This window comes from Callospermophilus lateralis, unplaced genomic scaffold, assembly GCF_048772815.1.
Source record: "Callospermophilus lateralis isolate mCalLat2 unplaced genomic scaffold, mCalLat2.hap1 Scaffold_1388, whole genome shotgun sequence".
NCBI lineage: Eukaryota > Metazoa > Chordata > Mammalia > Rodentia > Sciuridae > Callospermophilus > Callospermophilus lateralis.
The window spans coordinates 399447-461790 of NW_027512542.1; the positions used below are offsets into that span (position 1 = coordinate 399447).

Here is a 62344-nt window from a genome sequence, read left to right on the forward strand (position 1 = left end):
ATTTCCTTTTTTTTTCTAAAGAGAGAGTGAGAGAGGGAGAGAGAGAGAGGGAGAATTTTAAATATGGGACCCCCAAAAGACCACCAGAGACCAAGATCGATGTAAGCACCAAAGAGATGTTTATTGCAATCTAGCTCAGTCCTCCACACATACAGCAACTGGTGGCTTAGAGGCCCTGAGCCCAGGGTTAGCAGTTTTATAACTCTTTTGGAAGGCAGGTACCCCACATACATCATAACATCTCTTAGCAAATCATCACACACCTTGGGAAAATCATAAACAACTCTAAAATATGATTAGAACATTCACTGGTGGGAAGAAATTAGGTAAGTGTGATTGGTTAGTACAAGATGGGGATTCACTTGAACAGATTGGCTTAGGCCATGAGGGGAGTATATTCTGAACTATATGTTTTCCCAAATGTTATCAACCACCATTAACTACTGGAAGGGTCATTTGGAATCCCAGGAAATTTCCCTGTCTTATGCTGATTGGTGGCTGCTAGGGGGTTGCTATGGATGCCCACTTAGCCTGACTGAGTCAGGGACACCAGGCACAGCAGATCTCTCCTGTTATTTGTAGACAAACAACTCAGCAGGGTGGGTATGAGCATAGGAGTGCTTGGTGTTTCTTTCCAAGGTCAAGATTCATGCCCCCTTTCTTGAACAGGCTTTGCTCTGAGGTAGAGGCTGGTTTCCCAGTTCAAAGTTCAACCTGTCACCTAAAAAGAACAGATATCAAAAATTAAATAAATAAAATTTGATAATTATTGTCATTATTTTATATTAATTCCTGAATAATTTACAAGCATATATAGTCCATAAACTCAAATTACTTTATATGTAAGTTTAAATGAAAATGTTCTGTTGTTTGGGTTAGTTCCCACTTATGAGAAACAACCTTGCCTTAAATAACAGCAGCCTGAGACTCTGGGGTACATTTGTCAGAATAAAAAGAAAAAAAAAAAAAAACAAAACAAAACTCAAACACCTGAAATTCTAGCCCTTATTCATGCCTGGATTGGATAATTTTCCCTGTCACTCAAAACAGGGTTCACTTCTCTCAGATTCAATGTTCATGATCTGAAGCCCCTTTCAATCAAGAGCATTTTGTGGGAACTGTCAAATCTTGTGTCATCAGGGAGGGTGTTCTTTTCACTTCTTATCTTGTGAGTCCTCCATTTTTGCCATCTGTAGTCTCACACTTCAGAGTCACATGTTGTTCTGCTTTGCAGGAACTGAGGATCCCAAGTAGCCCTACTCCTGAGAACCAGGAAATGGTGAGTGTTCATTGGCCTAGCAAGGGAGGCTGGGGGAGGAAGACTATTGGAACCACAAGACTGGCTGTGTTCAAGACATGAGCTAGCAGATTGGGACTCTGGTCAGTCTCTGGAGTCTGCAGGCTTAACTCCTCCATTGGGCCACTATTTCCTCAGTCCTACTGGCCAACTAGGTGGGGAACATGTCAGTGGCAGAGACTCTTTGCTGCCTTCCTTATGCTCAAAGGGCATCCTCAGAATCTGCATAAATACTAAGTGGCAGGTGTGTTCCTGCAGCCCAATGTCTTACCAGATGCTAGAGACTGACAGGTGGAATAATTATCAAAATCAAATCTTCAAGGTCCATTTTCCTGCAGGACAGGAGCTGTCATTTTGGGGTACCTAATTTCCTTTTGAGCTAGCAAATTTTCATTTTGACATTCTTTTATTTTTAATTTGCTCATTATTATTATTTTGTTGAAGTTAGGTGAATTCAGGGATACTGTACTACTTAGCCATATCCTTGGTAGTGAAGCCAGATTTATAGATAGGTAGTTAGTGAAGTTAGGTAAATTGGGTCTAATACCCAGTAAACTCAAGAATGTACACCATATTGAGAATGGAGTCCAGGATAAGGGGAATTGAAAATGTCCCCAAGGCCCTGAGCCCATCCCTAGGAAATTTTAATGAAGCAGCTCACAGCAAACATGGAGATGCTAATCCAAAAGCCCTTCCAGTCCAGATTAGTCCTTCACCCCACCTGTCCTCCACACTTTGGGTCTTCCCACCTACATTCCAACACTGCAAGATAACAGAACAAAGGACAGGAATGTGACAGGAATGTGGGATAGCTGAAGGAAGACCTTAGCTATAAAAAAAGGTAAAAAGACCTTAGTTTAAAAAAAATCCCTTTCATGGATTTTACCTCTTTGGTCCCCTCTTTCTCCTGGGGAGAAGTCTTTTCTACTGTTCTATAATAAAGCTTCTACTTTCCACTCTAAACGTGCCTTGGCGCACTTCTCTGGTGTAATACTTCAGCATTGGGGAAGCAAGGACTCTTCATCAGTAAACAGCCCTAACAGGTTTAAATTTATTTTGAGCCCCTAGCTAAGTTGCTGAGATTATTTTTGTTATGGTTTGATTTATCTAGAATTTGCTCTTGCAATAAAGCATACTGTTTTTACATACATATGTATTCATATGGGGATCATATTTATATGTGATTCTTTATTATTGTAATATTATAATTTCAAAATATATATGAATAGTAGGCCATGATAAGTTCTTTTTTTTTTTGCTCTAATAATTGAAAAGGTATTTGGCTAAAGTTACATATAACTTTGTAGATGAATTTTAAAAATTTATGCTATGGTTTCTTAGTTTATTTAAATTAAAGCTTGATGATTTTTTATTATTGCATTATACTTGTATTTAATAGTCAGGTTTATTTTGACATAACCATAAAACAAGAAATATAATTTGCTCCTCTTCAGTATCCAGTAGTTCCCCTTTCCCTATTCTCCTATTTTCTTCTATCATATATTCATTCATAGTTTATTGCTTTATTGAATACACATAAAAGTAGACTTCACTGTGATATATTCATATTTGTACATAGAAGTTTTGGTGATATATATTGTCGGTTAATTGGTGGAAAATTATCACCTTTGTAATGATGAGTTTTATTATTTACATGGGATGTATAATTCAGTCTTTTATGTGTTTTTTGTGACTTTTATTTTCTCATAAGTTCTACATATTTTGTTTCTAAAAATGTACACGTGTGAAATACCACTTGCATAAGGCACCTATGTAAAATTTATACATAGTGTTTTATGCTCTTTTTTAAACTGGATATATTATAAAATGTTACTGGCCCCAGTGACCAATTTTTCTACAGATTATTATTTATCTCTTCCAAGATGTATATTGTATTGAGCCATGCCCTTGGGCATTAAGTGTTTGGATGAGTACCATTGCATACTTACCTGTTATCATGATTGCATATGCTCTAATTTCAGTAAGTCTCTGTGATGGGGAGTATCATGTATATTCAATAGCAAAATAGTTTCCAAAAATAAATATTAATTTAAACTCCTTTTGAGTTAATGGTTATTAATTTGTTTTAAATGTTCATCAATATTACTTAATTTTTCCCATGATGGCATTTTATTTTTTGTTTCTTAAATTTCTAAAGATTTTGAATTTTTATAGTTAATAAACATATCTCATGTATAAATTTGAAGTTCAGTCTTCTGTCTTTTATATATTTTTGGCTTAAAAGATGAGAAAAAAATCCTTAAATGCAGCTAGAGATTGATTTAAAAAAAATAAAAAAGTTTAAATTATTTTTTAAAATTGACTTTTTTTTTTACTCATCATTTATTATAGGTTTCTTGTATGATTGTAAGGATAGGTTATTTAAAGTGGATTCTAGGGCTTATCTTTGTTAATTACTACAGGAAAAAAAATAAGAAATTTCTCTACACGATGGCTGCAGAAAAATGAATAAATTTCTTTAAAATCATATGGTAATAAAATTGTTAAATGACATATTTACTAATCATGCACTCCTGAAATTTTTATTTCTGTAATATTTTTGGCAGTAAATCATGAATTCTATTATCTGGACTTTGGAATTTAATATAAAATCATATGGAATAAAATTTGGCCAATGCTAGAAATATTCATACATAATTTGTTGTTTACCTAATGACAAGTTGTGGAGATAGCAAGTAATGAACATATTTATTTTTAGAAATAGTTACTATTTTTATATTCAGTTTCTTAGAAGCCTTTTAGATTTATTTCCTGAGTCACTCAGGGCCACTAATGTGTTTTTTTTTTTAATTTTTTATTTTGTAATCTCTAGGCATTTACACTTCTAAGAAATCTGTCTTGTGAGCTCTGTTTCTGAAAGAGTTTCTTAACATGAAAGAAAAAAAAGTATTTATGTTGCCCCTGAAATGTATTCTTAATGCACTCTCTTCAAAATGGAGAGAAAATAATATTTCCCCAGACTGACATCCCTGTGTCAGGAGCTAACAATACATTGATGGTCTTTGAAGAAATTTCATACAGTTCTGTCTCTGGGTCGTTTTCTGTGGGCTGCTGAATTGCCATTTAGTATCCAGATACCCGTGTTTTTTCATCTGTACTATGGGAATAATTTTAGAGGGCACAGATAAATAATGCTCTTCATGAGGCGATGAATACCTGTATGTTCTGTAGTGCACAGCTGACCCCTGGAAGACACTGTGCAGATTCTATTTTGTTAACGAATATCTACCACTGACATGAATTTTCTTTCAAAAGCTTATAATAACCTTTTCACTTTAGGCATCCATGTCATCCACATTCCAAAATATAAAAGTTTGAATCTTTCTTTTCTGAATTTCAGGTTCCATTTCTCTTGTGGTTCAATGTGGTACAAATAATTATTTTTTTTTTCTTTCTTTTACACTACACTGTGTTTCCAGTAAAAATGTTCTCTGCTCTAAACCTATATGTCCCATGCCCAGCTATGTTTAGAAAATGACATAGATAATTGTATTTGATAATTTATAAAGGAGAGTTGAGAATAATTTTTGCTCGTGTTTCCCCTCCTTAGAAACTGAACCAGAACTGTTCTTGGTCCTGAAAAGGGATGACCAAAACAATCAGATATATTAAAAAAAATGTTGATTAATTGTATATTCCCTTCTAAGAACTCTCTGCTCAGATCCTTGGCCCATTTCTTGATTGGATTATTATTATTATGATTATCATCATCATCATCATCATCATCATCATCATCATCACTATTATTATTATTTGCTTAGTTTTTTGAGTTCATTATGTACCCTAGAGATTAGTGCTCTATCTGATATGTGAGGGGTTAAATATTCCTCCTAAAATGTAGGCTCTGTCTTCACCTCACAGATTGTTTCTTTTGTTGAGAATAAACTTTTTAGTTTGATTTCATCCCATTTATTGATTATTTGTTTTAATTCTTGTGCTATCAGTGTCCTATTAAAGAATTTGGGGCCTAATCCCACATGATGAAGATTAGAGCCTGTATTTTATTCTATTAGACACAGAGTATCTCATTTAATTCCTAGGTTCTTGATACACTTGGAGTTGATTTTTGTGCATGGTGAGAGATAGTGGTTTGTTAAAGAGGCTATCTTTTCTCCAGTGCATGTTTTGACACATTTGTCTAATATATAATAATAATAATTTTGTGGGTTCGTCTCTGTGCAGTCTGTTTTTTTGCAAATGCAATGCTGTGTTTGTTACCATTGCTCTGTAGTATGGTTTAAGGTCTGGTATAGTAATGCCACCTGCTTCACTCTTTCTGCTAAGGATTACTTTATCTATTCTTGGTCTCTTATTTTTCCAGATAAATTTTATTTTGATTTTTCTATTTCTATGAGGCATTCCATTAGGGTTTTGATTAGAATTGCAGTAAATTTGTATAGTGCTTTGGTAGCATTGTCATTTTGATAATATTAATTGTGCCTATTGATGAGCAAAGTAGATCTTTCCATCTTTTAAGGTCTTTTTTGATTTTTTTCTTTAGGTTTCTGTAGTTTTCCTTGTATAGACCCTTCATCTCTTTCATTAAGTTGATTCCCAAGTATCTTTTTTTTGAAGTTATTGTAAATGTGGTAGTTTTTTTCATTTCTTTCTCAAAAGATTTTTCACTGGTATACAGAAATGCCTTTGATTTATGGATGTTGATTTTATATCCTGCTACTTTGCAAAATTTGTTTACTAGATCTAAAAGTTTTCTGGTGGAGTTTTTTGAGTCTTGTAGGTATATAATCATATCTGGCATTTGCAGGTAAATGGATAGCATTGGAGAAGATAATCCTTAGTGATGTTAGCCAATTCCTAAAAAGAAAAATGCCATATATAAGGAGGCTGACTCATAATGGGATAGGGAGTGGCAGCATAAGAGAATTAGATGACTCTCAATAAAGAAGAGGGGTGGGAGGAAAAGAAAAAGGGCAGGGGATTAGCAAGAATGTTGGAAGGTGATAGAGACCACAATCAAAAGTACATGTATGAAGACACAAATTTGTATCACCATACTTTATATACAACCAGAGATATGAAAAATTGTGTTCTATACATGAAATAAGAATTGTAATGCTTCTGTTGTCATTTCTTTAAAAAAATTGATAGAAATATGAAAAAAATTGTTCATAAATTACATACATTAAATATGTTCATGTTTATTGATCTAGGGAAAGGCAAGTCTCTTTTCTGAATTTTTAAAAATCAATTAATTTATTAATTTGTTCAAACTTACTAATAGAGCAGAATGCATTTCACTTCACAGTACACAAATGGAGCACAGAATTATATTTCCTTTGTTGTACAGAAAGTATATATACAAAACCCATGTAACTCTACTTTGTGTACAAGATTTTCATTTCATTCCACCATCTTACCTACCTCTATACTATCTCCCATCACCTCCCTCCCCTTTGTCTTATTCAAAGTTTCTTCATTTCTTCCATGCTACCTCCCTCTTCCCTCTTTGTGGATCACCATCCACTTAGCAGAGAAAACCTTAGGTCTTTGGTTTAGGAGGGTTGGCTTACTTACCTTAACATGATATTCTCCAACTCCATCCATTTACTTCCCAATTCCATAATTTTAGTCTCTTTTAATTCTCAATATTATTCCACTGTGTAAATAGACCATATTTTTTTCTCCATTCATCTATTGAAGAACATATAGATTGGTTCTATATTTTACCTATTGTGAATTGTTTAACTATGAACACTGATGTGGACATGCCTCTGTATTATGCGGTTTTTAGCTCTTGTTGGTCTAAACTGAGGAGTTGGGTTGCTGGGAAATTTTTGGTTTCTTTCTAAGTTTTCTAAGGAATCTCCTTATTCTTTTCCAGATTGGTGTCACAAATTTAGAGTCCTACCAACAGTGTAACAGTGGACCTTTTTCCTCAAATCCTCACCAACATATATTTTTGCTTGTATTCTTAATAACTGCCACTCTGATTGGAGTAAGGTTAAATTTTGGAGTAGTTTTGATTTGCAATTCTTCAATTGCTAGAGATGTTGAACTTTTTTTATTTATTGATTGATTATCTTCTAAGAAGTGTGTCTCTTCAGTTCCTTAGGCCATTTCATTTAATAATTGGGAAATTTGTTTTTTTGGTATTAAGTTTTTAAAGTTCTTTATATATCCTGGAATCTAGTTTTCTATTTGATGTACATGTGGTAAAAATTTGCTGCTATTCTCTGGTATCACTTTTCGCCTCACTGATTTTTTTTTTTTTTTTTTTTTTGCTGAGAAGAATCTTTTCAGTTTGAATTCATCCAATCTAGTGACTCTTGTTTCTATTTCTTGTGCTTTAGTAGTATTCTTAAAGAAGCAAAATTACAAATCCCCTACCTGGGATTACAGGTGTATGACATCATGATAGCAACACAATTCATCTTCATTTCAAGCCCACTATCTTAAGGGAATTTCATCCTTGGAAGAAAAAGAAAATGTTATAGACAGGCCATTGGGTCTAAGGTCATGTCATAAAATAAAATATATACCATTAATCAATTTAAATATAGACTCAAATCTTTGGATATGGGGAAATATATACTATAAAAATATATATATTATACACACACAGACACACACACACGATACACTTTCTGGTGAAATCTCCTTGCCCTGACTCAGGGCAGTTTCTCTTTTGTTTTTTATATCTTAGTGGAAATATTGGTAAAGAAAAATAAATGTATCTTTCACCTGTAACATAAAAAGAAGTGATCCTGTCTTTCATCTTTCTGAACTCAGGACAATAATAACTCTCAAATATGGTTCTGTGAACTGAGATTTTCTGGAGTCTTGACATAGTTTTGAGGGTGCTGTTCCAAAAACACATATACTTTATTAGTAATATTTTAAATGCATAATGGTAATTTTTACATAGTGGAAATTATGGGTTATACTATAAAATTCAGTTTTCCTAATTTTATATGAATTCTAAAAAATAATTATCTTTCCACCTCATATAATTTTAATGTTCAATCTGTTTCCATACAAAAGAAGGTAACTGAAATTTTACAGGATTGTCACTGTATTATTCCCATCAATAAACTATATATTTACATATATAATCTACAAATTCAAAAGGCCTCATATGCAAGTTTAAATGCAAATGCTTTTCTTGGTTGGCTGGATTTTACTTTTCCAAAGATACCTTGCCTTAAATTTGATGCAGCCTGAGGATCTGGATCTCAATTCCCAGAGCCTCAAAAGAAAAATAAATAAATAAATAAATGTACAGACAAGACCCTACAATTGTGACATCATTTACTTCTGGATTTGAGGTTATCTCCTGACTTTTAAAATACTCACTAGGCTCAGATTGAGCATATGAAGACATAAGTTTGCCTAATCAGGACCCCTTATATAAGCATTGTCTAATCTACACATATTCAGCAAAGAGAAGTTTTGAACATCTGGTGTGAAGTCTGCCAGAGTGGGTATCCATTTGTAGGCTTCCTCACTTATGTCAAGTGAACCTGCTTTTTTCTCCTGTATAGATACTTTGTGATTTATAGAGAGGACACGTGGTTCCTAAAAATACAGTAAATGGTGTGTGTGCAGTGAATTCCTGAGACTGGATGGTGAGTCTGGTTGAAAGTGGCTGCATAGACTATGGTGGAAACTGACAATGGTTGGCTAGAATCCCTGGTATTATCTTTGATTTCTGCAGTCCTGTGTCTTGTTCTAAGAAAGGTCAGCCATTAATGTCGACTGGGCAGTCAACTGAACCATATATTAACAGTGGACACTGGAAGTCCTATAGTATCACATAGAATATCTTCAGCCCCTGCCTTAAATTCTGTGTGAGAACATTTGTGGCAATATTTCCAAATCTTCTCAGGTTGTGTTGTGGATTCTGGAGTGAGGAGATCCTCATAATCACAAATCCATGTGTTTTTTTTCCTCCAGGATGGTGGTGAGATACTCTATAGGTATCTCAATTTTTCTTTCCTCCTGAACTCATTCTTCTTTTTGGAGATTGTGGTATTGTGGATTGATCCAGAGGTACTGTACCACTTTGCTACATACCTGGTACTTTTTAATTTTTTTTTATCTTCAGACAGTTGCTGAGTGTGATTTTAAATTTGTGCACCAGTATTGTGAGTTGTATTAATATATAAAATTTTAGCTTCCTGTTCAATGACAACTTCCCCCTTTCCCAGTATTATCAGTTACATTTTTGCAGTATTATCAATTACTTTACCCATATTATATTTCAAATGAATATGGTATTTTAAATTGTTATACAAAAAACTGGATGAGACTTTTAAGTATATTTTTATCTCTGGGTGCAATGATACATGCATATTAATTGCAGAGATGCATGTGGCTAAGTCAGTTAGATTGCAATTTCAAGGTAAACATCAAGAACTTAGGTAGACTAATTAGACAGTTAGAAAAAAAAAACTGTCTCAAAATTTTAAAACATGTCTGGGTATGTAGCTCAGAATTAACATGCTGCTGTTTCAAATCCCCAGTACCATAGAAAAAAATCAAAAGCAAAATTTTTTTGTTGTTGTTGTTGATGAGCATTTTACATGACTGAAAAGTAAAGAAGAATCACTTGATCTTGGAAAAATCATGTGTTTCTATTCTTCCTTTTTGTCTCCAAAGGCAGACAACATATCAGAGTGTCTTTAGGCTCAGATTTCCTTTTGTGGAATGTATATGAAAGCATTCTCATTCCCTACTCTGGTATTTTCCTAGAACTCTGTTTCTGAACTATGTAATCTGAGGATCCCACAGCTGTCACATCTAATGCCTCTCATAAGTCCAGACCAGTACTTGGGGCTTTTCTTGTTAAGAGCAGTATAAATGTAGAGAGCTTAGTTTCTGAAAGAAATACCTTATAGAACTCTCAACTTCCATTTTTTAAAAAATGTCTTCACTAATTTTAATACTCTAGCACAGTGTTTCTTTCTTCCGTATTCATATAATTGGAGTACTACTTACTGTTCCATTTTTGAGAGTAGCCATTCTAACAGCTGTGCTCATGCAGAAGTTCTTATAGTTGAATGGTGCACTAAAATTCTGAGGCAAGATTTTTAGTTTCCAGGGTGCCTTATGTTCAATGGAAAAAAATTTGACATGCACCTTTTTTAGAATTAAAGAGGAATCTGTTATTGTAACCATTTTTCTTCACTAATATTCAAGATTTTAGCCCATTACAATGTTTGCACACCAATGTGAAAACACTCCTTTTTGTTCTAGGGAGATTTGCACCTGCACAGTTACCAGTGCTTTCAATGCTTTCAGGTTTCAGATGTAGTCCATTGAATGGAAAAAGTTAATATCTGGACAAATTACTTACAGGAAAAAATTTGTTAGGTCTGGTGTTATTAGTTAAGTGAGCTGGGTGACAGAGCTCAGGAAGTGCTAAACTGCCACTTTGGCTTTCAGTGGTGGTCTGTATTTCCCTGTTAATTTTTTGGTACTGTCTAGATAAAAGTTTAACTGTCAGCAACAGCTATTTGCATTTGTAGAGAATGTTGGCAAATCCCTCTAAGGTATTAAGGGGTTCCCTTAAGATTTAATACCTCTTCCACTCTGGTCTAATGGAATAAAGCCCATGGATCTTGCATGGCCATAGAAAACCACTTATTTTTTAGCTTCCTGGAATAAATTCTCATGTATATCTTATTCCTTCCTCTGTGTGTACAGATAAATTAGCATTTAAACTACAGGCAATTTAGAGTTAAATAATATATTTCAAACCAAAATCAATCTTCCTTTTTTATATTAACACTGGATTTGTGCATTGTGTTCCAGTAATTTTGCATATTGCTCAAATCAGAAAAATCTTCAAGTGCATTCTACTTATCTCCTCTTGGTCGATATTTTTTTTTTTTCAGTTTTCCAATTTGTGTGCCTCTAATTCCTTTACAGTTTTTAGAAGGACTCAAAACATGAGTATATATTTATTTGGTGTATCCATAAATGGAGGGAGGCATATATTCTGCTTTTATTTATTTTTATTTTATTTTTAAAATTATCTCTTTTTATATCTGCTGTTTGGTGGATGCTTATGTATAATTCCAGTGTCACACACATTCTGCAAACAAGTTGCTTTTGTAATTTATGCCTTTTATTCTAACATCTACCTTGAGGTTGCATTGTAGCATTCACTCACATTAAATATTTTATTGATATGTTTTGATTTATATACTTATAATAATTAACAATAAAAAGATACATAAGAAATAAAAAGATACATAAGAATGGCCCTAAGTAGTTTTCTGTATTGTGATTTCTTTATCTTAAAATTACTACACTGTTGTAATATTATAACATGCATTAGTGTCAGGTAATGATCACTAGTACGTTTGCTCTTATATATGAGAGAGTTCTTGTCTAATTTTGTATACATTCAACTTTCCAGGAAAATTTTAGAAGTTTTAGCTTTGATTTCTTTTTTAACAAAAAGTAAAGAATGGTAAAATTATGACCAGTTATTGTTAAAGTGTACCTTGGGAAAAATGATTATTTTTATAATAGTTTTATCTTTTGTAAATACGTTGAATATTTGAGTCTTTTACGTTCTTTTCTATATTTTTATTTTCTCAAATACTGCATATTCTTTTTGTAAACATACATGCATATGAAATGCAACATTTACGTGATGTCAGCATAAAATATACATGGTATTTTATTGTATTTGTCAAACTGGATATAATACATCAACAAATATTCCAGCTCCTAGAATTTATATTTTACAAAATTTAATAATTATTTCTTCCTCTTTAGCCATGCCCTTGGTTTCAACTCTGGAAGAATGTGGCTGTATTCTCTTGTACAGTTGCTGTAATTTTAGTCTCTGTTTTTTTGTGTGGGTGTATTATATACATACGATTACAAAACAGTTTTTTAAAATGGATAAAAAAAGCTTAACTTATTATTTTCCTTTTCTTGTGAATGCATTTATTCCACATATTCATCAATACTATTTAATTCATCTATATGATGTGATCTTATTCAATGTTACCTAATTTATAAAGATTTTGAGTTTTTATGATTAGTGAACACTTAGATATATTCTTTTTAAAGTGAGTCTTAAAAAATTTTTTGTTTTTCTTTTGCAATCTGTTGTATTTCTTCTTCTTATAAGCATTTGATTATATGTGAGGAAATTAGGGTTTTTTTTTACCTTGTCATTTTTTCAGCTTTTAATGTAACCATTTGATGAATAGATTTTTTTGAATTAATATTTTGTAATTCATGAGTTTAAGTCTATTATATTGTATAATTGTGAAAACAAAAAAAAAACTATTTTTTTTCTTTTGTGATATTAGGAATTCAACCAAAGTGTCTTAATGTTGAGCATATTCCCAGCTCTCTTTTGAATTTTATTTCCATATGGGGTTTGCTCAATTTCTTCAGTTGGCCTTAAATTTTGAACTTCATGCCTTAGACTCCACAATAGTGGATATTTCAGGAGTGCACCACCATATGAACCCTATCTTTTGTATGTAAACTTTTGAGCTTTGTACATTCTTATATATTTCAGTATTATTTATTAATAACTTATATTCTGCATTTAATGTGTCAAAATATGTTATGTTTTATGAGTGAAGGGATAAAATAGCATTTTATTTTCACACTCTTTTCCCAATATCCTAGCGTGTTTTAAGAGTTTTGTTGGTGGTGTTTTCTGTAGTTCCACCATTTATTTTATTATGGGGTTTACCCTGATTGATTTTACTTCATAAGCTCAATCATGTGGCATCATGGTATTTTGGTCAGCAGCATGCTTTATGTACAACCATGGATCCAGCAAATATCTTAGCCATGTACTAGTCTATACCATATAGATTTCATCATTGCACTCAGAGAATTGGAAAATTGCAGAAGATTCTTAGAATAAATTTTCCAGAGTGTATTTCCATAAAGTGAGAAATTATATATGCCTATATTTGCAATTACATACTGTATAATTGATATATATTTTTATTTTTGAATTTTCAAATTTGGGTAGTGCTTTTTAAATTGTATCTGCTTTTTTTTTATTTGTACTGAAGATTAAACCCAGGGGTGCTTAACAATGAAGCCACATCTTCAGTCTTTTCTTTATATTTTATTTAGAGACAGAGTATTGCTGAGTTGCTAAGTGCCTCACTAAGTTGCTCAATACAATATATGTAAGACAATATTATATATAATATTGTCTTAGAATTTATGATTCTTTTTTCTTATCCTACTCAGTCACTGGAACTACAGTTGTCCATCACTAGACTCGGCTCAATTGCTTTTTAATAGCACCAACATTAATACTGGAAGCTCTGTGTTATATTTATCTTTAATAACTTCTAATTTTTCTCTTTTGCTTAGACTTTCTTTACTTTTATATTTTAAATTTTACTTTTTATTGGGATGGATGATTTGATAATAAATTCTAGTCATTTTATGACTTACAAAATTTTTTTTGTATGTTTTATTTTCACCTCAGGTATAGATGAATTCCATTTTTTCCATCTGTATGGAGGTCAAAGTGAAACATAATAACCTGTATGGATATTGTTAAAGAAATGGAACCACAATTTTACCCATTTTTTACTGCACTGTATATGCCCAAAGGACATAAAATCAGCATACTACATTGACATAGCGACATTCATGTTTATAGCAGCACAATTCACAATAGCTAAGCTATAAAACCAACCATTCAATGATGAATGGGTCCATTCAATGATGACAGGATAAAAAACTGTTGCTTATGTACACAATAAACAATTAATTAGTCATAAAGAAGAATGACTTTATGACATTTGCAAGGAAATGGATGAATCTGGAGATTTTATGCTAAGTAAAACAAACCATCTTTTTAAGACTAAAAGTTGAAAGTTATTGCTCATATGTAAAATCTAAAGCTCATTAAGTGGGTAAGGGTAAGAAAAGATCAGTAGATTGCACATGGTAAACAAAAAATAAATAAATGAATAAATAAATAAAAGTGACAAGAATAAAAATATAAAAGATATATATCTGTAAGTGAATTCTACCATCATAACCACCAACAAGAACAGGATTTTAATTAGGATAAGATATATCCCATGCTTGCATAATACCATAAAACTCGATTTTACTGTCAAATAGAACTAGAAAGCAAATAAAATTTAAAAAAATTATATTTGTTTTAAGAGCTATACGTATATTCTATTATAAATATCATACAATATAAACATTGATCAAAGTTTGTATATATATATATATATATATATAATTTTGTATGTTAAAATTATAAAAAGAAAATTCAAACAGGATTGTTGTTGCTATTTTTTATATTAATAACATACATAAAACCATAAAATGTTTGAACATAAATAAACTATTAAATATTTCCAATAAGTTGTTACCTTGTTACATTTCAAAATTTCTCTTATATCAATTGATGTTGGAGTTATTAGAAATCTCACTACACATTGGGAATAGCCAGCTCTATCAGGGAAATAACAAATAATATTCTACACATTATTAAATCTCTGATTAGTGGTTATACAATTAAAATTTGAGGATTTCCTTTCTTAATCACCATGATTTTCTCATCTGAAAAATATGCATAATTTAGATCAAGATATAAAAAATTAAATAATATATATATTTTTTGATAATGCCTGAGTTTTATATTGTGTTTTATAAATGTGGAGTATGTATAATTTTGAACTTCAATCATTTTTTCTGCAGAAGTAGATAATAGTATCATTGTGTTCCAAAACACTACGTACATGATAGTCTGCTAACACTCATTTCAACTTTAATTACATTACAGACTGTGCAAATGTTCATGTGGTCTATGTGTTATTTATTTACCTATTCTTATTTTAGGAACTGTTAACATTTATGGATATAGCCATTGATTTTACTGAAGAGGAGTGGGAATGCCTTCAGCCTGCTCAGAAAAATTTATATAGAGATGTGATGCTAGAGAATTATAGAAACTTTGCCTTCCTGGGTAAGTTTAATTTCCCTTTAAAATTTTTAAATACTAATTATTATTTCATTTACTTCTGGGAATTTCTCTATAAGAATGAGTTTCAGATTTGTGTTTCAAAGAAAAAGGGAATTTTTAGTACAGATCTCTCTCTGTGTCTCTCTCTCTCTCTCTCTCTCTCTCTCTCTCATAAATATATAATTTTACTCTTTAATCTGTCTCTTTCTTTGTGTGTTACACATCCTTCACTTTAGATAAGTAGTACCTAGTATAATTTAGTGATGTAAACTATTGTAGACTACACATAGCAGAAGACACAGTTGAGTCATTCAAATTTCAAGGAGAAAACCAAACTGAAAAATGTTGAAAGAGTAGTTATCCAGCAGAAGAAATTTTCAGAAGCTTCGGTTTATTTATTTTAATTGTAATCATTGAACACATACTGCCCTATATTTATCACATTTTCAAATTCCTTGTTGTTCTCTGTTTTCTTCTTTAGTGATGTCCCAGTTGATTCAAATTAACCATCAAAACTTACCTTTTGTTGTGAGGACCAGCATGATCTGTTTCAAATCTTCTTGTAAGGAAACCTTTCAAGAAGCAAACAGAAGAGAGAGAGACACACACACAGTGAAAAAAATAAAATAAAATAACTGGCCACCCCTCTTAACAGCTGCACCTATAATGCTCCAAAATTACATAGCTTCTTATACCATGAATACATTCTAACCCAGTGTTTCTTTAACCCCAAGTACTTGCTAACCAAGATTAGGAGCAGTTAATACAAATATAGAGCCCCTTCTCCCTAAGGACATTACCATAGAAACTAGATAGTGCACCTGTAGAGTTGTCTTAATAGATTCAGGGAGAAACTGCTGGGCATTACAAATTTGGGACTCAGGGTGCCAGTTACAATCACTCCAACACTTTCCTGTCTATTCCCAGGTCAGAATACCTAATACTACCCCTCTTTTTAAAGGTCTTTATAATTAATAATATTACTTAACTTGCTGGTGGGGGCAAAAAATAGGGCAGGCATAGACAACAGCAAGTTCCAACATCAGTAAACATCCACCTATGAATATTTTTTACCCAGATGAAATTGAGTAAACATGAAGTTAACCAATCCAAGAAGTCCAAAATCAATCATCTTATTAAACTTTATTAATAATATCTTTAAGGTAATCTAAGTCTTTTGAAATAAAATTACTATTATAACTTAAATTGAAGGAACACATGGTATTAAACTTCTGATATCCTTCATGATGTAACAATTACAGACAATCAATTGCAGCATGATTGTCAAGTATGGCTTGACAATGTTGTTTTTGTTATTCATTAAGCATATTTACATCCATGGAGGCATGATTAATACTGTTTATGATAGCATAGGCGAGTTTCCTAGAAGTTTTATAAGCCCATAGATATAGTCCAGGTAAACCCACTAAGGAGAATGTCAAAGCATTAAATTCTGCCTTAGAGAGAAGCTTCACTGAATCATCACAGTTTTTATCAAGAGGAATAGACCTTATATGAATAAATTGCACAGGATTGTGACCTACTAAATATTATGTGGATGGTAAGGACACATTATTCTTCTAAGACAACAATTAATACCATGAGAGATTTTTGCAGGTATATAACAATTTTATGCAAGTGAGTCAAGATATTGTAATGTGTTCTAGATGTCCAGGATCTAACAGTACTGAATTTCCCAGAGCTGGTGTACAGAAAGAGAGCAAAATTGTTAATAAGACCAAAGGATTTACAGAGTTTTGTGTGAGTTTAGCAATCAAAGCAGTAACAATGTTATCTAGAGTACATTCTAACCCCATTTTAGCCAACACCTGTTGTGCTGAGGCTGTTAATGGTTTTATATCCCCCCCCCCCAGTAACTAGAATTCATGTATCTTGGGGTTCTATTTTAATGATTCTCCTCTTTTGAGAAGAATGATTATTCTCTTGTTTGGATGAGCTCTTATCTTCCAGGGTTAAATGAAACTTAGAAATCAGCTTGTGAAGTCCCTGGTATACATTTATAATTGCTATTTTTTCATGCATGAAGCTAGAGTCCAAACAAGACATGTTGGCATAAGTGTAGCAATCTATGCTTTTCCCCACATGATCAAAGGCATAGGATCTTGTAATGCTGGTCAGATGGAACTTCATATATTACATAATTTTTTAGTAATGTTTGTTTGAGAATAAAATGTCTATTCAATGCAGATGACCAATTTTGAGTATTAACTTTATGTTGTATTTTGAGCACATTAACTGTAAGTAAAACAGTATTTAATGCATATTAATTTAAGAGAGGCTAGATCTTTGTTTCTGTTTTAAAAGGCAAGTATTAGGATACAATTTTCTCACTCAACAAAAGCTCGTCTAAAAGAATCATGAGAAATTTCATAATTTAAAACCACATTTCATTGATTAAAAATTGTGCAAAAGGATGAGATGTAAAGAAAGGAGCATTATCCATCTTTAAACAAATAGGGCCGCTAGCAGCAGATAATGCTTGGCTTCTTTCCATGCTCTCTGCTGAACTTACTTGACATTTTCTTTTTCAGATTCAATACTGTTAGTAAATTTTTTTCTTTTGTTTTGTATTTTGCAATAATGCATTAGTAATCATAAAAATTTTGGAGTGAATAAATCATTATACTTCTACTTTGTAATTTTTAATATTTTTATTTTTTTATTTTGATTAGTGTTTTAATTTCTGGATCATTTTTTTATTGTGGCATGCTTGCCATATTTTCACACACACACTATATATATATATATATATATATATATATATATATATATATATAGAGAGAGAGAGAGAGAGAGAGAGAGAGAGAGAGAGAGAGAGTCTTTAACAATAATATCAACCCTACACAAAACACAGAGTGTGTGTATGTAAATATATATATATATCCCACTTCTCTTTATATATCCTATAGATTTTTAATTTTTACAGTATTTTACAAGTTGCTTAGACTTGTCTTAAATTTGGTACTGCTTGATAAGTCTCTCCCATATTTGTAGAATTTCAGATATGCATACTAGAAATTCCCCTCTCATTTTTTTGTAAAGAATTATTCACAAAAACATTGTGCTAATTGATGTTAATATTTTTAAATTTCAGTCTCTAAACTTTTTAAAATAGTTATTTAGTGTTCTTGGAGTAATTCGTAACTGTCAGTGTCCTAATGTTAAATTCTTAATGTTTTATTTTTCTTTTTTTTTGTCACGTGGATTTAGCCACGCTTCTCTTTGTTTATATTTGCTGAACTATTTTTTATTTGTTCATTAAAGGAACCCTCAGTAGATTATATAGTCCATTTTTGGGAGAAAATATAAAAAAATTTAAATAAATAAAAATAGGCATGAACAGTGCTGCATCCTTGTAATATTTGATAATTGGGAGGCCATGCAAAAGTACACCATGTTTTACAGAAGTCACAGAAATTTAGAAGCAGCATGGCTCAAACAATTTTAAAAAGACTTGTGTTTTAGTTCGTGATATAGAATTTTTGGGGAAATCTCAAGCATTACACATGAAACATTAAAAGTTGGATGACCTAAAGATCCAGAATTGCCAGTACTAAATATGTATACATGAGCAATTCAATCAGAAAATTGAAGAGATTCCTCTGCTTTTGTGTTTAGTGCCAACATTTTTCTCAGTATTAAAGCTAGGGACTCAATGTGTGTGCACATCAAAGTCATATGTTTAAAAATATACTCTTATATACTATTATTATTTAGTTATAAAATATTTTGTCTGTAAAAGTGATATAAGAAATATATGCAGGACTTTGAATTAAGTGAAAGGTGGCAGGCAGATATTAAGTTGTATGAGCATTTGATTCACATGTGGAAGAAAGAAATTTAGTGAGCAAAATTTTGCTCACCAGGTACTGCGTTTTGTGTAGGGTTGATATTATAGTAAAAATCTCCATATTTTTATTTTATTGAGCGTAATAGGGCCAAAAGTTTTATATTACCACATAAGTGAGTGTATTATGTTCTTCATAAATACTAGTAGAAGGAATACAATACCTTGTAAGAACAAAATTGATAATTATATGAAATAATGATTTTGTTAATTCATTCTACTTAGTAATTTTACCTTGTATATTTAGTATAAAATACCATGATATATTTATAAATCAACAAAGTTGTATTTGTCAATAAAGGAAATTCTCATCACACGAATGTAAAAAAATAAAATCAATTTATTATACTTGATTGTCATGTGTTGAATTCATCCAAATATTATGGCCATAGGCTATATGCAAGATTTTTGTAGTCCTTTAAAATGTTTTTATAAAAAATTCTATAGACATATATGTGCATATTTCTTAGTAAATTTTTTGTTCATATTTCTTTTTAAGAGTCCATTGCCTCTTTACCCTTGTTGTATATTTATGGTATTATCATGCAAAATCTACTAGTTACTTTCATGTTTCTATGTCATGGCAGACAAAAACCATTTTTAGACACTCTTTGAAAAAGCCAGAAATGTTTGTATATGTTTTACATTTCTCATATTCTACTGACAGTGAAGGTAGCTGGTAGATATTTCCTAAATACACAATACTATCATATGAAGCACCAAAGGCTATTAATGATACTTTTCTACTCTGTATTATATTACTCTTCTTAATGATGTACTCCTCTTGGATACTGTGGTCTCTACAAGAATTTGGATAATATTCTCAAAGAAATTTTTTCTTTCCTTTTTTTTTTGAACTGATATATTTTTTTGGATTTATGGTGACTTTGAATTTACTAATCTGCTACACTCCTGATGTACTTATTTTATCTTAATTTCATGTGTGCAAGATATATTTATCCAAGTCTAATAGGTATGATTATTTTTTTAAATTTTTGTTTATTTCAGCCATGAATCCTAATCATATCCAAGAATATTCATCAGAAAAGTGCCTAAAACATATATTTCATGAAGTGATAAATGCAAAATACAGAAGTTGTAATATTGACTTTTTATCACAAAAGAAAACATGGAAAACTACAAGTGATAGTGAACACCAGAAATCATATAAAAAATCAGGCCTTGTTCATCACCAGAGAATGTATACTGGAGAGAAGCCCTACATATGTAAAGATTGTGGCAAAGTTTTTGGTCGAAAAACACACCTTATTTGCCACAGCAGAACTCAAACTAGAGAGAAACCATACAAATGTACAGAATGTGGCAAAGCTTTTGGTGAAAAATCACACCTTATTTGCCACAGAAGGACTCACACTAGAGAGAAGCCCTACAAATGTAAAGATTGTGACAAAGCTTTTGGTCAAAAATCAAGCCTTATTTGCCACAGGAGAACTCACACTGGAGAGAAGGCAAACAAATGTAACAGTTGTGGCAAAACTCTTCATCAAAAATCAGACCTTATTTACCATATCAGATATCACACTGGAGAGAAGCCCTACAAGTGTAAAGATTGTGGCAAAGCTTTTGGTAAAAAATCACAGCTTATTCGCCACAGGAGAACTCACACTGGAGAGAAGCCCTACAAATGTAAAGATTGTGGCAAAGCTTTTGGTCAAAAATCAAACCTTATTTGCCACATTAGAACTCACACTGGAGAGAAGCCCTACAAATGTACAGAATGTGGCAAAGCTTTTGGTCAAAAATCAAGCCTTATTTACCATAGCAGATATCACACTGGAGAGAAGCCCTACAAGTGTAAAGATTGTGGCAAAGCTTTTGGTCAAAAATCACACCTTATTTGCCAAGGAGAACTCACACTGGAGAGAAGCCCTACAAATGTAAAGATTGTGGCAAAGCTTTTGGTCAAAAATCACACCTTATTCGCCACAGGAGAACTCACACTGGAGAGAAGCCCTTCAAATGTAAAGATTGTGACAAAAACTTTTGTGAAAAATCAAACCTTATTTGCCACAGGAGAACTCACACTGGAGAGAAGCCATACAAATGTAAAGATTGTGGCAAAGCTTTTGGTCAAAAATCACACCTTATTCGCCACAGGAGAACTCACACTGGAGAGAAGCCCTACAAATGTAAAGATTGCGACAAAAACTTTTGTGAAAAATCAAACCTTATTTGCCACAGGAGAACTCACACTGGAGAGAAGCCCTACAAATGTAAAGATTGTGGTAAAGTTTTTGGTCAAAAATCAAACCTTATTTACCATAGCAGATATCACACTGGAGAGAAGCCCTACAAGTGTAAAGATTGTGGCAAAGCTTTTGGTCAAAAATCAAACCTTATTTGCCACAGCATAACTCACACCGGATAAAAGCCCTACAAATGTAAAGATTGTGGTAAAGCTTTTGGTCAAAAATCACACCTTATTTACCACAGAAGAACTCACACTGGTGAGAAGCCCTACAAATGTAAAGATTGTGGCAAAGCTTTTGGTCGAAAATCACACCTTATTTGCCACAGGAGAACTCACACTGGAGAGAAGCCCTACAAATGTAAAGATTGTGGCAAAGCTTTTGGTCAAAAATCACACCTTATTCGCCACAGCAGAACTCACACTGGAGAGAAGCCCTACAAATGTGAAGATTGCGACAAAAACTTTTGTGAAATATCAAACCTTATTTGCCACAGGAGAATTCACACTGGAGACCAACAAATGTAACAATTTTGGCAAAACTCTTCGTCAAAAATCAGACCTTATTTACCATAGCAGATATCACACTGGAGAGAAGCCTACAAGTGTAAAGATTGTGGCAAAGCTTTTGGTCAAAAATCACACCTTATTTGCCACAGCAGAACTCACACTGGAGAGAAGCCCTACAAATGTAAAGATTGTGACAAAACTTTTCGTGAAAAATCAAACCTTATTTGCCACAGAAGAACTCACACTGGAGAGAAGCCCTACAATTGTACAGAATGTTGGAAATCTTTTGGTCACAAATCAAGCCTTATTCGCCACAGGAGAAATCACAGTGAAGAGAAGCCCTAAAAAATATAAAGAATGTGGCAAAGCTTTTGGTCAAAAATAGACCTTATTCACCACAGCAGAGCACACTGGAGAGAAGCCCTACAAATGCAAAGAATGTGCAAAGCTTTTACTCAAGGAACAGGCTTTATTTGCCACAGAAGAACTCTCTCTAGAGAGAAGCCTTACAAATGTAAAGAATGTGGCAAAGCATTAAGTCAAAAATCACACCTTATTTGCCACAACAGAACTCCCACTGGAGAGAAACCTCACAAATGCAAAGTTTTTACTCAAATTTTACCCCTTATTTGCCACAGCAGAATTTACACTAGAGAGAAGCCTTGCAAATATAAGGAATGTGGCAAAGCTTTTAGCAATAAAACAGGCCTTATTCACCACAACAGAACTCATACTGGAGAATAGACCTACAAATGTGAATAATGTGGAAAACTTTTAATAAAAAATAAAACTTTATTCACCACAGCAGAAGACATCCTGGTGAATGTGAAATGTGAATAAAGTGATAATACTTTTAAAGCAAGACTAAACCTTCTGGCTGGGGCGTGGTTCAGTGGTAGAGTGCTAGCCTCGCATGTGTGAGATCCTGGGTTCTATCCTCAGCACCACATAGAAATAAATTAATTAAATAAAGGTATTGTGTCCAACTACAACTACAAAATAAACATTAAAAAAAGAAAGACTAAACCTTATTAACAACAGAATTTATACAGAAAACAACCCCTACAAATTGAAACAATGCAGCAAAGCTTTTAGTAAGAAATCAATTCGTTTCACCACTAAGCTACTTATTTTGGAAAGAAGACATCTAAATGTAGACAAAGTAGAAACATTTTAAATTATATATCATATATTACTAGACATCAGAGAAAACACACGTTCTACAAATGAGACCATTGTACTCTAAGAAAGGGACAACATTTAATCATCAACACAATAACCATAGCATAGAGAAAGTTTGGAAATGTGAAAATTGACAATGTGACAATGCCTCCAAAATTTATTCCCCAATACTCAGCACCTGTGGATACATACTGGTTAGAGAAGATACAAATGGAAAAAAAATTGTAGCTACATGTTTCTTAAATACTGCTTATTTTTGGAGAATTCATGTGCCCAGAAACTCTAAAAAGTTAAATAATATTTCCAAAATTTATTTAAATTTTAAATTCATTGAACATCTGAGAACTCATACTAGTAGTAAAAATTGAACAGATTTTGTCCAAAATGTATGCCTTATATAACAATGAAATATTTATAATAAATGTGAGAGTATAGTAAAGTTATTATCTATATATTATACCTGATGTATATGAGGATCAGTAAAATAGAGAACTCATTTAAGTTTAGAAAACAAGTAGTTGTCTTTAACTTTTGCTTAAATTTATTAAGCATTATCAAGTTATTTTGTAGAAATATCAGTCATAAATATCATACATGCATAGTGAGGAAACCTAATCTTTGAAAAAAATGTAATTGCTTTTCTTAATCAAAAATTACTATTTTCACTTTTGAATACTGAGAAAAAATTATATGAAACCTATTTTTTGTTTTTAACACTGAAGTGTAATATTTTAAACTTTTTTTTATTTCAGTTTAAGTTTAGGTATTTTCATAGAGTGAGCCACATTCCTAAGCCCTCTCTCCACTTTTTCAAATTTTGAGACTGTCTTCCTAAGTTGTTTGAAACCACACTAAGTTGCCGAGGCTGAATTTAAACTTCTGAAATTACTCAGCTTCCCAAGCATGGACCATCATGACAGGTTTACAGTCCATTTTTAACCTATATTTACCTTACCTTTGTAATATATCTTTATAACATAATATTTGTTTATATGTTAACACTCATGTTTTGCCTCCTGTTGTTAAATGACATTGTTGCAGTAATTCACTTGCAGGCCAGCTTGGCAAAGAAAGAAAAACCTGAGCAAGCAAAGCAGCAGCAGAAAAAAAGTCCTTTATTGTGTCCAAGCAAGCTTTTTATAGTATTGTGAACAAAGAAGACAGCCTTCCAACAGCAATAAATCAGGTCTTTCAGCTAATTAAACATAGCATACAGAAGTTTTACTTTTTAATCAGAAGTGTGCCGCAGTCTGGCTGGGCACAAAATCACGAGCCACTCACAGCCTTGTAGATTCAAACAGCAATTCTTTATTCCCGAACCGTCACTGGCATTCTACACGCATGTTCTGGGAAAATCAACCCTTCCACTGGGCTCTGCATCCCAAAATACTCTCTGAATCCCGCGAGAACTCAACAGGAAATCAAGGAGCTGGTGGGCGCCTGAGGCAGCAGGATATGCCCTATTCCCAGCAGGAATCACCTTAAACCTGGAATCGCCCTAAACCCGGATCCGCCCTAAACTCGGATCTGCCCTGGTTCATGAGCAAGGTTACTTTTCATGCAATGTCACTGCAAATGACCTGGGTCCAAGGCAAGCCATTTCCACAATACAGAGTCCTCCCTCTAAGCAACATGGGGTAGGCTGACAAGAAAATTGCCATGCGTCATTCTTACTTAGCTATGGCTCTCAGCAGAAGTGACCCACTTCTCATGGCTATTCTACTCTCGGCCTGGAGTATGCTGAGCTCTGCTCTTTCTTAAGAACAGATAATAAAATTTTTCTCAGTGCCCTCCTAGCCCACTTGGAAGAACATCCCGTTTGCAGACAAGTCCTCCCAATGACAGCAGACACCTCGTTTTCAAGCATGTCCACTGTTGCCTTTCTATACTTTGACAGAATATCCTGTTTGCAGGTAAACTCCATCAAGGACAGTAATAGCAATGCAGTCACATCTGATTCTCTACATCTTCCTCCTTTTGTTTTTGTAAATGAGCCATAATAGAAACGATAAGAGAGGTTACATGTTTCAATTGACTTTGCTTTTTCCAGCGTTGGAAGGCTATATACAAAACAAAACACAAAATAAAAATTATTCCAGTGTTACCTAAATAGGCTGACAGCAAGGTAGAGAAATGACTTAAAAGATTCTAATTAGCAATACTTGAAGACAATTTTTGTAAAATGTCAGATCCTGTTAGTTCAAGTAATATCTTACTAAAGGTGTCCATAATAGTCTTTTCCAAATTCATAATTTCTAAAGTTAAATTATGATGTCTATTTAACTGTCTTTTAACAATTTCCTAGGAATCACTGGTATTGTATGCACTGGAGTCACACCAATATTATAAGAATTACAGTCACACTTCAGTACACTTCTGGTAGCCAAGATAGTCACTTGATCGCCAAGCCAGGAAACAGTATCTTGTAAACGGATCACATCTGTAGCCAATTGAGAGTCTGAGTCCTTTTGTTCTTGCCATAATAAATGAGCATCTTGATGCCATGTTCTCATGAAATCCGCAGTTTGAATGCCTTGATATAAAGCAATGCCAGCTACTGCAGCAGTGGCAGTTATAGAAGCAACTGCAAGGATTGAAGCTATAACTATTCCTATTAATCGTCGAGAGCAATGTAACAAAACTTGAGGAGCATTGCACAAATGAGTAACAGACAATGAATCAGAACAAGGACGAGTCAAGTTAACAGGCACCCATAATTCTGTGCGAGCTTTAACAATAATATCCCCTTAAATATTGGAAAACTTTATATGCTGTAACATTGGGGGGACCAAAGCATAATGTTGCATTTTAATTGTCTCATTACCCCAAGCATTTATTGTCCCATTATGTCGATGCCACCTTAAAGTACGATTTGACCAACTTTCTATAAATTCAGAATGATCAAGACTCCAATCAACTATAGTGATATTTTGATATTTGACTGTTTTAGGGTGATGATCATGATATTTTTTCCACTTTAAATGAGTTAAAAATGTTTTAAAATATTTAGCTGAACATAAAGGAAGATGAGTTCTGACAATACATTCTTCAGATGTGAGCCATGATTGATTAACATACATACTAGAGGTATTAAATCCTCGGGAAGATATCAGGAAAGTAAAAACAGCAGAAGAATAACTACGATAATTTACTCCCCAAGTAGTATAAGAAAGAGAGTCGTTATGTGCTAAAAAAAGGGCAAACAGAAAGGACGAGCCCCTATACACAATGGGACTCCTTTACAAGCTACAGTTATATTAAAAGTATTATACAGATTTTTATGGAATGGAATATCTTCAATTCCCCCACACATAGGAGGGGGGAAAATTAGTATTATTAGTACACACACAAACTTTAGATTCTCCCAGGAAACACTGCACACCAACAGAGGTTTAGGAACATAGGCCCAATAAGCAAAAGAATGAGCATCAACTGAACTTACCTGGAAATTAATAACTGTAAGCATAGCTAATAAAAGATTAGCAGGATTTAAAGGCTGATTTGCCTTTTGGAGGATTTTTTTAGCTTCTTGAGTCACGTTTTTCATCTGTCCTCATGTTGGGGGGTTTGCTGTTCTCGTTGCCATCGTAGAAGTTCTCTGCATTGCCAGCTCCTGAAATTGTCTGACAAATGGGTCACTCATTCTGCAATTTGATAAGTCTTGAAGGTACCTAGAAAGGTGTTTTACCCGTAGAAATAAGAGCAAACCCCCTTCCCATGTGGTGCAACAACCTAGAAATCCATTCTTTATTTTCATCCCTGTACCACATAGGTATTTCCAATTTTAGAAATAATGGCTGAAATTTAAATGTAGAGAAATGTTGCTAGTCTGTAGGAACCTCGGAAGTTGACCAGACATTAAAAAATTTAAAGTTTACTAAAACTTCATAAAGTTTTATGAAGACTATTTTGAGGTGTATAAGCCATAGCTATATCCACCCTTTCTATTTTTAGTATATGTTTTCTTAACGTATGATTTGTCATTTTTATAATAGCTTGACCCTGACTATTATAAGGTATGCCAAATGTATGTGTAATGTCAATTTTTTGCAAAAAAAGAATGTAATTTTTGTGAGGTATATGCAGGTGCATTGTCAGTTTTTCTTTAGGAATTCCCATGATAGTAAAACAAGATAATAAATGAGAAATTACTGCATTAGCTTTTTTTTTTAAGATGAACTGTGGTCCATTGAAAATGAGTATGAGTGTCAATAGTATGATGTACATGTCTTAGTTGTCCAAATGACTGAATTATAACAACATCAATTTGTTAAAGAGCAATAGGATGGAGTCCCCTTGGATTAACGCCAGGAGGACAGTAAGGAATATTAAAAGGAGCACATGATGAACAGTTAGTTATAATTTCACGTGTTTGTTTTTGAGTTATTTTGCATTTTTTATAAAATCCTTTAGTGTTTGGATGAAGTGAAGCATGTTCTAGATGAGCCTTTTGTACCTCCTCCCAGTGCTAGGACACAACAGTCCCACTCTGGGTCCTCTACTCCGCCCACTGCACCCTTGCTTTCCCTCTGGTCCCCCACTTCCAGGGCGCACAAGATCTATGGCAGCCCACGTCCCTTCCCTCAGGCTACCCTCCTCCCCACACACTGTGACATCACAGTGACTCTGCCCTGTCTGCCCTCCCTCCCCGTTGCCCCACCCCCAGGGCGTCCTGGACAGCTGAGTTCCTCTGGGTCCTGGGGTGGCTGGAGCCCAGGACCCGGCAGTGACGCTCCTTGTAGCCGCTTGGGCGGTGGGGCGACTGGCCCCCTATTCAGACGATCAGGGACTCTTCTCTGCTGGCTGCACTGTGTCTCTGGGGTTGCTTTGAATCCCCCATTTGTGGTTTAAAATCCTAGTGTCCCTGCCGGCCTGCCACTAGTGCAGCCTTGGAGCTCCGAGCACTGTGGGCCAAGGCGCCTGCCAACCATCAGCCACCTCCTGAGCCGCCGAGGACCCCAAACAGCAGGCCCCGGTTCTGGACCCCAAATCTTGCCACATTCGCCAGTGCTTTACTGAGTTGAGATCAAATGACCTTAAAACAGAGGAACCATTTAGTGAAAAAACAAACTGAAAGAGACCATGACTTCTCAAGAAAGGGTGTTTCCAGCATCGCCCTGGGCTGTTGGTAGCGACAAAAGGTCACCACAAATGCACTCAGAAATCTCCCAGGATTCAGTTGCCCAATGTCCAAAAAGGGGAGAATAAACAGAAAGTGAAAAACTTGTAAATCAGGTATTTGTCACAGCACATTGTTACAACTATTTTGTTATGATTTGCTGCTGTTAATCCTTTGCTGTGCCTAGATTATAAATTATACGTTATGGCATACATCTATATATACTGGAAAAGTATAGTCTAAATAGGGTTAGGTACTAGCTGAACTTTCAACATCCTCTGAGATTTTTGAAATGTGTCCCCAGAGGATAAAGAGGGGACCTCTGTGATGTTTGCATGGGGTTAAAGTGGAGGAAACTTTCTTATTATATGGCTCAGTTTCTGATTGCTTGCTGAGAATCTCCAGTTTGGGTGCAGGAAGGAAATGGGCCTCTCTCAGCGTTGGTCTTCATTGGCCATTAGCAATAGGGACTTCTCCCTGGTTTTTTTGGGGCTGTTGGATTCCGTGCAAAACCAGAGGCTTCTCAAAACTGGATAATTCTCTTGGGGCTCAGTTGGCATCATAAGAGTTCGGTTCAATCCCTCACCAGACCCCTGACATCTACATATGCATGGTCTATACTTTGCATGCCAAATCCTGTACATTTATTTCCTCTGCAGGGACTCCACCCTGCTTCTCCTCCTTGTATGTTGGCTTATGCAGACCTGTGAGCAGAAATGACTGAACGCCTCCAAGCCAAACATCCTGCTGATCATGGTAGATGCTCTGGGCATCTGGGATGTTGGTTGCTATGGGAACCTTACACTAAGGTAGAGTGCAGTTTTGGTGGTGGGGTGGTGCCTTGTGTGCAGTTTAGTGGAATAATTCATTTAAAATCAGCAAGGAGAAGGTCTGAATTTGGGTCTTTGGAGGCCAGAGGATCTTAGAGAGTGTGGGGTATTTTCTTATATTGGCTAAACTGTGTAGACGATTACTTACACACAGGCTTGTAAAAATGAACTCTGTTCTGAGCCCTTTATTCTCAGGGTTAGCAACTCACTAGAATTTTACCTCAAATCCATCAGCATGGATCTTATGTATCCATTTATGAACGAGCCATTCCTCCACAAACCCATCTGTCCGTGTTTTCAACCAGGCATCATCCATTTGTCTATCTGCCCATCCACCCATGGTGGATGGATGGATGGATGGATAGATGGGTGGATGGATGGGGGAAAGGTGGATGGGTGGGTGGATAGATGGATGGATAGATACGTAGATGGGTGAGTGGGTGGGTGGATGGATAGATGGGTAGATGGATAGATGTTTGCCTGGATGGATAGATGAATAGATAGATGGGTGGATGGGTGGGTGGGTGGATAGATGGGTAGATGGATGGATAGATGGATGGACGGATGAATGGATGGATGGATGGATGGTTGCCTGGATGGATGGATGGGTGAATAGATGGGTGGGTAGGTGGATGGATGCGTGGATGGATGGATGGATGGGTGGATGAGTGGATGGATGGATGGATGGGTGGGTGGGTGGGTGGGTGGGTGGACGGATAGATGGATGGATGGATGGATGGTATCCTGGATGGATTGATGAATAGGTGGATGGGTGGCTTGCTGGGTGGATGGATGAATGGGTGGGTGGATGGGTGGGCAGATGGGTGGTTGGATGGGCAAATGGGTGAATAGATGAATGGATAGATGGATGGTTAAATGGTGGATGACTTGGTGGATGGGTGAGTGGATTGATGAATGGATGGGTGGAGGGATGGTTGGCTGGATGGGTTCATGGGTGGCTGGCTGGATGGATGGATGGAAGGACTGACAAGGTTCTTTAGCCTTGGTCCTACTGGTACACTGGCCCAGATCACTCTCTGTGATGGGCCCATCATGTGCATTGTAGGATGTTGAATAACATTTCTGGTCTCCACCTGCTGCTCATCAATAGCACCACATTCCAAAGTGGGATACCTCCAGTGTCTCTGCACTTTCCCAGTTGTCCTCAGGGGAGCAAACCTGTTCTTATGGGGGGCCACTGAGGTGGTCAGCTTTAGGAGCATGAAGAACAAGGTCTGAGCTTTTGTAGCTTAGCTCCCACCAGATGCAGCCTCCTCCAAGGTAGAAGGGAAGAGACTAGCACTTGTCATCTGACAGTGCATGGGGAATTCCTTGAGCTCTAGGGGCTGGGTCACTGCATAATACAGATAAATGAGGTGTGTATAGGAAGGGGATATATGTGATGTAATAATACCTGGATGATAGGTAATGATAGATAGATAGATAGATAGATAGATAGATAGATAGATAGATAGATAGATAGATACTGGGTCGGTTCTCATGATAGGCAAAATGTGTCCAACTTACACAGCTGACATTGGGGTGGATGATGCTCAGTGGTGGGGTCATTCTGTGCAAAATAGCACAGTTAACAGCCTCTCTGATCTGCACCCACTCCCTACTTAGAGCATCACCTCCCACCTTCCCCAAGTGCTGACAACCAGATTCCTGCTGACTGTCCCCTGGTGCCCAGAATCCGTTTGCTAAGACCTGTTCCTGCAAAGGGAACATGAACATTGCTGTGCTGTCGGCTCTGCAGGAATGGGCAATGATGAGTACCGGGTCCTCTACTGGAATGTGGGCTCAGGCGGGCTTCCTGCCAATGAAACCACTTTTGCAAAAATCCTAAATCAGCAAGGCTACGCCACCGGCCTCGTAGGTATGCGGACACCTGATGGCCCTCCCATCCAATTGTCGAGGGACCAATTTTCCTCTGGAGGAAAAAAGAAAAAAAAAACTCTTTCATCCTTCACCATCAGACGGATGCTGCAGGAAGCCACGGCCTACATCCAAAGGTGGGGACCCTCACTATGCTGGGGGAGGCAGGTTCTGAGCCATGAGCTACCCTGGGGTTCCATAGCAGCAGGTGCATTGAAAAGGTCCATACACTTCATTCACAAATGAAAGGAAGCTATCCTTCTTCGTGGCTACATAGTATTCCTCAGTATATATGATGAAGGATGGTACCTGTATATGATGAAGTTGATACCTGTCCCTGCTCTGGCCCTCTCGAATGGTTTCCAGTTTAGAAGTTCTCCCCATTGCAGAGGTTTGGGGTTCTTTGATATATATTTTGCCTTCTTTCCTTCTCTGGACCTGTCCATCTTCTTCAGCCACAAGGAATCAGAAAGCTCTTCAGAGCCTGGCTCCGTTGCCTGTAATTCCAGTAGCTTAGGAGGCTGAGGCAGGAGGACCGCAATTTGGAGCCCCACCTCAGCAGTTTAGCGAGGCCCTGAGCAACTTAGCGAGACCCTGTCACTAAATAAAACACAAAAAGGGCTGGGAATGGGGATTGGGGGTCGAGTGGCCCTGAGTTAAATCCCTGGTACCCAAAACCAAAAGCAAGTCCTGGCTAAGGTCACTCATGGCCTCCGCTGATTCAGGATCTGCTCTTTGAAGGTTTTCTTTCCCCTGACTGCATCCAAATGGCCCCGGGGTTCTTTGTCCCAGGCAATGCGTGCGCCCTTGGTGTGGCTTACTACCCACCCCTGCTCGCAGCAAAGTGGCACCAGGGCGTGAGGTGCGCATCCCGCGGGGACCACTGCCACCACCCGCTGAACCATGGCTTCGACTGCTTCTACAGGCTGCCCTTCACCCTGGTCAATGACTGTGACCCCAACAGGCCCCCAGAGCTGTGGGTCACCGTGACTGCCCGGTTCAGCCGCTACACCTGCGTCCTGGCTCTGGGCATCCTGACTCTCGCAGCCGCCAAGCTCAGTGGCCTCCTCTTGGTTTCCTGGACCAAAGAGGGGCACAGGCGGCCTCGTCTTCCTCTTCTTCACCATGTGCTTCTCCAGCTGTTGGTTCCTGCGACGCTGGAAATTGCATGCTCATGCGGAACCACCAGGTCACCAAGCAGCCCATGGATGTGGGGAGCACCATCAGACTGATGATGCAGGAAGCCACGGCCTACATCCAAACTGGGGACCCTCACTATGCTGGAGGAGGCAAGTTCTGAGCCATGAGCTACCCTGGGGTTCCATAGCAGCAGGTGCATTGAAAAGGTCCATACACTTCATTCACAAATGAAAGGAAGCTATCGTTCTTCATGGCTACATAGTATTCCTGTGTATATGATGAAGGATTTCATTATGGAGTCACTTTGCCCATGTCTGTCATCCTAGCAGCTGGGGAGGCTGAGGCAGGAGGATGGCAAGTTGGAGGCTATCCTCAGCAATTTGGTGAGGCCCTAAAAGACTCAGTGAGACTCTGTCTGTAAATAAAATATCAAAAGGACTGTGGAAGGGACTCAGTGGTGAAGTACCCCTGAGTTCCATCTCTGGTGCTAAAAAAAAACAAGAAGAAAAAAGAAAGGTCTGACCTTTTTCTATAAATTGGTTTCCACACTCGGGTCTCTGCGTTGTGTTACCTGGGCTGCATTGGAAAGTATCCGAGTACTGGTCATGCATCAGGGACTCCTTTCAAGGCCCAGGGAATGTCTGAAACCCCGGAAAGTACCCAACCATTCTTATATAAGTAATAATTAAATATTTATATATATATATACTATAATATATAGCTATTTACCTATGCATACATACCTATGAAGATATATAATATATAAATTAGGGAAAGTCAGAAATTAGAAGCACCTAATTATAAAATAATAATTATGGCAATGTTCTGTAACACAGGGTGGGTCGACGGGTTGTCCCGTCCCTCCCTCTCAAAATATCTTCCTGTACTATAGTGACAGTGGATGTTGTTTTACTCAGACAAAATTGCCACTGTGACCAAAGTTCCCAAGAAGAACATTTAGAGGAGTTTATTTGGGGCTCATGGTTTCCAAGGTTCAGTCCATGGTTGGCCAACTCAATGGCTCTGGCACAAGTGGAGCACAAAAAAATGGTGGAAGGGCCTGGAGGAGGAGAGCAGCTCAAGACAGGGCAACAGGAAGCAGAGAGAGCTCTTCTCACCAGGGACAGGATAGAGACCCCAAAGCCACATCCCAGGGATCACCTCCTCCAGCCACACCCCACCTGCTACAGTCACCACCCAGTAAGTTCATCCAAGAGGATTAATTCACTTCTAGGTCACACCTCTCATAATCTAATTATTTTACCTCTGAACTTTCTTGCATGGTCTCACCCATGAGTTTGTGGGGGACCCCTCACAGTAAAATCCCAGCAGGTGAACCCAGGTCACTGACGCAGCACATTTAAGGTCCACTGTGAACGCCATCATCTCCCGTCCATAATTCAAGTGGTTTTCTTCTTTCACAAACAAGGACAGGCCCTTTCTCCTCTTTGTGTTCCTGCCGCACATCCACACTCCTCTGGTGACCTTGAAAGCCTTCCTCAGGAGAAGCCACCACGGTTTATACAGAAACAATGTGGACAGATGGACTGGTTTTTAGGTAAGTCAAGATGAAGAATGGGGGAGAGTACACCCCACTCATGTCCCTTGTTTGTTCATTTATTCCCAGTGATACTCTAATTTTGCACAAAACCAATAATTTCATTGGCAATCAGTTTTGTGAGGAGTTGTCATTCAGCATCACCCTTAGTGGTTACAGGAAGCAGAGAGACAACGTTAGCTTTCAGCATAGTGGAGGAAAAGGGCTCAGCTTTCAGGGCTTGGGGACATGCTAAAGAGAAGCAAGAACTTGCAGACTCTTCCATCTTTGAGGGTTTCTTGGAGACGTGGAAACCCTCGCAGGTCAGGTCCTTGCATGAATATCCTGACATCTGAGCAACGTGAAAGGCAGATGTCCCCAATGAGAACAGCAGCTCACATGCCCTCGAGAATTGACCTTTGTGCCTTCAGCGGTGGAAAGGACCACTGGTCTCCATGGTGCAGGGAGCTACTGCTGAGTTTGTAGGTGTCCCCTGCTCTGTTGATCATGGCCATCATAAATTTTAGTGCTATTGCTTGTGGTTCCTTCCATGTGGGCTGGAATCTGTCATTGCTTTTCCCCACCCCGGGCCACCTTCTCACCCTTTTATTAGGGCACTTGACCCCACAGGCACCACACATCGAAACCACGCCTGCTGGCGACATCCTGAATATTTCTTTGCAAGTCTCTTCTGGTTTTTGAGGTGACATGGTGCTAAGCAGACATGGGCACCACAGTCTCAGCACCGTGATCACATGTGTCCCTGTGGGCTCTGGGCATGGGATGCTTTCTGTGACTGTCCAGAACCAGGTGGCTTGTACATAGAATGGGAAGCACATGCCCCCAGCTGAGACCCGTGTGAGTGCTCTCTCTGACACCTTTCACCTTCTCCACAGGTAAAGCCCTCCATGCCCTTGAATAGAAAGTTCTGAAGAACTCCATGCTCACCTATTTCACCACCAATCATGGAGGGTTACTGGAGGCCACAGACAAATACCAGCAGCTCAGGGGGTGGGTGCAACGGGTTCTACAGAGGTGAGGGGATAGCCACGGGGAGGGACAGAGACAGGGAGCCATAGAAGTCTGCATTGGAGGTCCCAGAGCAAGGATACTATGAAGGAGGGGGTGGAAGGATGATGATGAAGAGGAGAAGGAGGAAGAGATGGAGGAGGAAGAGGAGATGAAGGAGGAGGAGATGGAGGAGAAGGAGGAGATGAAGAAGAGGAAAGAAGATGAAAAAGAAGGACAAGGAAGAGGAGGAGGAGGAGAGATGATGATGTTGATGATGAGGAGAAAGAGAAGAGATGAGGAGGAGAAGAGGGAGGAGAAGGAGATGGAGGAGGAGGAGATAGAGGAAGAGAAGAAGGAGGAGGAGGAAGAGGATAAGAAAAAGGAGGAGAAAGAGGAAAAGAACGTGGAAGAAGAAGAGGTAGGGGAGAGTAGTTGTAAGGGGAGGAGGAGGAGGAGATGGAGAAGAGATGATGATGACGAGGAGGAGGAGGAGAAGAAGAAGGAGGAGATGGAACAGGAGAAGGAGGCTGAGGAGAAAAAGGAGGAGGAGAAGGAGGATTAGGCAGAGGAAAAGATGGAGAAGTAGGGGAGAAGATGGAGAAGTAGGGGAGAAGATGGAGAAGGAGAAAAAATAGATGAAGAGGAGGAGGAGATGGAGAAGAGATTATGATGATGATGTGGAGGAGGAAGAAAGATGAGGAGGGGGAGGTGGAGAGGGAGGAGAAGGAAGAAGAGGTGACAGAGGAGGCTGAAAAGAAAAGGAGGTGGAGGAGGAAGAGAAGGAGGAGAGATGACGATGATGATGATGATGATGAAAAGGAGGAGAAGAAGAGATGAGGAGGAGGGAAAGGAGAATGAGGAGGAGATAAAAGAGAAGATAGAGGAGGAGGAGAAGGAGGTGGAGGAGGAGAAAGAGAAATAAGGAAGAGGAGAGGAGAAGAAGGAGGAGGAAATGGAGAAGGTGGAGGAGAGGGAGAAGTAGGAGGAGGAGCACAAGAAAGAGGAGGAGGAGGAGATGGAAGAGAGATGATGATGATGAGGAGGAGGAGGAGAAGAGGGAGAAAAATGAGGAGGAGATGGAGGTTGCGAAAATGAAGGAGAAGTGGGGGGGGGAAAGAGAAGAAGGAAGAGGAGGAGGAGAAGAAAGAGGAGAGATGAGAAGGAGGAAGAAAAGAGAGGAGGAGGAGGAGAAAGAAGAGGAGATGAAGGAGGAGGATATGGAGGAGGAAAAAGAGAAGGAAGGGGAGGATGAGGAGAAGAAAGAGGAGGAAAAGGAGAGATAATGATGATGACGAGGAGAAGGAGGAAGAGAGAAAGGAAAAAAGGAGAAAATGTAGGAGAAGGAGGAGGAGTCGGAAAAATAAGAGGAAATGGAGAAAGAGGAGAAGAAGTGGAATGAGGAGGAGGAGAAGGAGGGGTAGCAGAAGGAGGAGGAGGAGAGCCAGGATAAGGAGGAGGAGACGGAGGAGGAGGAAGAGGACATGGAGGAGGAAAAGGAGAAGGAGAAGGAGGAGAAAAGTAGCAGCAGGAGGAGGAGGACAAAGAGGAGGAAGAGAAAGAGGAGCAGCAGATGGAAGAGGAGGAAGAAGAGAGAGATTAGGAAAAGGAGGAGGAAAAGGGGCAGGAGGAGATGGAAGAGGAGGGAGATGGAGGAGAAATGATGATGTTGAAGAGGAGGAGGAGGAGGACAGGGAGAAATAAGAGGAAGAGATGTAGCAAAAAAGGGTGGAGAAGGAGGAGGAGGAGGAGAGTTAGGAGAAGGAGTAGGAAGAGGAGAAGGAGGGGGAGAAAGAGGAGGAGAAGAGATGAGGAGGATGAGCAGGAGGAAAAAGAATGAGAAGAAGTAAGAGGAGATGGAGGAGGAAGAGGAGAAGAGGGAGGAGGAGGAGAGGGAGGAGAAGAAGGAGGAAACAGAGGATGAGTAAGAGGAGATGGAGGAGAAGTAGTGGTAGGAAAAGAAGGAGGAGGAGGAGATGTAGTAGAGATGATGATGTTGATGATGATGAGAAGGAAAAGAGATGAGGAGGAGGAGTAGGAGGAGATAGGGAGGAAGAGGAAGAGGAAGAGGAGATGGACAAAGAGGATATGGAGCATGACAAAGAGGAGATGGAGAAGGAGGAGAGAGATAAGGAGGAGAAGGAGAAGTAGTGGGAGAAGGAGGAGAGGAAGGGGAAGGAGCAGGAGATGGAAGAGGATTAGGAGAAGGAGATGGAGTAGAGATGATATTGATGATGAGGAGGAGAAGAAGCGAGGAGAAGGAAAAGAGAGGAGGAGGAGGAGAAGATAGGGAGGAGAAGTAGGGGAAGATGGAGAATGAGGAGATGGAGGAGGAGAAGGAAGAGGAGATGGAGAACGAAGAGAAGGAGGAGGAAAGAGATGAGGAAGGGGAGGCAGAGGAGGATAATAAGCAGAAGGAGGAGAAGGAGATGCAGAAGAAAGAGAAGGAGGCAGAAGGAAGAGGTGATAGAAGAAAGACGAGGAGAAATAGCAGGAGGAGGAAGAGGAGGAGAAAAACGAGGAGAAGATGAAGGAGTAGGAGGAGGACAGGGATCAAGAGGAGGAAGAGGAGAAAGAGAAGGTGGAGGAGGAGGAGAAGGAGGAGGAGGAGAATGAGGAGGCGGTAGAGAAGGAGGAAAAGGAGGAGAAATGATAATGATGTTGATGATGAGGAGGAGAAGAGATGAGGAAGTGGAAAAGGAGAGGGAAGAGGTTGAGGAGGAGATGGAGGAGGAGGACAAGGAGGTGGAAGAGTAGGAGGAGATGGAGAAAGAGGAGATGGAAGAGGAAGAGAAGGAGATGGAAAAGGAGGAGAAAATTGAGGAGGAGGAGAAGAAGGGTTAGGAATAGGAGGAGGAGAAGGAGGAGGAGGAGAGATAATGATGATGATGAGGAGGAGGAGGAGGACAGATGAGGGGGAAGAGGAGAATGATTATGATGAGGAGGAGAAGGAGAAGAGATGATAATGAGGAGGAGAGATGAAAAGGAGGAGGAGAGATGATATATATATATACACACACACACACACACACACACAGAGAGAGAGAGAGGGTAGTGTTCATTTGACTCTTTCTCTTGGGGACTGTGCCAGAGTTAGCTTTTACTTTCACTTCTACCTTATTTCTGCCTTCAAAGAAACTACCCTTTACTCTCATATTACCATTGATCCACCATTAGACTTTTTAAATCTGAACTCTTGAGCTGGTCATTCTTTCCCTCCTTCCTTCACAGCACTTTTTTCTCTGCCTGTACCTATTCCACCAATACTTTTTCATGAATACTCACTACTACATACTCAGTATCCACCAAGGTCACATCTTGATCCATCCCTGTTTTGCCTTTTCCATGGATCACTTTGAGATCCCCTCCACCCAGATATCAATAGTCCAGAGTAAGGTCAGGTAAGGATGTTATATATGCAGGTTTTAAAAAGTCATTTACATAAAAATAAGCCTATTAAAATTGGGATGTATTTTGTCTTAGGTTCAAAAAGAAAATCTACAGACTGCACTGTTCTACTGAATTTTTAAAAAATTTATTAATCTCAATAATTTGGAAAAAGAAATTCTATAAAAAGGAGAATAAAGGAAAGAACATAATATATAAAATTGACAAATTTGAAGACACACCAAGGGTACATATGAAAGAGTGTCATATATAAGTGCTTTCAAAAAAGAAATTAATTTGAAATAAATGTAGTTAATGTGAAATGTAGTTATCATTTATTAATTATATATAATGGTGCTATACATGTATATGTACAAAATGCATCTCATATAATTATGAGTATACATTGCAAAAATGAATTCTACAGTATTTATTTAATTTTTCTGACAACAGTATAAATACCTGCATCTAGGTTTATGTATTACCAAATGTTTAGGATACATTTTGTACTTCATAAAGTTAACAACTCACCAACAGACATTTTTTTTTCAATTTTTAAAAGTAGTATTTATTTTCAGTAAGAACATAATGCCATCATTTATCTTTAATTTTAAAATATTTTTTAATTATATATGACAACCGAATGCATTACAATTCTTATTACACATATAGAGAACTATTTTTCATTTCTCTGGTTTTATACAAGTTATATTTACATGAATTCACTTCTTTATACATATACTTTATATAATGATATACCTCATATTCCACCATCATTTTTAACCCCATGATCCGTCCCCTCACCTCCCAAACCCCAAAAGGTCATTTTGATACACAATGATGTATGCTATAAAGTTATAGAAAAGAGTATATACCTTTTAATAATATGAACAGATAAAGTTTTTTAACTAATACATAGAATAATAATAATAATAATAATAATAATAATAATAATAATAAACTTGCCATTTAGACATTAATAAATTATACATATAGCACTATTGACACCTTTTCCAAAAAAAGGGGGAGTTATTTGTGGGGGAAAATGGTATTCTATGCTTTCTTAATATCAAGAATAAATTATTTTCAGAAGTAATATATATTTCAATATAAAAATAAAATAGAACAAGTTTCCATGGCACACACCTCTAATGCCAATGGATTGTGAGGCTAAGGCAAGATAATCCTGAGTTTAAAGCCAGCCTCAGAATCATAGCAAGGCCGTAAGCAACTATGTGTGACCCAGTCTCTGTGTGCCCCTGATTTAAATTTTCAGTAAGAAACAACGACAAAAAGAATACAATGTATTGATGAGGACACAGAACAAATTATCATGAACTAAAGATGGAGTAGAAATTGCTGTTATTTCATCATGAAAACTGTATGTATATTTCTCACCAAGCAGATTAGACCTGTAGAAATTATAGTATATGTGTGTACAATGACAGTGTACAAGTATGTGTTAGCATAAGACTAGAGCTATACTTGTCAATACAGTAGAAATGTGCAGCCTCGGAGGAAAGAGGAGGTGATTCAGGAAAATAAAGATAATAAAATTTGAGAAAAAATGGTTCTGGAGCCCAGAAAGATTTTTGGTTTAATTAGAGTACAAAATACCACATAAGTGTTATACTGAAGTTTTATCTGTTAAATGCATCACATGTATAATGGATTTCAAGGAAAATATGTGGAACTTATCACAAACAAAATAAAATTTTACAAAAGCACATAAAATAGCATGTGTGTAAATAAAACTAATCATTACAAAGACAACTATTTTAACTCAATTTAACATATAATATTTTCCTATCAAAATTTAACCAGGCTTTTCTTTAAATACAAGAAGAGAGTTGGACCTGTTGGTGCACAATTGTAATCTCAGTACCTTGGGAGATGTATTGTGAGCTCAAAGCCAGCATCAGCAAAAGTGAGGCCCTAAGAAATTCAGTGTGATACCGTGTCTAAATGTCATACAAAATATGTTTGGGGATGTGGCTCAATTCTCCTGAGTTTAATTCCAAGTACCAAATAAAAGAAAAGAAAAGAAGGGACCAAAAAAATTATCTTAGAAATAAAATGTATGTAAAATACCCCAAAACCTTTAATAAAAAAAACAAATAATAATTATTGTTATGAGACACATTTAATGTATATTATGAAACTATTTTTCAATAATACAGACCAATATATCATAATATAAATCAAATCTGAAACCATATGTGATCAATAGTATTGTTAAGAGCAATAGAAAGGCATATGTAAAACCGACCATATGAAAAATAACATTAGATGTGAATGAATGAATCTATCTAACCTAAAGTTAGAAATGGCAAAGTTCACTGGTGTGTGTGCAGAATGTGCAAGATAGTCAGGTCCAAACTTAGCAACACTATAAAAAGCAAATATTAGGAGGGAATGATGTTGAAAATAAAGCAGAATATTAAATGAGACACTCTCTTTCCATCTAAAGATAAATTTATGGAAAAAAACTACTGTGACTTTCTCTTTGGCAATATAATGAATGAGTAGAGAGATTTACATACACTGGATATTAGTCCGGTCTTAAGAAATGTACCACATTTGGGACAAAATTTCCAATTACCATCATCACCTCTAGTGAACAGAAATGTGAGAGAGGGGCTGAGGATGTTGCTTAGTTATTAGAGTGCTTGCCCTGTATGCACCAGGCCCTGGGTTCAATCTCTAGCACCAAAAAAAAAAAGAAGGAAATATGAAAGAAATGATACAAAAAAAAATGGTGATATCTAGGAGCCATAAAATTTTTCACAAGTGTTTCATCAGCTGTGACCAAGACACAAAAATACCAAATATCCAAGATGTCAATTTATCTCAAAAAAAATCTGCCAGCATATTTTCCCAATTGCTGTTTCTGACAGATGAAGTTCACTGTAGCTTGAATTATAGGTGAAATAGGGAGGAATGCAGTAAACTACTCTTAGCCTGAGTGAGATTTTAGCACTTTCTGAATCCTGCCCAACACTGATACACTAGTAATAAGGCCAGAGCTACCAATTCCTCCTAGAAAAAGGTTTTTTTTTTTTTTTGTGGGTGTGTGTATGTGTGTATTGAATGTTTCACATTTAACATATTTTGTTTATGTAACTATGTCCCTGATACACTAGTAATAATGCCAGAACTAACAATTGCTCCTACAATGTTTTTTTTTTTGTGTGTGTGTGTGGATGTGTGTACTGAATATCTCAACCTTAACATATTTTATTTACCTTACTATGTCCTGAAGTTCCAATCTCTAGAACAAAAGGTGATTGAGCTTATGTAAATCTCTGTAGATTTTGAACAAATGAATTTACATCCTTTTTCAAAGCACTTTTATGAACTATGATACCAAACAGCTGTTCAGAAAGTAGCTTAAAAAACAATGATCCCTGTTTATTCCAACAAATCTTTACAGAATAGTCCTACATTGGCTACTTCATATAAACTTTCCTCAGGGATAAAATGCATCAGTCAAAGAGATTTTCTGTAGCCTGGGCAGTGTTGTTGAAAAGGTTATTATAATAATATGAATAAGCTAGGTGTGGTGGCAAATATACTAGAGGATTTAGAGTGAAGTCAGGAGGATTGTGATTTGAAAGACAGCCTTAACAACATAGAAAGGCTATAAGCAACTTATTGAGATATTAGTGATATATAACCTGTCTCAAAAAAAAGGGCTGGAGACATAACTCAGTGGTAAGCACCCACGGAGTTCAATTCATATTACAAAACCACACCAAACTAAACAAATATCTGAAAGATAGTAGAGACTCCAGAGTATAGGTGTATATGCATAGATAAAAATTTTGGTTACAATATAAAGTTAATAAAGATACTTTTGAAAAAAAAATTTATGTTTCATTTTTTTTAAAGAGAGAGGGAGAGAGAGAGAGAGAGAGAGAATTTTAATATTTATTTATTCATTTTAGTTTTCGGTAGACACAACATCTTTATTTGTACATGGTGCTGAGGATAAAACCCAGTGCCACACAAATGCCAGGCAAGTGCACTACTGCTTGAGCCATATTCCCAGCCCCTATAATGGTTCTTAAGAGCTCAAAATAAAAATGCCATATAATCCACTAATAATAATTTTATTTGAAGCAGGGTATCATTGTGAATGTCTATACTCTCAGTGGCTTGGGAGGATGAAACAGGAGGAACTTAAATGCAAGACAAGCCTCAGAAACTTGGCAATGGCTTAAGTGACTCAGTGATATCCTGTCTTATTAAAAAAAAATAGGAATGTAACACAGTGGTAAAGTGCCTAAATAAGTAAAAATAAATAACAATAACAATTCTTGGATTTAAAAATGCCCTATCGGGCTGGGGATGTGGCTCAAGTGGTAGTGCACTCGCCTGGCATGCCTGCGGCCCGGGTTCGATCCTCAGCACCACATACAAACAAAGATGTTGTGTCCGCCAATAACTAAAAAATAAATATTAAAAAAAATTCTCTCTCTCTCTCTCTCTCTCTCTCTCTCTCTCTCTCTCTCTCTCTCTCCCTCTCTCCCTCTCTTACTCTCTCTTAAAAAAAAAGTTAAAAAAAATAAAAATAAAAAATAAATAAAAAAAATAAAAATGCCCTATAACCCAGTAATTATAATTCTGGATAAATATCTAAAGAAATTGAAACACTTTTGTTAAAGATATTACTTCACTTCCATTTTTATTGTAGGTTTATTCACAGTATCTAAAAAAAGGAATCAAATGAAGTGCCTTTTAGATGCAAGGTATTGATAAAAAGTTTTCTTCCAGCTGCAGATCATCCATCTACTTGCCTTAAAGGTGAATACTTATAATTCAAACTGCTCCCGAAAAGGCAAGACTCAGATATGGTTTCTTCTGAGTACTCCAAGAAAGTTTGGTACCTCTGGAAGAATCCTTTAATACCTTTCCAAAATTAAGAAATAGGTACATTTTGGAGTTTGGAATGTGGACAACATACAGTAAATACTTCAAGGGAGAATCTTAATTCAGACACTGTGATAAGGTGTCTGGTCTGGGGAAGAAAGAGGAAGTAAAATCAGAGTTTGAGATAAAACTTGAGTTTGCTTCACTGATTTCTGGGTTATTGATTTAATCCAAACAGATATTGGAAAAGGGTTAAAGCTACTAATTAAAATTTATGTAAAATGGTTATTTAAAAAAGTACCAGGAAAGAGCTGAAGGTGTGGCTCAGTGGTACAGTGCTTGCCTAGCATACATGAGGCCATGAGCCTAATTCTCAGTGCCCCATATAAATAAATTAAATATAAATAAATATTTTTAAAAATACCAGGTAAGGATTTAGGGTTGTTGCTCAGTAGTAGAGTGCTTGGACAGTATGCATGAGGCAGTCTCTTTGATACTGGACCCATAATAATAATAATAATAATAATGATATTTTGTTCATCCACAACTAAGAAAAAAATATTTTGAACAAGTACAACAGTGCTATGGCCTGTAACCTTCTAATTATCTGTGTTCTAATTAAGCCCTTGCAATTCAACTTTCTTGTTATTTAAATTAAAGTCCAGTTCCACTTTTATTTCCTGCCACACCAGGACAAAGAGTTTGCTTGAATATTAGGAATGCTTCTAAATGTCACTTTAATAAAGTTGTTTTACATATTTAAAAACTCAGTTGAAAGCAAACTTGGTGGCACAGGCCATAACCCCTGTGGCACAGAAGAATTATACATGGGTATCATGAGTTCAAAGCTACCATCAGCAAAAACAAGACAATAAGCAACTAAGTGACACCCTCTCTCTAAGTAAATTTTTTAAAAAAGGACTGGGGATGTATCTCAGTGCCCCTGAGTTAAATAACTGTTACAAAAAAAAAAGAATAAAAATGAAAAAATTCAATTGAGGACAAATACATTAAAAAACAAACAACAACAACAAAAAAAAAAAACCTTAATTTTGGACAAATTAACTACACTATTGTGAGGATGGCCTTAGGCCTGGCCTAAAAAACTCCATTTTAAAAACTTCAGTTTGAAACATGCAGTCTCACCAGGCATGCCTAAAGAAGCCCTGAAGTATTGCCTACAGACATAAACAAATCACTTTCCCTCATCATAAACAGAGTGAGGCCTCTGGCAGGTTGTCCTCACCTAATAAGAGGGAAGAGTGAGAAGACCAAAGTACAGACCACCAGACCAGATGTTTCTGGCCCCAGAGTAAATGATGTCATGGAAAAATCTGGTGGTAACTAACAAGGATTGAAAAAGGGGTAAAAAAGCTGCAAAATTTAGTATAAAGAGTCGAGCAAATGAACAGATATTCAGCCAGCTCACTAAAAAATGCACTTGAGCTGGGGAGGCTGATGAGGACTTGGAATGACATCTCATCACTTCTCCTCATTTGTATTATCCTCACCACTCTTAAACTCTACATCCACACCTTAGTGAGAGGGGGAAAGGTAAAAGATTATGTGATTTTCTTCTCATGTGATGAAAACTTAATTTCAGTGGAGAGAAACCTAATGGGGAAAATGAAACCAAGAGGCAAGATCTCCCACACACCCAAAATATATACTTTTATGAATAAAAATTTTATCAAAATTACTTTAAAATTTCATTTAACTTTTGTGCTGTCCTAAGGCATTAATATTTTCCCAGAGGGAAAAACAATATAATGCATTAGTATAATTTAAAAATTTATAGTATTCATAATAAAAATTAATAAGGACAGCTTAAATCAATTTAATAACTAAAACCACTATATCCAAAATATTATTATTTTTGAAAATATAAATTAACTAATAAATAAATGTACTTTTAAAGCTTCATCCTAAAATTCACTCTTGATCTCTCAGGGATATCTATGTTCACCACAGCTATATTCCATGTTTTAGATCCATAAATACCCTGACCTCAGCAAGTTGAAAAAAAAATGGAGAACTCAGTTCTGTGTAATAGGTTATGGAATAAACATACCAAACAACATTCTCTTATGGCCAAAGAACAGGAGAGACTCTGCACTTTGAGAGAGAAGCCATCTACAACTCAGAAGTGTACAAAAGTGGAAACTGTTTCTCATAGGATTCTGGGCACAGATCCATTTTCATTTTAGATATCATACTTTAACCAAAAGAGGTTGATATCACTGGAGAGAAGACTCTAGATAATAAGATCATCAGTAATGCAGAAACTAGAGTCTAAACATTTTTTAAAAAAAATATTTTGCAGTTTTGTCTTTAGCCTAATGCAGGGTTGTAATTTCAATTTTCTTCTTTAGTATGGGGAACTCTGAGAATATTATCAAATATTAAAGGCATAGAAGTATACACATATTTCCATATAATTCAATAAAGACTGTCAAGAGATTAAAGTTTAAATTTAAATTAATAAAAATTTAACCAGTACCTATAAGGCACAATATGTTTTTCACATAACTTCTGTTCCACATGTGATTGAATCCTGGCATTCGGCCCATGTTTAATGAATTAGATATCTATCATTAAAAATGATAGATAAAAAATAAAAAAAATTATTGTCTCAAGTGTGGGCTTATCATCAATTAAGGCTGGGTTCATATGGGATCTTTTTACTGCATTAGGTGATAGTTGGTAAGGTTACTGAACTTTAGAGGGAGATATGGTTGCCAAAAAAAGCACCCTTCTTATCAGAATCAAATAAATTAAGGTGGGCTCATTCTCGTGGAGGTGACAGTGTTATGAAAGAAAAAACAAAGTATTCAAAATGTTTCCTGACTAATACACTTTCATAGTCACAGATTTACATAAGTCACACAAAAAAAATAAGAGCTCAGATCCAAAATTTGGGAAATACACTCTGCACTTTGGCTACAAGAGGAATTAAAAACACATTGCCAACTTTACGTGTACAGATAGGGCTAAAGAATTGCTAATATGTTGACACTCGGTATCATTCTGCTTTTTGTAATGGATGAGATTTACATAGCTGTTCAGTGTGAAAGAATATTTGAAAGATCTCCAGAATATTAAGCAACTTTACTGGAATTCAGGATCAATTATCGGTGACCCCAAAGTCACAACTCACTTCCTCTAGACTACATGAATTATCAGTCTTTCATTATTGTCTTAGAAGTTAGATAGTGGCACAAAAAAGCAGAATATTTTTTTTTGTACCAAGGACTGGATTCAGAACACTTTATCACAAATCACATCTCCAGCCCATTTGTTTTTAAAGATAAGCCAAGTTCTCACTAAGATGCTTAAGTCCCCACTGAGTTTCTGAGTCTAGCCTTGAACTTAAAATCCTTCTTCCTCAGCCTCTTGAGTCACTGAAATTACAGACATGCGTTACAATATTGGCTTTTGTTTACTGGTTTATGAATAGGCAAAATTGAAATGATAAGAAGAGAAGCAGCTGTTATAATCACCCCTTTATTAATTCTGGCTTAATTCTTAAGGTTTAAATAGTGAAACCCATATTTCAATGTATACTGAAGGTAACATTATCTATTATAGTCAACATTATCTCCATTTTATCCAATTTTTTACTGCCTAAATTTTGATTTAATTTGAAAATGTTACTGAATATGTTTGAACTTCTGGTTTTACTTCTGGCATTATTAGGATACTAAGTTCAAACCATACAGCCTATGGAAAATTATGGTGTGGTTATAGCTAAAGAGAAGACTATATGATAAAATTTTAAACTCATGAAGATGAGGTATTTTCTTTATTTTTATGTAACCTTGGTGAATAAGATACAGAGTACACTGCCAAACCTTAAATCATACAAAGCAGACTCTAACTGTAGTTAATAAAAAATATCAAATACAAAAAGTTGTGTTGCAAAATCACATAGCAGTTGGATTTTTATCAGCAGCACAGGAATGGGTTTCTGCCATATAATAATATCAGTATGACTTCAATACATATGATATCTTTAGATGCAGCCACACAGCAGTTGATCAATGATAAGTTGCAAGAATGATGAGCTTGTTTAGATACCATCTGGAGATGGGTTTTAGTAATCCCTAGACAGGGGGATTGTGTTCTAGTCATATCACAATACAGCATATTTTTTGAGGCCTGTGGATGCAGAGCTCTTACCTCCATGCTAATAGATCTTTGCAGAAGACTTCAGGTTTGTAGATTTTTTGATGATGAAACCTATAAGGGTGGATCATTGGAAAGGCCAAACATGGCTATAACTACTCTGTTGTTGATGCTTCCAACAGGTTACTGTTATTATTATGATGATGATTATTATTAATATTATTATCATTTATTTAAGTAATGAATACTTTGATTAAGTGTATACATTCATTGTCATAAACATTTTCTTCTGAGCATGTGTTCACTATGTAAAATATTGATCACGCACCTTCATTTTCTGGCCTATATATGAAAAGACCTATGGAATGATGCAGGATCCTGAGGGCTAAATGCTCTGGGCTACCTGGGAGCTATTGTTACCTCTGCATAAGCATGACTACACTGCCAACTCTTCCTCAGATCTCTCAATTGCTAGAGACCAAAATTTTACATCCTGGGTCTCAACATCCACACAGCAACTCACATAGTCTTTAGGATATTTGCAGGTGAGAGATATCTCAGTCCTGATAGATTAATGGAGAATTTTAGGGGAGTAGTAGCACCTATGGACACGAAGAAGCATACAACACTTTGTTGCCTCAGTCCAATTATAGTAAACTCCTGTGACATAATAGGATTAGTTTCTTGTAAACAGAAATAAGGATTCTGACTGCACTGGGTGCAAACATGAACCTTGGAAGTTGAACTATCAATGAATTGCTGAAGCCCAGGCTCCAGCCCCTGGCCACAGAAAAAAGTGTCAGCAATGGCATAGATGATTTGGAGAAGTAGTCAAATGAGTCATGTGCAGCTGCTGTGGTCATGGGATGAATGGTGTCTATAAATCTGACAGCAAAAACTGATGCAAGTGTAGGAGAGACTACCAGAATGAGAAATTGCAAGATGATCAAGAAGTATAGGAATCCAAAAAATATCCAGTAGAGTAAGATCTCTGTATTTTGAAAATACCCATCAACCTTTTCCATTGTGATGATTGAGTCTGGAGAGAAGAAGAAGGATAAAGGCCTTCAAGTCCAGTCAATGGATGATGCATAAAATGAAACAACAGCAGCCAATGGCTCCAGTGAACAACTGCCATGGCCAGCCCAGGTATCCAAGTTTACCCCATTTTACCTGTTAAGCAGAACTGGTGGACTTAAAAAATAATTTACCCAGGTGGCAAGACAGCAAGAGTATTATTTTTTGTCTGTAAGAATTAGAGATAAACAGCATTCTGTGTTGTACCTTAAGAATGGAGAGGTTAGCATTGCTCCTTACAGTAGAAGTTGTAAAATGCTCAATTCCATGAGGCATTTAAGGACAAAAAAGACCAAGTATGTTAGTACCTGGCCAGGCATCTAGAGGGCTGTATTTTTAGCAAGTAACCAAGGTCATAAACACTCATATTCAATCTATGTACTCAAGGTCAAAAACATTTGTTTGTAAGCATGCTCTTACATCAGTAAAATGTTGTTGATATGCCTTCTTTGTCTGACCTGCATAAAAAAAGCTATATTTAATAATTTGGGGGGCTGAGGGATAGAAGCTGGAGTTTGGTTATGGGCTATTGCTGCCTTCAAAAGTAGGATGCCTACTGTCCCAATAGTTCCTCACATCTTCATTCAACTGCTTGAGCCCCAAACCTTGCTTTTTTGATATAAGCCCCTGCACAACAGCTACAGATGTGAAATCATTTTTAATTTGAGACTATCACAAATCCTCTGCTGCTTTATGCAAGGAGTATTGTGTTGTTTTGTAGACATACACCCAGATAAAATTCATATAGTGGAGATTTAGTATATTATTTATTTTAGATTACACATATGGCCTTAATGTTGTCTCACCCTCACTTTTTTAATGTAATGTTTCATATTCTCCATTTTCAAAACTTTTGTGATACCAATATAGTCCTTTTGTTGCAGTTTCCATAGCATCCTGAATTTTCATCATGATTGAAATAAAATATGCCTGTTTTCAAATTTCTCCTGATAAGAAATTTAAAAAATATTGCTTGTTCTTGATTTTTCAATTCAATTTTCAGCAATTTCTCAAGTTTATTTTAAATCCTTGCTATAAGCTATTGACGTTTTTCTCAAACATATTATCCCCATTGAATTAAAAGTTCATCAGATGTAAACATTTTATTTTTCTTTTTTTATTCTTTCTTTTCTTTTTTTTAAGGGGAGAAGAATGAATACTTAACCCAGGGTAGTTCTCCTAAATCCCTATATCACCAGGCTTTTAAAATTGTATTTTATTTTATTTTTAGTTTTCACAAAAAATCTTGCTTAGTTTCTTAGGGCCCTCTCATATTATTTAGGCTGAATTTGAAATTGTGATTCTTCTGCTTAATTCTCCCAAATTATTAAGATTGCTGACATGAGCCACATATGTGTGTAACCCCCTCCCCTTTTTTAATAAATGTCACTACTTAAAAATGTCACTACTTAAAAATAATGATGAATCATGGCTTCTGAAGGAGGTAAGTTTTGCATTTGCATCAGGCATATTTGATCTTGATATGTACTTAAAAATTGTGGGCACACAACAAAGCATCTTTGTAAGATCCTCTTTCAAAATAAAAAAAAGAAAAAAATTGAGGATATAGCTCAGAAATATTAATTCTCTCATTTTAACCACCAGCACTACACTCATGAAAACACACACACTCACACACCCACACACAGTACTTGTGGGATTTTTAAAATATTTTTGACACTGAACAGCTGTATAAACCTCATCTATTACAAAAGGCAGAATTAGTGACATAATATCATGGGTCCTTTAGCCTTATCTGTGTACAGAAATTTGGTAATGTGATTTTACTCATACTCTAGCCAAATGCAGAATGCATTTTACAAACTCTGGGTCAGGGCTCTTCTTTTTTTATGGCTTTTATAAAGTTGTGTCTATGAAAGAGTACTAGTCAGGAACCTAGTCAGGAAATTTTTTTTATGCTTTTCCTTTTGCTTTTAGAACACTGTCTCCTCAATGAGAACAAGCTCACCTTAATTTATTAGATTCTGAGATATCATGTGAAGAAGATTCAGGGTGCTTTTTTTTGGCAGCAAGATCACCCTCTGAAGTTCAGTAATCTTAACAGCTAAACATATGCAGCAAAAATATTGCAGATGAACGCAGTTCAATCCAAATGTGAACTAGTAAGTTTTAGAGTTACTTCTTTTTCAGTTATAGACAACAATATACCCAGTGGAGGGAAAATGTCAGGTTTTAATCATATATGGTACAGTGAATATCTGGAAAACAGCAGATATCTTATAAGAAGTATTTTAATTTCTTTTATTTAAGTTCATATTCCCAGCCCTGATCCTTAGTCTTTTAACAATGAAAATGGACCAGCTTGCCTTTTGGACTTGATTCTGGGCCCACTCGGCTTAGGTTGGAGTCAGTGCCTGAAGACTTGTCCAGTGGTCTCTTAGGTGCCATTCTTTTAATCATTTTGTAGGTTTTCTGTCATGGATCAGGAGCCCAAATTTCTGTGCTAAGAAGAAGCTGAAAACAAATCACAGGGAGAACTCTGAAAACCCTGAAAGCAAAAAAATGATAAGTGTGCCTTGTTATCTTGAGACTGGATAAGTAGGTTGTTTGAATCTGGCAAGAGTGGCAATGGTGGGAAATGAAAATTGTGGCTAGGGACTTGTTGTGAGGGGGCAACAATTGTGAAATATGTAGTGCAGGAGAGAAATAAAGAATTTCCATGCACTTCTGCCCCTTTCAATGCTTTATTCATTGAATTACTCAACATAATTTCACTCTATAGGTTGTTAATTATGAAAACAATGGCTGGAGATGTGGCTCAAGTGGTAGCGCGCTCGCCTGGCATGCGTGCGGCCTGGGTTCGATTCTCAGCACCACGTACAAAGATGTTGTGTCTGCCGATAACTAAAAAATAAATATTAAAAAAATTCTCTCTCTCTCTCTTTCCTCTCTCACTCTCTCTTTAAAAAAAGAAATTAAAAAAAAAGTAAACAACAATTCTTAATGCTAGGTACTGCAATAGATATAATCCAATCAGAGCTAACAATTATAAATTGATTCTAAGCACTGCAAAGCACACATAATAATGACAGGCTAATTACAGACATTCCCTCTGCATGCTAAGTTCAAAAGTCTCAAGCCTTAGGCTTTATGTCCAGCATATGCACAGTCACTCAGACCAGGGTGATCAGGACAAAAACCATGGCAGGGCTTTCCTCTTGTGGAGCAGATGAGTGGTTGAGGAGAGGATGATAGGGAGAAGTTGCAGCTCTCACCAGGGTCCAGTCAAGGGTATAGAGTTGGAGAGTGGTGAGTATTATGCAGAGGATCAGAAAATGAAGACAACTAATGGGATGTCAGGTCCTCGTCAGGCTCTCCATCTCAAGTGCATCCTTGTGAAGCCAGATTTAAAGTTAGGTAGTCAGTGTAGTTAGGTAAATCGGGTCTAATACCGAGTGAGATCTAAAATGGAGGCCATGCGGAGAATGATTCAAGGAAACACAGGACATCTCATGGAATGAAGTCCCAAAAAGGCCCTAGGCCAAAGTCCACCTCAAAGAAATGTTAATGAACAGCCCCCAGCAAAAAGGTGCTGACTCAGAAGTCCTTCCTTACCAGATTACTTCTTTGGCCCACCTGTGTCCCACCCCTCGGGTCTTCCAACCTACATTCCATTACCAAAACTATAAAAAGGGGAAACAACCACACTTCCATGGATTCCACCTCTTGGGTCCCCTTCTTCCTCTGGGAGAAGTCTTTTCTCTTTTCCTTTAATAAACTTCTAATTTCCACTCTGACCTTGCCACGGCATGCTTCTTTGGTGTTATTCTTTAACATTGGGGAAGCAAGGACTCCTCACCGGTCAACAGTGGTAACACTTGTTTTGGCTGGCTGAATCACTGTTCATTAGCTCTATTATTTACATAAAATTTTGGGCTTTTTGATCCCCCTTGCAATCTTTTTCAGCTACCACCAGGTTTATCATTATCATTTACCTTGGGGTCAGAAACATCTTGTCTGGTGGTCTCCACCCTGATATTTTTGCCTTTCTCTCTTATCAGGCTAGGAGAGCCTGCCAGTGGCTTCACTGTATTTATCAGGTTGAGGGGAAATAAGTTGTTTGAGGCCATACTGGAGTGCTCTGTTTGTGTGTGCCTGGTGAGATTGCAGGTTTGAAACTAGAATATTTAAAATAGAGTTGTGTAGGCTCAGGCCTGAGGCCATCTTCACAGGACTCCTCAGTGTGTCTCTGTGGCAGATCAGCCTCCATCCCCCACCCTTACTAGTCTAGTGAAGCTTAGATCAGCAGTTAAAAACCTGGCCATTTTGTTCCATAACTGTATGGGGTTTTCAGCTTGTCTCTAAAGCCCTTTGTGGGCATTCATGTGCCATGAGTCCAGCATGTTCCCACATTGTGTGGAGAAGACTGGAATAATTATCTGAAGAGAACCCCAACTTCATTTGTTGTTTCCATGCACAAGAGAGATTGTACTTTTAGAGCTTGTTATGGAGGGTTTTTTTAATGTGTGTGTATGTGTGATGTGTGTGTGTGTGTGTGTGTGTGTGTGTGTGTGTGTGTGTGTTGTTTTCTTTTTAGTACCAGAAATTCAACCCAGGGGTGTTCAGCCACTGAATCACATCCCCATCCCTTTTAAAATATTTTTATATGGAGACAGGGTCCCTTTGAGTTTCTTAGGGCCTCATTAAGCTGCTGATGCTGGATTTTAACTTAAAGCTCCTCATGACTCCTGAGCTTTTTTAATGTAGGGGAAGCAGTATCACAAATTCAGAACAAAAATATAAATTCCAGAACTTAAGCTTAACTCTTCCTAGGTCTGAGAATAAACCTCTAGTTTTCTAGCTTTCTGTTCACATATTCAAATCTAGGGTTCTTTTTTTCATAGTGAATTAGTATAAAATAGAAGGGATAGTAAAATTACAGTGTAATCCGGATAATGAACCTCATTCTAACACAGCTTGAGGCTAACTCGGAGATACGTTAATGAGCACCATTAAGGCCTATTTCAAATGTAAAAAAACCTTAATGCCCACTTTTGGGAACACCTTCAACAAAGTCCTTTGTCCCATGGTGAAGTTGCCAGAGGAAAAATGGGTCATGGAAAAGATGAAAATGAACCCATATGGTAGTCAGGATGCCTTTTCTAAAACCTATTTTAAATATTTTTTCCATGTCTGCTGAAAAACATCTGTAAACTTTTAAGATGGCACACAAAAAGGAGTTTATCTGGTATCATTCCCCATCCCACATGGTGGGAGTTCTATTTTGACTTGCATAAATGAATAGATTTTATTCTTCAAAATTTGTGAGACAAGCACCCAGATGCAATTGGCAAAGTGAGAAATTTTGTTTCATTTCAAAACTCCATTTTCAACATTATCAATGACTATTTTTCCACATTTCATTTCATTTTTCTTCAAGAACTAGAGAGAATTTTTAAAAGATTCAATTTATTATCTGTGTAGGAATGGCAGAAAAGCTCCATTAACTCAACAAGCAGGTCTGGAGAGGCCTGTCACAGAAGAGAAGGGGGAAGGGGGAAGAAGAGAGAGGGAAGGGGGAAGAGGGGGGAGGGGGATGGGGAGAGGGAGAGGGTTTTGATATTTATGAGCTCAATGGAGATGAGGAGGAGCAGGGGGGAGTGGACTCTTACTTCTTTATTGGCTGAGAGTTCACGCCACTTTGGAGATATGGAGGTGTGCCATTGTGCCATTAAAATTCACGCTATTCAGTGTCATGGACCTGAGCTCCTGGAAGAGAAATGCTCCAGGAACCATATATTCTTTTAAGAGAGAGAGAGAAAAAGAAAGAGAGAGAGAGAGAGAGAGAGAGAGAGAGAGAGGAGAGAGAAAGAATTCTTTTATTTTTGTTTATTTATTTATTTATTTGTTTGTTTGTTTATTTATTTATTTATTTTTAGTTATTGGGGGACACAACATCTTTGTTTGTATGTGGTGCTGAGGATCGAACCCAGGCCGCTCACATGCCAGGCGAGCGTGCTACTGCTTGAGACACCTCCCCAGCCCTTATTTTTATTTTATTTTATTTTTTTAATTTTCAGCGGACACAACATCTTGTTGGTAGGTGGTGCTGAGGGTGGAACCTGGGCTGCACGCATGCCAGGTGAGTGCTGTACCACTTGAGCCACATTCCCAGCCCCTCCAGGCACCATCTTTACCAACAATCCGAGCTTTTTAAATATGAATAAAGCAGAATAAAATTAGGTGACATTAAAAAGAATTAATCTCTTCTAAATGAGGTAGTGTAGTTTATGTGTCCCAATAAAGGTCCTCAATTCATTTTGTTTTCATATGTAAGACCTTTTAATTAAAATGGCCCTGACCCATAGAAACATTCCAAACATTTCAGTAAACACTTTTCTCTGGTGTGGCAGGAAAATAAAAGTGGGACTAACTTGAATTCAAACGACATGAAAGATCAATCTCTCTCTTTCTTTCCTTTTTTTTTTTTTTGTTTCTTGTGGTACTGGGAATTAAACCCAGGGCCTCATGCTTAGAAGGCAAGTGATCTACCAGCTGAGCTATATCCCCAGTCCCATATTTTGGGAGGCAAAACTAGGGATTGAAGTCATGGGCGCTCTACAACTGAGACACTTCCCTACCCTTTTTTAAAAATTTTTTACTTAGATAAAGGTTTTCACTGAGTTGCTTAGCTTCTCACCATTGCTGAGACTGCCTTCAAATTCAGGATCCTCCTATCTCAGCCTCTGAAGCAGCTGAGATTACAGGCATGCAGCACCATGCATGGCCAACTTCCATCTCAAAAAGTAAAGTACACAGCAAATTAGGTCACAGGCTGTCAACAAATAGGTACACTATGAAAAAAAAACTATTTTTTAGTTGTTGATAGACCTTTATTTTATTTACTTATATGTAGTGCTGAGAATTAACCCAAGTGCCAGACAAGTTAGCTACTGTTAGACCAGGATGCAAGAAAAGACCATCGACTCCAATTAAAATCAAATTAAAGCAAGCTTATTATTTCGACTGGCTGGGCTGCCTCTCCCTCCCAAAATGGTGGGAACAAGACAGCATCCCAGCTTTCCTGAAGCCCAGCTTTATAGCCCAGAAAGTTACACAAAGGGGGGTTACATATAAAAGAACTCTGACAAGCATCACACTAATGGTAGTTTACATTTTTTTGCTGACCCCAACATCAGAATTTATGAGGACCATTAGAGCCTCAGAGAGGGTTGTTGTCTGGCCAGAGAAGGCCAATATTTATGAGGTGTCACTAAGTTTCAGAGAGGGCTGCTATCTGGTCAGAGAGCCAGGCATGGGTGAGTTCAAGGCACGGGCAGGCATTCCAAGCAGATTCAGAATTTGCAGTAATTTATAGTAAAGCTGAAATTAACATTTCATGTTTTTGTGGCGAGATGCCCAATTTTAAGAAAAGATCAGGTTGGGTCTATCACTACCACTGAGCTCCAGCCCCAACACCCTGGTCCATATTTTTTTTTTATGGTGGATACTAGAGATTGAATTTAGGAACACTGGACTACTGAGACTCAATCTCAGGGTTATTTTTACTTCATTTAGAGATGAGGATTCACTGAGTCATTTAGAACCTCACTTTTGCTAAGGCTGTTTTGAAATTTGATCGTTTTGCCTCAGCCTCTCCAGCAACTGGGATTACAGGCCTGCACAAACACACCCAGCCTTTGGTATATTTTCAATACCTATTATAAATAGATTTTAACCAGTAGTCTTAAGTCTTTTCTAATATATGTTTGGATTGAATCCATAACCCAGAAATCAGTGAAACAGAGAATCTAGTTTTATCTCCAAAACTGTATCTTCTATTAAAGTGTCTGAGTTAAGATTACCTATTGAAGAATTTACTGTATATTGATTGTGGTTTCATCCTGACCTCCCATATGTACCTCGTTCTGAGTTTTAGAACAGTCTGAAACAAGGTGCCCACAGATACCAAATATCTTGGAGTCATTAAAAAACACCAGTATCTGAGTCTTGCCTTCTAGGAACCAGTTTTAATTTTAAGTGTGTAGTTTCTAAAGGCATTAGTTGAATTATCTGCAACTGGAAGGCATTTTCTGATAATGCCTTTTATCTAAAAGGCACTTAATTTGTTTCCTCTTATTAGATACTGTGAATGAAGAAACAATAAAAATAGAAGTGCAGCAATATCTTCAGCAAAAGGATTTCAATTGCTTTACATATATACCCATATTTTTATTTATTTTGAATTTAAATTACATGCAAGTTTAATCTATCTCTTTCTCTCTTTTATTTTATTTATTTACTTATTTGTGGTACTGAGGTTTGAACCCAGGGAGTAACTCATCGGCATTTTACCAATGTGCCACATACCCAGTCTCCACCAATTTTATTTATTTATTTATTATTGAAGCAGGGTTTACTGATATGCTTAGGACTTTGCCAAGTTTTTGAGTCTGGTCTCTAACTTGAGATACTCCTGTCTCACCCTTTTAAGACACAGAGAGTACAGGCATGTACAACCTTGTGGTAGTACCCCAAATTATTACTAGTGGATTACGTAGCATTTTTATTTTGGGCTTTTAAAGAACCTTAACACTTTTATCAAAAATATATTTATAGGGGCTGGGGATGTGGCTCAACCGGTAGCGCGCTCGCCTGGCATGAGTGTGGCCCGGGTTCGATCCTCAGCACCACATACAGACAAAGATGTTGTATCCGCCAAATACTAAATATATATATATATATATATATATATATATATATATATATATATATATATATATATATTAGTATATATAATATAAATATATTTATTATAATTTAATATATATATATTATATATACATATATATAATATTATATATATATATATATATATATATATATATTAAATTTATGTTGTTGTCAACATTTTTTACATGTTTTTGTACCCTGAATCCTTATGTTTTTTTTTTTTTTTTAAATTTTTGGTTTGGTGCTGAGTATTGAACCCAGGGGTGCTTTCCACTGAGACACATGCACTGTCTTTTATGTTATATTTTGAGACAGGCTCTCACTAAGTTTCTTGGAGCCTTGTTAAGTGAATGAGGCTGTCTTCAAACTACCAATTCTCTTGCCTCATTTTTCTGAACTTCTAGGATTCCAGGCATGTTTCATCAATCATCACAATTTTACATTATTATAATAGCCATTACAACAGCACTGTTCAGGCTGCAGGAAATTCATTTGATTTATGAATTAAATCACTGAGGCAAGTTTATGTGAAGTAGCCAGTGTAAAAGTGTTGTGTAAAGATTCCTTGGGAATAAACAGGGATTTTTTATCTAACCTCTTTTGTGAAGGACTGTTGGAAATCATAGTTCATAATAGTCCTAGAAAAAAGAATGCAAATGTATTTGTTTGCAGTTTGCACATGCCCAGTCGCCTTTGCATCTAAAACTTTAAACTTCAGAACACAGTAACTCGAACAAAATTTGTTAAAGTTGAAACAGTGCACAAACAAATTTCTTTTAGGAGCAATTGGTAGTTGTGGAGTTATTACTGTGGTCAGCAGAGTTGGGCCAGGGCTCTGGAAGGTCACTCAGTATATTGGTGATTTACTTTTTTCTACACTATTACACCCACAATACAATACTCCCAGCAATAGTAATTGAGAAAATATGCTGATAATGTCTTGAGCTAGACTGGCACCTTTGATATTTGCCTACTTCCCTGCAAGCACTGATCCCAGCTGAGTAATTAACATGGAACCAGAATGTGAATAGGGTATTTCCTGGGCTTATTGTTTTGGTGTCTGCTGCTCCATTATTGTGTGTGGGGTGTCTGAAACCAGGCTGGTGCAAGTATTTTTGTATATGTTTCTTTGCTCTGGCTGAGGTCTATCATTTTAAATGACAAAAGATTTAGAGTAATGTGCTTGGACTTATTTTTTATACACTTCACAGTTTACATCAAGAAGAAATGCCACAGTCTGTCTGGGCACAAATAACTGAGCCGCCACAAAGCCTTGTAGGTTCAAACAGCAACAACTTTATTTCAACTCTCACGGGCACTGCACGCATGCTTTTTCACCAACGCCACTCACATGGGCATTTCAGCAACCCCCACACTGAAAATCCCTCCTCCAGCACTATCCCAATCAATGGGAACTCTCTGGGAATCCCCAAGAGAACTCCAAAGTAGAGCAAAAACTTCAAAGTAGCGGGCTCCCAAGGCAGCAAGAGCCACCCCCATTGCCGGACAGTAAAGGTCAAATATACAATTCAATCAATACAGCATCATAGCAATTCGATATAGCTTAACTCAAATCATCATCTCAATGGTTCCCTGACATAATATTCAAACATTCCCTGTCACCTTTCAAACATTTCCTCTGGCAAATGCCAGGCGTCATTTTGACTGGCGTGGCTCTCAACAAAGAAACAACAGCTAGAATTTATCTCAACACCCCTTTACATACAAAATATATGTTGTCATTGAATATGTTGGAAGTTTAATCAAGGTTTATTAATTAGAGAACAGGCTGATCTAGAATGTAAAGTACCACCAAGTCCTATGTTTTCAAAACAAAAAGAAATGTGAGATATATAGGCATGCAGAATAATTTTTTAAAAATTTTTTCTTTGTTTATTTTATTTCATTTTTAAATAGAAAGCAAATTGAGGAAAAAGGAGACCAAGGTGGGAAATATAATTACTGCCAGGACTATGAAACATTAAAAAATAGAATCTAGATTTCAGAATAGAAAGATTTGACCTATTGTATTTGGAGATGTGGATGGCATGAGTGTCCATGTTAAGAATGTTGTAAGCTTCTGAAAGAAATTTGATATGGTGAAAGAAGCTTATGTAACCCAGATCCTTACTTAAGCCATATTCTGCCCCCCAAATAAGCCATGCTAGGTAAACCATTGCTTAACTCTACTGCTAAATACTGAATAAAGAAACGATTGCCAATGAGAGGTTTGCTTCATAGCTTCCACCTTTGTCTTGTTTCTGTCATTTATGCTACTGTTAATCATTCCAAAATTATACAAAGAGTAATGACATTTCAGCCCCTTTGAAATTTGTCAGTGAATTTCTGACCATTTTTGATGGAGGCTCACAGCAGGCCTAGCAGATGCCCTGGAGAAGACTTGGACCTGAATGGCAGCATTAGAATCTTATTTTCCTCCTTCTGAAATTAATCAATATTTTGAGATGACTTTCTGGCTGGAGGCAGAAAACAGGAATCATTTCAGAAGAATTGAGTCAGCTCAGAAATGTGTCAAACCGAGCTGGGCACTCAGCTCAGTAGTTCACTGGTCACAAATATCTGCAGTGGCCTCATGATTGGCAGCCTTACACAAAGAAAGATCAACCTTGGTGCTTTCCCAGTTTCCAGTTAAGTCACATGGATCCCAGGCATTGGACATTCATCTGCCTTCCTAAAAAACCTGCAAAGCCACTATCCAGTTGTTCATTCTTAATAGTTGCTGAGCACTCTGTGCTTTTCAAGGCGAATAAATAAATAAATAACAGCATCATGACTGCTCACCCCAGCCTGCTTGTTTTTATGCAAACAGAGTTGATCTGTTTCAAAAGGAGCTAAGTGCGGCTGGGATCCTGGCTCAATGGAAGAGCACTTACCTAGCATGTGTGAGGTCCTGGTTTCGATCCTCAGCATCATATTAGATAAATAATTAAATGTATTGTGTTCATCCACAACTAAAAATTATTTTTAAAAAAGAGGCTAAGTGTTCTATCTTGCTCCCCAAGTGGTGCAAAAAGTCACATAATAATTAAGAGAGACACAAGGAAGATGCAGGCAGGGGGCACCAGCAGGAAGAAGTCCACAGCTGAGGAGGATCTTACTCCTGGTGCTCAGGACTTTCTAGAGGGAAGAAAAGGAACCCAGTGCCTCCCTAGGAATCGTGCCCCGTGTGGCGGCTGGGTCCCCTGTCAGCCGAACTGGATGGGTTTACACAGGGTTTATCGAGATTCCTAGTCTTGGGAAGGCAGTGTCCCCCTCTCGGTCTGTCTTCTTCTTTTAGTTCATTGGGTCTAGGGTCGGCACCAGGCGAGCAAGTTGCCTTGGGAGTCGGAGCTCGCCCACACCAGGACGTGGGGGACAGGCCTGAGGGCAGCACAGCCTGGCAGCAGGGGAGGCCGGAGCTCCCAGGCCCCTCTGTGGAGATGGCAGGAGGCCTGTATTGACTGCGGGCTGTGCGCTGGGCTCCATGCACCAGGCCTCGTCCCAGGTTCACTGGGCTCCACAGGTTCCAGGGCTTGGTGGTGTCTCTGGCCCTCTGTTCTAGGGCTCTTACTTATCGCTCTTCATCACTGTGAAGGGACCAGCATTGGAGCCTGCTTTCCGGAGGCTTTGGGTGCCGCCTGCTGTGCGCCCTGGAGGCCGGGCTGTTCAGATTTTGGAAAGGACCAGAGTGCAGCATGTGCTCCATGACCCTGAAAGTGCCTCATTGGGGAAACTGACTCCAGTATGGAGCTCCTGGTCCTGAAGTGATCTCAGGGGACATGTGAGTTGGGGCATGGCCTGCAGAATGTTGGTCTTGGGAAAAGTTGGCAGACCTTAGGACAGGCGACAGCAAAGAAGCCCCACAGTTTACTCTCTGGGCTGGCTGCCAGGCACTGTCAGGTAGGGCCACCTGGGGCCACCTGTGGGAGATCAAAAAGATGAAAACAACACCTCCAGTCCCAGGATGGCAGAGCCTAACAGAGGGGCATTTTCTAAAAGATGAAGAGATGAAAATGGTCAAAACTAGTATATTTTAAAGTTGAAATAAAAGCTTGCAAAATTTTGGGACCGTATTCTTGTGTAACTTGTGCCTAAAGAAATATTATGTCATTGACCTTCTTCTACATTTTTAGTTATTGTTTTTATTTTATTTTAGCAAAGAATTGGTTTTGCCAGCATTTTCCTCAGAAGCTGAGCATTACCCACAGCAGGGAAGACAAACTTACAATTCTCAGGTTGATTTTGACTTCTGGGATCTAGCACTTCTAAATGTAGAGGAAAATCATTTCTTGCTGTATTTTCTATGTGTGATATCTTCCCTTATCCTCAAGGACCCGGTGATATTTGTTTATTGGTTTCATAAGCATCTATTTAAATGTAGTTTTTGTATGAAATACTCCCAGTTGCCACAGGGAGTAGTTTGTCAGAGAAAGCTGCTAGTGGCTTCACTTTCCAAGAATATAAGTCATTTCCTTTCTTTGATTTCAGGGAGTTGATATTACACAGCATCTGAACTTTGTGGGGACAATTTTCCATAGTACATCTGTCATTAAAAAAGGCTTTTGGGTTTTCTTCCTAAGAGCAGTGCATAAATTTAAGCCAAGCAATGTTAAAGGATAAGAAGTTTTTCAGCACCTAGATTATTATAAGACTACTGTAGAAATAAATTTTAACAACAAAGATCTACTAAAAGCCACCTCCAGATGATACCCAGACAAGCTTATCATTCATGCAAATGATCATTGGTCAGTCGCTTTGTAGCTGCAACTTCAGAAAGCATATGTACTTAAGCCATACTAATATTATTTAATCATCTAGAATACATATGCAACTAAATCTGTTATGTACTCATCGTTGTGCTGCTGTTACCAAACAAAATGTCATGTGATTATGCAACACAATATTATATATCTAATATTTTTTTTCTTTCACTAGAAATAGATCCTTCAGTCTATGACTTAAGGATTGTGTTGTATGCTCTCTCAAAGCAATTATCTGCATCTTAGTCACCATGGATGAATTTTAAAAAAGAAAAAAAAAAAGTACCTCAACCTTGAGAGTAACTAGAGTTATAGGAATGCACCATTAGGTGAGTTTGTATACTCAACTTTAAGAATGTTACAATATAGCCATGTACACAGTCATGCACTTCAATACTCGTGATACAGGTTTCTGATGCTTGAGGATCAAAAGTTTTAGTTTAGCCTTGACAACTGAGAAAAACCCTGTCATAAAACAAAGAAGAAAAAGGTCTTGGAGTATAACTCAGTGATAGAGGAGTTATGAGTTCAATTCATCATATTGCTAACTAAGTTAGAAATATGAAACAAAAATATGATTAAAATTAATACTATTAATATTTAATTATGTAGACTTCTCTCTAGCTGTAAAAATTTTGCACAGGCATTAAAACCAGTGTTCTAACAGAAAGCAGAGAAAGCACAGAAATTTTAAAGGATGAATTTTATTTTCAAATTAAATCAAGTTTTGAACTGTAAAAAATTGTATAGATAAAATGAGAATCTACAGACTCCCGATTAAAATATTTCCTCATTATGTGTCAAAACAAGTCCAATGTTTAAATATTAGGAAATAAGACACCGTTTAAGATGGGGTGATTTTAACAGCTCTCTTTCTGTTTG

At 36.9% G+C, this 62344-nt stretch overlaps 1 protein-coding gene and 1 pseudogene across 1 annotated transcript; both read left to right on the forward strand.

The window, feature by feature from the left end:
• The first annotated feature begins 20144 nt into the window (after nucleotides 1–20144).
• LOC143640226 (uncharacterized) lies at nucleotides 20145–22198 on the forward strand. The gene is given in 3 exon segments (XM_077108112.1): nucleotides 20145–20994; nucleotides 20997–21863; nucleotides 21942–22198. Coding segments are annotated over 3 exon segments (1974 nt in total).
• An 8547-nt stretch (nucleotides 22199–30745) lies between these two features.
• Nucleotides 30746–60444, forward strand: LOC143640227 (arylsulfatase D-like; annotated as a pseudogene).
• The last annotated feature ends 1900 nt before the right edge of the window (nucleotides 60445–62344 follow it).